Source organism: Callorhinchus milii, unplaced genomic scaffold (genome assembly GCF_018977255.1).
Source record: "Callorhinchus milii isolate IMCB2004 unplaced genomic scaffold, IMCB_Cmil_1.0 Scaffold24, whole genome shotgun sequence".
NCBI lineage: Eukaryota > Metazoa > Chordata > Chondrichthyes > Chimaeriformes > Callorhinchidae > Callorhinchus > Callorhinchus milii.
This window is the reverse complement of record NW_024704765.1, coordinates 6,981,171-7,051,853: the sequence shown is the minus strand read 5'-3', so window position 1 is coordinate 7,051,853 and position 70,683 is coordinate 6,981,171. Positions and strand designations below refer to the sequence as shown.

The window sequence follows — 70,683 nt, the reverse complement described above, 5'->3', positions numbered from 1 at the left end:
GACGTCTCGACGACGTGATCGGGCCCTGCGTCAAATGCCAGGATTAATAAGGATTAATGCTATTAATAACTTTTATTAATATGGCTATTATCATCGTTCCAGTAACGTTCTGCAGTATTTTGCCTTTTGCAAATAAAACACAGTCACTACACTTCACAGTAAAAACCCTGCGAAGCGCTTTGAGATGTTCCCACGACGCGATTTGTCGCTGGAACCAAACGAGAGGAATGTGGTTCCTATTTTACTGTCCGCAGTTCTGAGCGACGTCACATTTTTGAAACCCGAATTGTTCCGCAAAAAATAAGCCGCAAAAAATAAGCTTTTTCAGCCGAAGGGAAATGCGAGGATTGTGATTTTGATTTTTTTTCTTCTGCTTTTCCCTCCCGCCTTTCTCTCCTTCCTTCTCTCCCTCACTCCTTTGCTCCCTGGCTCCCTCGTTCCCCCTCTCTCTCACTCCCTCCCTCCTCATTCCCTCGTTCCCCCTCCCTCCATCTCCCTCCCTCCCTGCCTCCCTCATGCCCCCTCTCTTTCTCTCTCTGTCTCTCTCTCTCCCTCCCTCCCTCCTTTTTCTCCCCCCTGAACCTCCTCCACCTCCTCTCTCCCACCTTCTCCCCCTGCCCCCTCTCCCTCGGACCCCCCACCCCAATCCCAACCCCCGCCTCCTCCCCCCACTCTGTAGACTGGAAATGTCCGCTGAGCTCCTGCGGCAGAAAGAGCTGGAGAACCTTCACCGGCAGCGGATGCTGGGGAGCGAGCCCCTGGGGCTGCACCCCGGCTTGCCCCCGGACCACCCAGCCCTACGCAGCCTGCACGAGATCCCCGAGGGGCACCCGCTGAGGGAGGAGCTGTCGCGACGCAGCGCCATGCTGGTGCTCCGGCACAACACTGCCCCACTCCTGTCCCTGGCCCATGCCGTCCCGGGCATCGCAGCGAGCAAGGAGCCGAGCCGCAAGGGGAACAGGAAGGCCCCTCACCAGCACCAGCACCAGCACCAGCACCAGAGGACGGAGCCCCAAGCCCCGGGAGAGACCCGGGAGCCACACGAGGTCCGGCCCAGGGACTGCCCATCCGAACTGAACGACGAGGAGATGAAGGATTCGGAGAGCGAGGCCGAGGGCGGAGAGGGCCTGAAGGCCGAGGTGGGCGGAGGCTCTGCCAGCGAACTCAGAGAGTGCAGGGAGAGCTCCGCCGCCAAACTGGGCGAGCCCGGCCTGAAGGAGGCGAGAGAGGCGGCCGGCCTCCGGAACCCACCCTGCGTGTCCGTGGAGACGGACGCCCCCGGCCACTTGCTGGGCCCCGGCATCAACGAGAGTAAAAAATACCTGCCCGCCCCCCCTCCACAGCCTCTGCCGTTTGGATTCCCCTACCCTGCCAACCCTTACTTTCACACAGGTGAGGCAGGCTGCGTCGAGCCCCACCATCCCAGTAGGAACCCGGTCGTTATGTCGAGTGGGGGGGTGGGGGGTGGTGGCTTTTTTTCCGGGGTGGTGGGCGGGAAATAATTACCTTCAAAAAAAAATAACAGCACTGAAATTGGCCACTCAACCCGCGGCTGCTTGTGGGGACGCCGCTGGTCGCAATTGGCAGCCCGAGTTTCGCCCACAAAATACACAGTCACTGCACTTGACGGTGTGTCCTGTGAAGCGCTTTGAGACGTCTCGAAGACGTGATAAGGCGCTGTTATCAAACGGAAGGATTATTATTATAAGCTTACGGTTTGGGGCACGGCTTGTCAAGCGACTGCGGGTGGAAGGGGAACTAGATGGACCTTTGCCTTCTTTCGTCTCACAAGTTCTTATGCTCTTAACGTGGTCTGTGTTCCCTCGAGTCTGGAAGGTTGAGGTTTTTGGATCTGATTGAGGTGTTTGAAATAATAAAGGGATTCGATAGAGTAGCGACAGAGAAACTATTTCGTCTGGTGAGTGGGGGAGAACATCGTCTTAAAATCAGAGCCATTTAGGAGAGAAATCAGGAGGCAGTTTTTCACCCAAAGGGGTAGTGGGAATCTGGAGCTCTCTCTCTCTCTCTCTCCTCTCTCTCCCCCCCAAGAGGCTGTGGATTATGGCTGGATCGAGGGAAGGGGTTCTTAATTTGTGATGTCTTTTAACGGGGTTCCTTAATGAAAAAACGGAGCCGGAAAAAATGTAAAGGGCGAGCGAGGCAAGCGGGGGGGAAGGAGGGAGAGAGGGAGGGAGGGAGGGAGAGAGAGAGAGAGGAGGAGAGAGAGAGGAGGGAGGGGGAGACAGAGAGAGAGAGAGAGAGAGAGGAGGAGAGAGAGAGAGAGGGAGGGGGAGATATGAGAGAAGGTGGTAGAGGGCGGACACATCCATTAAGCTGTCTTCGGCTGTTGACTGTCTCACGCCCATTTATCAGCGATGCGATAATGATCACGGTCAGTGCCTTTCCCTGAGAGCAATAAACAGCGGCAGAAACGTCTGGCCTCCCAGAGGAAGGGGGTGAGAGTCTGCGAATGTCATTTGGCAGTTTTGGAACAGCCAGCAGAAAAATGCGAAATAGCTGTTGCGGGGAGAGTAAAGCTGCAAATGTGACCTGATCTCTGGGCGAGGAATACATTTAAGGATCGAGTTTCTCTCTGCCTGACACCGAGGTTAAACCAAGTGCTCCCTGCGGTCGTTAAGTCACGTGTGAGGCCAGGCTGTCTGCGAGAGTCGGGGGGCTCTTTTAGTCGCGGGTCGGGTGTGATAATTAGCACATCGGATCAGTTATGAAATGTCGCATACTTTAATAACCCTAACTTTAATAACTCATTGCCTTTATCACGGCGTCGAGGCGTCTAAAGTGCTCGGCGTGATTTTTTTTTGGGGGGGGTGGAGTTTTATGCAGCTCAGAGCTTAGAGAGGGCTCACAAAACAATTCATTTCAATATGTTCTGTGAAGGGCTTTGAGACGTCTCGACGAGGCAATAAGAATCAAGTGCAAGGGTCATTCTTATTCTTACTGGGACGGTATATTTTTATAGGCTAATGTGGGAGCCACGGTGTTCGATAGCGATACCTGACACGCAGCCATGAAGCGAGTGACCAATTTTATTTGGGGTTTATTGTTGGCCCGGACACCGGGAAAGGGAGAGAAAGAGAGAGAGAGAGAAAAACTCTCTTCTGTTTCCTTCAAAAAATAACAATAATCAATCGGTCACTTAAATCCACGGCTGTTTGTGTGTGGGGGACGCTGCTGCGCGCAATCGGCTGTCGCGTTTCGCCCACAAAACATACAGTCACTCCACTTGACGGTAGATACCCTGTGAAGCGCTTTGAGACGTCTCGAAGACCTGGTAAGGCGCCGTATCAAGCGCAAGGATTCAATTGGGTTTTTTTTTAAAAAAATGATTAAACAGAGGGGGTGGGAGGGGGGCAGTCTGTGTAAAATGGGTCAAAGAGCCCTCCTCAACTGGACCTCTTGCAAACACTTTTGCTTGTGCCGCGTGTTAAGAGTGACTGTCGTAGTTAGTTCTGGAGCACAGTCAGTCGGCTCGCTGTCTCCTAATGGCCAGTGTCTTTCATTGTTACCAGAGTATTACTCTGAGCCTCCTAATTTAGATTAGCGGATATAACGCAGCAGTTATAAGTCCAGATCTGCGCTGTTTAATATAATACAGCAGATAAGGACGAAAGGTCACAAGTGAGCACCTGCTCTGTCATTTCCTTCAGGGGTGGGGTGGGTGATGCAATTGCGGTGCTTAATCCCTACCCCGAGCTGGTGGTGGGTGGGTGGGTGGGGAGGGGGGAGTCTGCTTAACACGTAAACCACGCTTTCCCGAAGCCCCAAGTCCCTCTATTTGAAGCTCTCCGGGACACTATCCCACGTGAAGGGAGCGATATAAATGCAAGTTGCTGTTGTTGTATGGTCTCAGCCGGGTTCCTACTTACTGCTTGGTGAACAGAGGCGTGTGTGTGTGCGTGTGTGTGCGTGTGTGGAGTAAGGAACCTTGCCCACTGTTTTGCCCTGTCCTGTCCTAACCAGCCCGGGAATCGAACCCAGGTCCTCTCGCTTGCGAGGCGAGTGCTCTAACCACTGACCCAACTACATATTGGCGGTGTACCGGATTTCCAAGAGACGCGTTAAGTAACAGCCCAATATTGACCCGGGCTTCGCGTTGCGGTTACGAGCACCGTTGCGACAGATGGAGATTAAGACCAGTGCTGTTAGCAGCCAATACTGAATCCATAAACTTAACAGCACTCAATTGGTGTTAGCCAGGGTGCCTGGGGATGTTAATCAATGAGAGGGGAAGGGAAATGAACACATCAATGGAAAGTTAACATGCAGGGAAGCTTTTTAGGGAGCTGTCACTCTTTGAACTGAGATTATTTAATAATAATAATAATAATAATAATGCCGGCATTTTGTGATGTGCCTTTCAGGTCAGGTGGACATGTCAAAGACAGTGAAGGGTTTACACATGAGCTGGGGGTTGGAGTCAAGGTGGGTGGAGGTCAACGGGGTGGGAGGATGTCCGAAGAAGAAGTGCCTGTTCTAGCTGTCTGAAAGATCTATCCAACTAGCCCCACTGCCCTCACTCTTGCCCCATAGCCCTGCACATTTTTCCTTTCCAAGTACCTGAACCATTCCCTTTTGATAGCTACTTATCTAGCAAGACGTGACCTGCCCTATCAACTAAACTAAGCACAGGTTGTTCCTGTCAAACCGGAACTGGCCGTCTTAGCAACAAAGAGATGGGAAAAAAAATGCGTCTCCAAAAAAGACTTCACTTGACCTAGGAAACCGTATCCGACTTGGGTCAAATGGTATGGCTCGGAGAGGGAATTGGATCAGTGTCTTGCAATGAGGAATATGAGAGTGTGCGCGGGGAAGTGGGGGTTGGGGGGGAGCAGGAGAATGGGATGAAATAGAGAGAGGTAGCGTTTTCAGAGAGCCAGTATTGGACTGATGGGTCGAGTGGCCTCCTTCTGTGCTGTAGAAGCATTTGGGAAGGGGTGGGGGTGGGTGGGTGTGTGGATGAGTTGCGGAGAGTTAGGGGGCGTGGGGGAAGGAGTGGCGGAGGCGGAGGTGGAGGATGAGCTGGCCACAAGTAACACAAAGCGTGTTCCATCGGATTGTAAATCCTTCGCTCCGTGGGCTGCGCTGGAATTATTAAACGTTTTTCCTGGATGGGAATCAGGAGGAGGAAGTGCCTTGACGGGAGGCCAAGGCTGGAATCCCTGTGGATCCCACACGCTGGGAACAAATGCTTAAGTAGCTTCGTATGTGTGCTGCTGTAGCCCGGGGGGGGAACCCATTTCAGCTGCACTTCCTCTCTTGGCAGGTCCGTGTAGGGCTTTGGAACTCAGGCTTGTGTTTCTGTCAACTTGTGGACCCACTGAAGTTGAGACAGATCCTGTGTGTGTGTGTGTGTTGGGAGGGGGGGGGAGAGATGGGGGGGGAAAGGAAGGGGGGTTGGGGAGAAACGACTTGCCAAAGGCCTTCGTTGAATTACGTCACCGCCAATACAGCAGGATAAAAAAGTCTCTCTCCTAAGTTTTGTCTTACATTCTAAGGTTGGTGAAGAGTCGTGGGAATAAAATCTTCGCTTTGGGGGTCTTGATTCAGGCACTGATTTCTTTTCAAGCTTCCAAACTGAGACCGAGAGATGAAGAATTTTGCACCGGTTACAGTTTATACTGCACCCTTTCTCACATCAGAAAGAAGTCCTTTTGCCCGAGCCAGTGGGGGAGGGGGAGGGAATGGGGGTGGGGGGGCAGGAGACAGGGGAGTGGGAGGGGGCTGAATAGGGAGGGGAGGTAAAGAAGACCGAAAAGAAGTAAGGAAACGGGGAGGGTGGGAGGGAGTTGGAGGGATCCCAGGACAGAGTATCAGAGAACGAAAATTGTGAGGCAGAACGGCCTTGGGGGTAAGACGAGGTGGAATTTAAGTTAAGGTTCGCAAAGAGCGACCGTTGGACAACAATAATAATAAAAAATAAATAATCCTGGCTTTTGACACAGCGCCTCATCGCGTCTTCGAGACGTCTCAAAGCGCTTCACAGGACACACTGTAAAGTGTAGTCACTGTGTGTTTTGTGGGGGAAATAGGCAACGGGGTGGATTGTCTGAGCTCCAGTCCATGAGGAGCCTGAAATAGTTCCAATTAGAACCAAGCCATTGGGCGACACGTGGGAGTCCTGTAGCTCAGCGGTTAGAGTAAGCGAGAGGACCCGGGTTCAATTCCAAAACTTTGGGCAAATTTCCTTATCCCATCCGCACACCTCTGTTGTACGGTAGGAACCGGTTGTTAGTCGATTGGTGGATCACTTTTCAAGCGGTAATGATCCCTCTCCCACCCACCCCTCAAAGAAATAATAATAATAATTTGGTCACTTCAATCCACGACTGTTTGTGGGGACGCTGCCGCCTTTCACCCACAAAATGCCCAGTCAATTCGCTTCTCAGTGTGTCCTGCGAAGCGCTTTGAGACGTCTCGGAGACGTGATGAGGCGCTGTGTCAAATGCCAGGATTATTATGATTATTAAAAGAGTCCTTCGTAACTGTAGTTCCTCAATCTAAGTCTTTGTGCCCCCTCTCTCCACACGCAGGTAGCATCGGAAGCCTTTTTCTGGATGGAGAGGACAGCGCTGTGGTGGAGGACATCAGCAAATGGTCCGTGGATGACGTCTGTAACTTCATCAGCGGTCTCTCTGGCTGTGCTGAATACACCCAGGTCAGTGACAGGCTCGCAGTGCTCAGCTTTGACGAGGTGTGCGGGAGGGAGCACTTTGTATTCAGTGCTCCTGTTGGAAATAAAGTGTGCGTGCAGGGGTATGTGCGCGCGTGTGTGTGTGTGAGAGTGTGGGGGGGGAATAGGGGCTATTTGCAGGGGCGGGGTGGGGGGGGGAAACAAATTCACAAGAGTTTCGCCCGCAAAATATACATCACGCTTCGCGTTGTACAGCCTTTATTTTTCAGCCGCCCTATTAGCTAAAAAGCATTTCCTTAAGACGTATTAGAACTTTAATAATAATAATAATAATAATAACGATGATGTGATGGCATCACAACATTTTGGTCACCCTGTGGGGATCCTGTGAGGCGCTTCGAGCTTGAAAGGCACTCCATTAAGAATATAATGAACGCATACATCTATTTAAGATAAACCAAATAAAATCGGTCACTCGCTATGAAGAAAGCCCTTTGGCCCATTTGATCTCATCCTTCCCAGCTGTTTTTTTAAATGAGTTCCAGCATCCTGGCCTCAACCACCTTTCCTTGCAACCCTGTTCTGCCCTTTGGATCACCCTCCGGCTACAGAAATACTTGCTCCCATCTGTCCCTAACTCATCCGTCACAACCCTGACCCTGTTGCCCTCTTGCCCAGCTCTCTTGATCTGTCTGAGAATCGTAATAATAATAATAATAATCCTTGCGTCTGATACAGCTTGACAGCATATATTGTACAGTGGATTGACTGTGTATACTATATTGTATTATTTGCGTATCGTGGGAGAAACACGAGGAGGAGAGGCGCTGTGCAAATATAATTTGCTGTTGTGCGAAACACGCAGGCACTCCACTTTATACAGTAGACCCTGCGGGGGCGCGTTGAGACATCCTCTCAATGTGAGAGCCGCAGTTGCCTTAGTTTGTGAGTTCATCGTGAGTTTCGAGCCTCCCTACCTGCTGGCACAGACACTGAGTGTGCGTAACGCCGGGTGTATGTAACACGCAGGTATTTCGAGACCAGGCTATCGATGGGGAGACATTACCCCTCCTTACAGAAGAGCACTTACTGAACAACATGGGCCTCAAGCTGGGACCGGCACTGAAAATCCGAGCGCAGGTAATCGATGAGTCTGTTTGGCTGTCGTGCCTTCCACATCACCACATTAGCACCCGGGGCCCTGATCGCGAGCCATTGATCTGAGCTGCTCAGAAATCTCAAAGCCTATGAGGGTAAACTGTCTCACAACATCGGTTTGGGTGAAGAAGGTCTTTCAGCCTTCCTTTTTCTCTCTCTCTCTCTCTCTCTCTCCTCTCTTTCTCTCTCTTTCCCTCTCTCTCACTCTTCGCACGCGCATAAAAGTTGGACGAAAAGTTTCTGGGGGTGGGGGGGGGATTGGGGAAAGCTGCTCACGAACTGATATAGGAGTCCGCATATGGTCCTGGTTTCTGGACATATGTTTTTGATTAACATTAATATTGACGGCAAATCTCTCTGCCCACTTTAAAGGGATGACTGGCCCGACTGTTGTTTCATACGTTCTTGGCAACTTTTCTGACCCAGCGCTGCATTAGATAGATAGATAGATAGATAGATAGATAGATAGATAGATAGATAGATAGATAGATAGATAGATAGATAGATAGATAGATAGATAGATAGATAGATAGATAGATAGATAGATAGATAGATAGATAGATAGATAGATAGATAGATAGATAGATAGATAGATAGATAGATAGATAGATAGATAGATAGATAGATAGATAGATAGATAGATAGATAGATAGATAGATAGATAGATAGATAGATAGATAGATAGATAGATAGATAGATAGATAGATAGATAGATAGATAATCAGCCATCGTTATCTTTTTTCTTCCTTCCCTCTCGGTGAAGCTTTCAAACGGAATATTTCTGGCCGCCTCCAGTCGCTTTGAGCGGTGACTGTATCTGTGCCATAAGACGTGGGTTTCGTCCGATCGCACAATTACAGCTTCTCGTTGGTGCAAAACGAAACGTATCCAGGAATCTAGGAAATTGCTCTTTACGATGTGTTAATAAACATATAAAATGGCCCCATCCAGGCTTGATCAACAACATATTTGCACACAGACTGGAGTTCCAGAAAATAGCCTCCAATTCCAATTCCAATTCCCCTTTTTTTTTTTTTACCCCCACCCCCACCATTCCCACCTTTACGTTCTCTCTATTTTAGTGTCTTGGAAATCCCTTGGTCTTTCCTCCCAACTCCCTCCAGACAAACATTCCCTCGAGGTCTCGCAGTCAAGAAATAAACTGAAAACACCCTAGCTCGGGCTCGAGCCACGGACTTACGTAAACCCGTGACTCATGCGAATATTCGGGGGGATAGGGGTTGTGCACCACTTCTTAATGGCCTCCGTGGGCCACTTCCAGCCCAAGGGCCACAGGTTGGTCACCACTGGTTAAACCCCTTAACGTTGTCCTGTAGCTCAGTGGTTAGAGCACTCGCCTCGCAAGCGAGAGACCTGGGTTCGATTCCCGGGCAGCAGGACGAAACGTTGGTCAAGTTTCCTTACTCCACACACACGCCCCTGTTTACCCAGCAGTGAGGAGGAACCCGGTTGTCAGCCGATTGGCGGATTGGTTTCCGGGGGTAATAATCCCTTAAAAAAAAGAATAATTCGGTCACTGAATCCACGACTGTTCGTGGGGACGCTGCTGTGCGCCGTTGGCTGCCGCGTTTCGCCCACCAAACGTACAGTCACTCCACTTCACCGTATATCCCGTGAAGCGCTTTGAGGCGCTTATTTATTTACGATCGTCACCTTGCTTTCGCAGGTTGCCAAGCGGATCGGCAGAGTGCTGTACATGGCCAGCTTCCCTCTGGCCTTGCCCCTGCAGCCCTCGGCCCTCAGGCCGGCCGAGCGGGACCTCCCGGTGAGCGACAACCGGCCCTCGTCCACCGGCAGCGTGGCCTCTCCGTACGGCGGCGTGCTGGTCAGCCGCGTCTCGCCGAAGCAGGAGAACGGGAACTCCTCGTCGGGCATCATCAACGAGGCCATGAAGCCGCAGTCCTGATTCCCGACGTTCCCGCCGGCCCGCCCGCCCGCTCGCTCGCTCGGAAGCATAAAAAAGTCGAGAGAAATCAATTTGCCGTCGTTCAAAACCAAAGGACTTTATACCCGAGGCACCGATTTGTTGTTTTACCGCATTCCTTGGAAACAAAAAGGTTATTTTGTGTGTGTGTATGTGTGTGTGTGTGTGTGTGTGTGAGGGGCAAAAAGAAATTCTCCCCCTACCACTCCCCCCCCAACCCTCTTCTCTTTCTCCCGCCCCACCACCACCCCCTTTCCCCCCCTCCCCACCACCGCCACCATCACCACCGACCGCCCTAAAATCAAGGCTGAGGTTACAGTTTTATCCTTCGCAAAAGCAAGCCACCAGGAAGAGGGAGGACGTTTTTCAAAACGTTTAACGGAGGAAAGTACGCGGACAGGCAGCGGGTTTGGAAGCCAGCAGACCACACCGGGGGCAGCGACGGTCTGCCATCGAACGGATGCGTGTTTTTTTTTTTTTCGGCCTCAGAACCGGCAGGAATCGAGTCAAAAACGAAAACGGGGAGAAAAAAAAACGAAAAAAAAAGAGACCGGGAAACCGAAGAGTGAAGTGAAGGAAGAGGGAGGGATGGGGAGGGTTTGGTGGGGAGGGTTGGAAAAATTCACACACACACACACACACACGCACGCACTTGTACCAAATAAAAAGGTTTTAACCACAAGCTTGGGACTAAACAATAACCTTGAGTGATCACTGCAGTCCTCGCAGTGTTTAGCGGAGGACTCGAAGCTTGTTATTAGCATCTATGCATTCATCCAGTGCTAAACCAAAGATGGATGGCTAAGGGTCTGTGTTTACAGTGCATCTCGGAATGGTACAGCTCTCTTATTTGCCTGCAGTTTGGATGTGCCATGTCTCACGGTATATAGATATATAAAAAAAAACGATACGAAATCGGGTCGCTCCGTCCACGACTGTTTGCGGGAGGGGACGTGTTTCGCCCGCAGAAAACACACGGTCACTTCACACACTTTTTGCGGCGCGTTCCGCGAAGCGCTTTGAGACGTCTTGAAGGTTGCGACGAGGCGCTGTGTCAAATGCAAGGATTATTATTATTATTATTACAGGTCATTATTACTGCTCGCCCATTTGCAGGTCTGAAGTGAGACCATAAATTCTGCACAGAGGAGACTTTTAGAGATAGGGTTATTCCCTATATTCTCACCAATCCCCCCCCCCCACCCTCCCCCCCACCCCGCCCTCTCTCTCTCTCTCTCTCTTAAAAAAAAACAAGAAAAAGTAAATGTACAAAGACAAAGAAATAAATTAGTTACCACCGATTTCTTTTTTTTCTTCGGTATTTATTATTCCCTTTTGTTGTAAAGTGTAGTTGCAGGTTTTTTGAGATTGTTTTGTCTGAAGGGTGGGGGAGGGAGGGGAGGGGAGTGGGGTGGGGTGGGGGGGGGGGTGTGGAAGAAATGGTGAACTGCTAGAGTTAGTGAGTTTCTTACCTTTTTTACTCACGCTATTACAGACAACATAATAATAATAATTTGGTCACTCACTCCACGACTGTTTGTGGGAGGGACAGTGCTGAGCGCAACCGGCTGCCGTGTTTCGCCCACAAAATGCACACAGGTCCGGGTTACGGTAAGTCCCGTGAAGCGCTTTGAGACGCCTCAAAGAAATGAGACGGGGGCCATGTCGAACGCAAGGATTATTATTATTAATAATATTACTATCACCTTAAATTGCTGCTTGAGAGCAATCGTTTCAATGGATATCTACGTTATTTATGGAGATTTTTGTTTGTAGATTGAAATACTGTTTAGCACTATATGGTAATATTCAGCCATCCTCCCCCCCCCCCCTCCTCCCCCTCTCCGCCCTAAAAAAAAAACTCCCCCCAAAAAAGGTGCCGTACGTAAATTGGGGCAGAGAAATGTTGTTCTCAAAGACTTTTGCTGTTCCTTTCGCTGGCTACGGCCACAACACAGCCCGATTATGCGTCAAACTATCATTTTAAAAGTTATGCAGCTGTAAACATTGAGAAAATGGTGATTTGTAAAAGATAACTTTTTTTTTGTTGATTTGCTTTCCTTCTTGTCTTTCACTTTTAGTGAAATAAAACTCGAAAATCTGAACCGACCCATTACTGTCGTGTGTGCTTTCTTTCTCTCGCAACCGTGAGCTTTTAATTGATATTTCCCCTTCAAGTGTTATGCCTTTCCAGCTAATGTAATGGAAGGGAGAAGGCGGCAGAGTCACTGAGGATATCCGTCCCAAAGTAGGGGTTAAAGCACTCGCCTCGCTAGCGAGAGGACCCGGGTTCGATTCCCGGGCAGAGCAAAACCTTAGGCAAATTTTCTTACTTTTCACACACAAGCCTCTGTTTGCCGAGCAGTAAGTAGGAACCTGGTGGTTAGTCGATTGCCGGATTAATTTCTGGTGGTAATAATCCTTCCAAAAAATAAATTTGGCCACTGGCTCCCCGACTGTTTGTGGGACGACTGCTGTGTGCAATTGACTGTGGCGGTCAACCCACTTTACAGTATACCCAGTATATGACGCGCTTTGAGACGTCTCAACGACGTGATAAGGCGCTGTATCAAATGCAAGGATTATATATATTACAGGCGATGGGGAATAGGAGCAGTGGCGGCTTGCGTGGAGGATAAACAGCATGAAGAGATTTGAAAGGCTTTGAAGATCTTGGATCCGCTGCAGAAATGGGATTGAGCGGAGCCTGGAGGGAGAGGAGACGAGCTGTGGGTGTGTGTGTGCGTGTGTGTGTGTCTGAGTGAGAGGAGCTGGAGCTTACGAAAGGTCGACCGAGCGGAGCTGCAAGGTGAGCGGTGGGAGAAAGCCCTCCAGATGTTAACGCTGACTGATTTATGCTCACCCGGCTCGCAGGTCACTCACAGTAACGAGGATCTGGAATGCACTGGAGTGTGAAAGCCAGAGACGAGACGTCAGATGAAGGATTTAAGAGAGAGAGAGAGAGAGGGAGAGAGATGGGGATCTGTGTGGGGAGAACAATTATGATGGGATTTGTTGGGAAGGTGGGATTAGGAGGGGTTGGAATACATGGACCATGGAATGGGCTGTGGTGGAGTGGAGTCGAACGATGCCCTGCTCCTCAATTCCCTGTTCAACGTTGGCCCGAAGTTCGACGCTCCACAAACCTCTTGGGCGACACTCGCGCTCACTTAGAACCTATGTGGCTCAGCCGGGTGTCCGACACACGCTTCAAAGGGTCTCCAAACCAAGCTGAGAATTCCATGCTTCCCACCTCTACATGGAAATCCCAGAGGTAGATGGTTGGACTGGACTGCACACTCTCTCTCTCTCTCTCTCTCTCCCTCCCCTTGCGACGCACCCTGTTTACTTAATCCCGAAAAGTATTTGGTGCGCGTTGGCGAGAGCCAAGGCTTAGGGACCCGAGAGTGTGCGTTGGGGGGTGACTGGTGGACTATTCATTGGAGATTGTACAAGCACTCACCAACGACAACAATTTGCGCTGATACAAGCAGGGTAGCATCTCAGAACTGCCTCGTTCGCCTGCAAGATGCACACAGTCACTCCACTGCACAGAATATCGGGTGAAGCGCTTTTGAGACACCCTCCCGCCTGAAAGGCATTTAAAATCCCAAATACAAGGCCAGCACACGGGAGAGAAACTCTCTTCTGGTTTCGAATAGCGCCGCTTTTCTTAGGGCTTGAACCCCTTCTGACTCGGGAGGCAAGAGTGCGAGCTGGCGGCTCGTCGAGCCAGGCTGACACGCCAATATAGCGTCCACAGTGAGGAGAAATGTTAATTAAAGCATCAATTAAAATAAAAAACAAGCAATAATAAAGCAAGTCTCACACACACATTTACATACACTATGCATATATATATATACATATATAGTGTGTGTATATATATATATAATTAGTGACCAAAAAGTCGTGATATTAATGTATTGTTATCTGAAACAAAACAAAAAAATCATAATTTCTGAAATACTTGTTAGACATTTTAATTGTTATCAGGACTTTTTGGTCATACTCTACCTATGTGTATATGTCATATATATATACATATATATATACGTAACCGAACTAAAGCGCTAATGGATATAAAAAAAACCTTTAAGGGAAATTTATGCCAAAGAAATTCTGGAAGCGGTGCCATAGAAAGGAAAAGAGGAAACGGGAGAAGAACACACTATTACATTTCAGAGCAAAGACTGGGAATCAATGAGACTTTACTGTAACACTGAGGAGGAAGTTACTTACTGGGTTGTATTAATGCCGTCTGTGGAGCTACCGCAGTTCAGACAGTCGGACCACAGTCCCAACACTGTCCGTAATAGTCTTCGTTCTGAAGTGAAATCGAGTGAAGACAATTAAAGTTCTTGCCTTTGCCATGTGCAATCCTTGCATTTCAGTGAGTGGACAGTGAACCTGTGGAACGGGCTCCCTGGGAAGACGGTTCAAGCAGGAAATTCTTTCAAACACGATTAGACAGTTTTCTTTTGGGAAATAACATTTATGGGATACAGCACATAGGGCGTTCAGGACATATGTGCAGCCGACCGGCAGGAAGGTGGAAGGCAAACTAGATCTTTTTTTGGCCTTGCTGATGTTCTGATGTTCTTGTGTTATGTGCACAGCGCCTTATCGGGTCTTCGAGACGTTGCAAAGCGCTTCGCAGGATACGCTGTAAAGTATGGTGACTGTGTGTTTGGAAAGCAATTACGGCGGCCGATTTGCCCACAGCAATCTCCACTTAAAGGTGGGGATGAAGGAGAAGGGGGGGGGAGGGGAAAGAGATTCTGGGGGGGTGGGGTTCCAGAGAGCTGGGGTGGTGGTGGTGGTGGTGGAAACAATGACATGAAGCAGAGGCCATTAATAATAATAATAATCCTTGCATTTGATAAGTGCGCTTTTCACGTCGGGAGGACGTCCCAAAGCGCTTCACAGAACACACTGTAAAGTGAATGGACCGTATATTTGTGGGCGAACGCAGCAGCCAATTGCGCACAGCAATGTCCCACAAACAGTCGTGGATTGAAAATGACCAATTTATTATTGCTTTTGGTTTTGGAGGGATTATTAAGGGTTACAAGTGGTTACAGAGGTCAGGTGGGGTGGGGGAGGGAGGTTGGGGGTGAGAAATTTAAATGCAGAAGCAAGGAATTCGAATTAACTTAAAAGCTTCTGGGAATAAGGTGTTGAGGAGAGAGAAGCTTCGCTACACATTGAAAATCCCCGCTCGATAAAATGCCCTGGAAAGAGGATCCACACCCAGCAGAGAATTAAACAGTTACCTTCTAATCTACACCAATGATACCTCTCACACACAGCAAACCCCCCCCCACCCCCCCACCCCCTCCTACCCCAGCTGCGAACCTCAAACTTTGAAAACACGGCACTTTTTAAATGTTATTCATCGCCGGAAACTCCTCACCAAATTAACGATAACTCAGGCCGTTCCTATTACTCCCAAACCGTCTAGACTAAATTCAGATGCAGTTTATGGAGTATGGTGCGATGAGAACTAATTACTGTACTAAGAGCTGCATTAATATTGATTGTCGAGGAAGCCAAGGACAGATTAAACAGCAACTCTGGAGTCACCACAACACAGGAAATAATTACCCCACGTACAGAAAGACCAAGCAACAAGGAAAAAAAGCAGCATTATATATATCTATATATAATATATATATAAATAATAATCCTCGCACATTCTCAAAGCGCTTTGCTGGATGTACTGTAGTGTAGTAGTGACTGTTCATTGTGTGGGTGAAACGCAGCAGCCAGTTTGGGTACAGTAAGTAACGTCCCACAAACTGCCATTGACCGATGCTATTTGAGGGATTTGTTGGGTCTGGAATCCGGGAGAAACTCCCTTCTCTTTTCAATTCGTGCCGTGGGGATCGTTAACATCCAATCGGTCAGGCACAAGCGGGTTTAACATCTCATCCGAAGGACGACACCTCCGACAATGGAACCCACCCTCACACCCCCTCCCCCCCAACCCCACAGCCCCGATTGGGTAGGTGCGTGGGGGTGGAGGGGGCTTGAACCCTGAGGCGAGAGCGCTACCAGGCTGACACCCATTGCCGAAAGTGGGAATGAAACCGGTGCCAAGACGTGAAAAACTGGGTTTTATTCATACAAAATAAACCACGAAACAGCCAACAAGTAACCGAGTGGGAAAATACTGAACATCGCGCGCGGTTGAAATATAGAGCCAATGTATTCACTGCGGGGAAAGTCAGAAATTGTGGATTTGGGGGTGTGGGGGGGGGGGGGGGGGGGGGAAATCGTTCCAATAACTGTCCCAGGACTTGGTAGAGAATTCCTCAAATCAGGCTCAATTTGAAGCCATTTTTTCCGAAGCTCTTCATACGAGAATTCCCAGTTTAAAGACCGGATTTTCCCGGGCGTTTTCGTGAGAGACCGGGTGGTACTTCGGGCTTTTGCCCCTTTAAGCCCCCAAGCCCAAGAACCCGGGCTATTTCTGGAGGCCTTCGGGAGGACTGCGCTGGTTGGAGGGATTTCGCAGGACTCTCTAATCTTCGTCCGACAGCTCCAACTCCTCAACCAGGTCTTCGCCGCCTTCCGCCAGCTCCCGCAGGTCAGACTGAGACAACCGGCTCGGCCCTTTCTTCTGGGAACCTCCCTCTTCCTCGCCTGTTTTGTTTGAAACGAAAGGTTGAGAGCAAAAGCGTCAAAGAGGAAGGAGAGATTTTCACGAGCTCCGACTCCCCTTTTCATCATCGAACAGGGGGTTGCAACCGCCCCCCACGCTCCCCCCTGACTCTCACCCTCTTATCCTGACCCATTTATCCACAATGTCACTGGCAGAAAGCTCTCCCCCCCACCCCCAATCATCCTCTTACCAACCCTCCCCCCCACAACACAGTCGTGAGCATCAGCCTAGACCGTGTGAGCTCAATATCTTTGCCTTTCTCACCCCACGAAGCACAGTATTGCGCGTTACTGTAGCCCTGAGCTGGTGATTTGTTGCTCCCATTACTGAACCATCACTTGACGGAGCACATAGACTGGAATAACATCTAATTTGCCATTTGTCAGCAACATTAATGGATCGGAAGCTCGCGCATTAATGAATCAAGCGGGTTAATTACTCGCCAGCCGCGACTCTAAGTGCTGATGTGCGTTAGAAAAGATTAAACTTTATACATAAAAAAAAATCATCACAATGCATTTACTCAGCATTACTATTGTAATGTATAGCGCGGGGCGGAGGGGGTGAGGGCGTGCGGAGAGATTTTTTTTAAGTTGCCCTCTGCACGATTAATAATACATAAGTAATAAATAAGTAAGTAAATAAATAAATAGATAAATAAATACATCGAAACGTCTCAAAGAGCTTCGCAGGGAATAACTGCCAGGCGAAGTGACTGTTCACTTTTGTAAACCAATGTGGTGGCCAATTTGTGCGCTGATCTGTTATTCGAAAGCAAAACGGATTCTGAATGCGGTTGGCGCACAAATCACACAAACACGCACAACACACACACACACGCACACACACACACCACACACACAGGCGATCATAGATGTGGTCAAAGAGGGAGGTCTTTGACTGGGATTTAAAGACAAGACAAAGAGGGGTACGAGGCAGAGGGACTGAAGCAGGAGTTCGGGGCTGGCTGCTGATGGTGGCGGGGAGGGGTGGAGAGATGTGTTGCAGTCTTGGTGGGATGAACAGCCACTTAAGACTCATAGAATGTTACAGCAGAGGAGGAGGCCATTCGGCCCATTGCGGCTCTGCCGGCTCTTTAGCTGCCCAACTAGTCCCACTCCCCCGTAAATTTTCCCTTTTCAAGTACTGCAGCTCTCCAATTCCCGCTCCGAAGTTGCTATTGAATGTTTTGCTGCAATTTGCACCATCCCATCCCCATGGTGGACGTGTGACTCTGTCTCTATGATATACAGCTTTAGACGTCAGTCGGATTTCTGTATCGTCACCTTCGTAAATTATCTGACACGAGACTGTTCCAGACAAGCTATATCTGGCTCGAGAGAGAGAGCTTTTTATCTTTGAAGCAAAGCTCACTACCTGCTACAAACCCGCCTGATGACACCGACTGTTCCTCCATCCTCTGGTGCTAAAGATAGCCTTGGCTCCGGATCCAAACCAGGAAGAGAGTTAAGTTAAACCCAGCAAATGTCAGCACCACTCGCCCTCTCTCTCTCTCTCTCTCTCTCACACACACAACAATCAGGTCTCGAACGGAAATTCATCGGGTGGTTAACACTGAGAAAACAGGTAGCTTTGACGTCAGCCTGGCTCAGTCGGTAGCACACACTCTCTCTCTCTCTCGCCTTTGAGTCAGAAAGTCGTGGGTTCAATTCCGCACGTCAAGACTTTTGAGTTCGCACAGTCTAGACTAACGCTCAGCTGAAGCCCTCGGAGGTGTGAAAGGCGCAAGATTAATGTAAATTGTATGGTTCAATGAAAGTGCTGCACTATCACAGGTGCTGTCCCTACACCGAAAGGCTTAAACTGATGGCATCTCCGACAACGCAGCAATTGAGACATTAAACCGAGGTCCCATGGCACTACTTGAAAAGAGAAGGGAGTTTCTCCCAGTGTCCCAGCCAACAATTCCTCTCCCCCCTCCCCCCACCATCACCACACCCGCCCCCCACCCACCTACCTGTAGAGGAAGGTCTTCAGGCGCGACCCGAAGATTGGGAAGAAAGGGGTCAAGACGGAGGAATAGAGGAAGAGTGTTCCAGAGTTTCGGGCGCAGTGGCTGAAAGCCATATTGTAACGGAGGGTAACGAGGGACACGAAAAAGGTCGGATGGAGCCAGTCGAGCAGAGGCAGTGGGTAGTGACTTGTGGGGTAAGCAGGTGGGAGAGGTAGGGAGATGCCAGGACATGAACGGGTTCGAAGTGGAGTGTGACGGTCTTGAAATTGATCCGTTCAGTGTTAGGGGAGCCGGCGGAGCCTGGCGGGGACTGGTGTGATGGGGCCTGCAATGGGACCTGGCTGCTGATGTCTTCAGTTAGCCACGGTGTTAAATGAACACATCGAAAGCTTTAACGGGCGTTTACAAAGAGACGTACCGTCAGATTCCACTTGGATAGAGGCGTCGGTGCCATCTTCCTCTTGGCCGCCATCTTCCTCTTCGTCGCTCATGTCAGACAGGTCCTGCAGGAAGCCAGCCCCGCCGCTTGGCTTTTTGCCGCCCTTTCCCGCTTGGCCTGCCACGGCAACGGGAGAGAAACCGGAGAAATCGGAAGAGATCGAGAGGTTAGATCTGGGGCTCGGACTTTCGTAAGTGCTGGTTAGTGAGACACACAATCTCTAGCAGTGTGGGACCTTACATATCAAGACCTGCCTCTTTGACCATATCTTCGGACAAACTCCTACCCTCCCTGTCCTCCACCCTCCCTCCCAGCTCGGGTCCAAATCCCTGACTGTCCAGCTCCTTGAGAAGTCCTCCCGACCTGAAAGGTTTGATGCAAAGGCAATTTTATATTGTATCGTATACACAGCACAGTTGTAACCCAACCACCATAAGAGGAGGTCAGACCAGGAGCACAGAGTCGTACCCTACAGACCAGGGACCATTAGAAAAATAAATAAGGATAATTTGGTCACTCAATCTACAGCTGTTTGTGGGGACGTCGCTGTGCCAACTGGCTGCCGCGTTTCGCCCACAAAATACAGTCACTCCACTTTACAGTGCATGCTGTGAGACGCCTTGAAGACCTGATAAAGCACTGTATCAAATGCAAGGATTATTTATCATTATAGTCGTGAGAAAAGTAATCAAATGAACTAAATTTATATATATATATATATGTACATACACACTCACACACATATAAAAAAAAACTCGACAGGACTCTTAATTAAGTTACTTCATTGCAAGGGATTCGGAATAAGCTGCCAATTGAACCGGCGACGATTTAAGACGAGGAATAGAGAGGGCGAAACAGAGACGCTAGATCTTTTAACTTCCAAATATAATTTACTTGATTAGCTCAGCGATAGACACAGGCTGACAAATCAAAGGGCGAGCTAATCATATTTCCCTCCCGCTTGTTACCGAAAGCCAAATTTCCTCGGGTTTTGTGGCGAGCAATTTAATTATACTTAAAGCCATTAAAACCTCTCCTAATTGCAATCCCCCAGGCCCAACAGGTCTCGGAATACGAAGCACTCAATTCGAGTTACAAGGTGAAAATCCGATTAGATTGCAATTTAACCCTTAGCGGCCGCCAAAGAGCGAAGCGAAAGGAAACTGGCGAAAAAAGCTGCGGAGGATAACAATAATGATAATAATCCTTGAATTTTGATAAGAGGGCCTTCTCACTTTGTCGAGAGACGTCTCAAAGCGCGTCGCTGGATGTACTGTAAGTATTTTGTGGGCGAAATGTGGCTCACGCGGGCACACAGACCAGGACAAATATAAAACCAGAAGAATAAAAAGCCTTCTAACTGCACGTGGCACCTCGCAGCACTAATAAAAAATACATGCTCTCGTCTCCGATGGTTCCCTGTCGGCAGGATTTACTTGAGCCTTATTGTTCCCCAATTTCATTATGAAAAATAAACCGGGGCCTCGGAAATCTGATTGCGCGCGAGCCGATGGACGGAATCCAATTTGGATCTTGCAGGTAAAACCTCTATGAACTGGGGATTGAGGTAATATCAGTGTGTGGTGCGCGTGTGTGTGTGTGTGGTGCGCGTGTGTGTGCGCGTGTGTGGTGTGCGTGGAGGAACGGATGAGAGGTACAGAAGATAATTTGCTTTAAATTTTTTTTAAAATGTTTTTTTTATGTCGCGCTGTCCTGCACGAGGGGCGCTGTGTGAACGCAAGCTGCTGCTGCTGTTGTTGTTGTTACGTAGGTATATCATTTAAAAACTCTCTCTCTCTGTGTGTGTGTGTGTGTGTGTGTTCTAGCCGACAATGCCCCTTCTCCCCTCCCCTGCTTCCGCATCAGATAAAATCAAGTCATTCACTTCACGTCTGAAGGGGGGGACATTGCTGTGCGCCAATGGGCTGCTTGCCCACGCCACCGAAATACACAGTCACTACTCTTTACGGCAAAAGCCCGTGAAGAGGCCGATGTGAGGCTGGAGCAGTGCGATTTATGATCGTTCTGATGCGGTGAATCAGATCAGGTTGTACGCCACTGCTGGAATCAGAAAGTATTTACTATAATTTGTAGTTGTATTTGCTATATCAAATGCAAGGATTATTATTATTATTATTATAATCAGAACCCATCCAGTAATTAATCCCTTTGTTAATGACCGAGAATGATGTGCGCAATTGTGAGTCATTTCAATGTCATCTTAATTTCTGGGACATTGGGTCATACAATTCCCAACATGTTGAACGTTTCATTACCCACCAACGTGGTCAGGAAGGAGCTTTTCCTGTGTATATTCTGCAGAGAGTTACTGACAGAGCTGAACAGATGTGCGGAGGGTTCACCCCACAACCCCCCCCCCCGTCCCCTCCAATAGTTTATTGACCTTTAACGGGCTTAAAACGGGGCCAAAACCAACACAGGCTTCACTGCAGCTCGCTGCTCACTCCCAAAGCCGTCTGCTTCGAGATTAACCCTCAATGTCTAATAATAATTTGCTCGCTCAATCCACGAGTGTTTGTGGGACAATTGGCCGCTGCGTTTCGCCCACAAAACACACAGTCAATTCACTTTACAGTGCATTCGTTTGAAGTGCTTCGAGACGCCTCGAAGATCTGACAAATGCGAGGAATCTTAGCGTTGTTATTACTATTATTCTTTGGCCGTTCTCACAGGAATTTAGCAAAATCAACGGCAGGGAGATTCGGAGAAGCTAATTGTTTTCAGAACCTCGGTAAACCTCGCTGCGAGGCGCAAACAAAACTAGTCCCAATTAGAGTGACATCGGGACACAGGTCATTAGCATCAAACAGCGCTGTATCCAACATCGCACACATACACACACGCGCACAACACACACACACGCGCACACGCAACACACACATACACACGCGCGCGCAACACACACATACACACACGCGCGCAACACACACACACACGCAACACACACAACACACACACACGCGCGCAACACACACAACACACGCGCGCAACACACACATACACACACGCGCGCAACACACACATACACACACGCGCGCAACACACACACACGCACACAGGAGGGATGGGTAATTGGTACACAGAGAGGGAGGGGGAGAGAGAGAAGGAAAGGTTTTCTTCACGGTAACTATGACAACTATTTGATCACCTAACCACCTGCAGCAACTAACTCAAAGCTGGAAGCATCAGGGGCTTTGGCGGAGACACGGGAACCCATTAAACGGGAGTGCGGCCGGAACGGTGGGGTGGGTGGGGGCGGGATCTGGGGCAGGGGAGATCGGAACCGAGGCATAAAACTGCATTGAATTAGAAGCTCCCCCACTGGGGTGTGGGGGTGGTGGGGTGGGGAAGGGGTTCCCAGTCTGCAAAGGATTCGACGTTAAACGAAGGCAGAAGCCGTCTCGCGTGGAATATGTACGCAAAGTGCCTCGAAGTCTCAGCCTTCTCTGAGAGAGGCATTTTTTTATTTAAAAAATCAATAGCAGATGGGAAAGGTATTCGTATTGATTCGAGGCCTGAGCTTGACCTGCCCCAGCCAAGCCCCGCCGCTCCCCCAACCCCCCCCAACCCAACGCCTCCTCTCTCCCCCCACCACAACCCCCTCTTCGAAGGGTTAAAATCTTTTTTTTCTAATGAACGCACTGCGATGGCCTTCAATAACACCAGCGTCAGCTTAGCCTTAATCCTCTCAAACACACACCTTCCTCCCCGTGCACGCATCCCCCCCCCCCCACCCCGCTTCCATTTTCAATGCTCTCTCGCCCACAAGACACACAGTCGCTCCACTTTACGGTGTAACCCGCGAAGCGCTTTTGAGGCGTCTCGACGACGGACGCGATAAGGCGCTGTGGCAAATGCAAGGATTATTATTATTACTATCCAACCCCCCCCCCACCCCACCACCACCACCGCACCTCATTCCCCCACCCGATTTTCGCCCGTCTCCACCGCTTCCCAGTACAACAGCAAAAAACTTCTGGCTTGGAGACCACCCAGGGTTTGACCTTCAAAATCCCCTTGTGGTCTCTCTCTCTCTCACCTCTTTGCCCTCTCCCCACCCGTCAATCTACAGTGGAGTCCTGTAGCCAAGTCAGCCCCAGCCCCGTGTATTTTGTCGGCAAAAGCAGCAGCCAATTTCCGGGCGGCGATGACCCAAAACACAGCCACGAGTCACTTGAGTGCCCAATTTTATCCGGAGGAATCGTCAGCCAGGACAGCGCGCGAGAGAGAGAGAGAAGAGAAACTCGCTACGCTTTCCGAGTAGTGAAGTGGGATCTTTAACGTCCACCTGAACTGCCAGACAGACCCCCGGTTTAACCTCTCACCTAAGAGTGTCTCAAGTGGAAACGCTTCAGCCCTCTCTTTCTTTCCCCTTTCCTTTTCCCTTCGACGCAACTTCTTAAAACCTCGGAGAGGAAGGATTTAGCCTGAGTTCAGCACGCAAGCACGGCTAAACTGTTCCACAAGTCGCCCTTGAGATTAGCCTAATGAACAGATTAGCCTGCAAACCACCGAGAAATTAAACGGATCCTTTAATCCCCTCTTTAAAATGCGGTCCCAGTATTTCTTCGGAGCTGTAAAGCGCTCGGCCCTGTGTAACTGGGGGGGGGGTCACGATCCTGAGACGTTAAAGCCAAGGTCCCATCTCCGCCGCTTCAGGTGGACGTGAAGGATCCCTTTCCTTACCGAAAAGAGATGGGAGTTTCTCCCGGTGTCCTGGCTGACAATTCCCTCCCGCACCCCTCTCCTCCCCCAGTTCAGCAGTAATATAATAATAATAATCCTCGCATTTGACACAGCGCCTTATCACATCTTCGAGACATCTCAAAGCGCTTCACGGGACACACCGTAAAGTGAATGGACTGTGTACGTATCTTCTGTCCCTCCCACAAACAGTGACCAGATTATTATTATGATTTTCTTATATATCGCGCCTTTTAAATACAAAAGCACGAGAGATCACAAGAGATGTCCGGCTGAAGAAGGCCTTTCCGGCTCATTTGATCTACTCCTTCCAGTAAAACCCGCCTAGACGCACTCCCATGACAGCGGCCAGATTTAATGAGTCAATAAGCTGTTGGCTACACAGTTAGGGGGAGGACGAGGTGGGGGTGGGGGCCCTCCTAGCCTTTGATGCTGTGTTTACACGGCACTCTTCACTACATGTTGCTGTTTGCACTGCCGGCCCCTTCAGTAGTTTTGCTGCCAGCGAGGAAACAAGAGCAGCGTTAATTGGGCTCGAGTCAGATTGAATCACCGAGCCGCTAGCTTTCTCGGCAGTGAGGGAACACTGACCCACTGGGGTCTGAAGCCGTGTTGACAAGCATTGTCTCGTCCCCCCCCCCCCCACTGGCCGCTGCCTGACTCACTCCTGAAGGTGTCAGCCTGGCTCGGTTGCCGGTGACTCAATCTCTGAGTCAGAAGGTTGTGGGTTCGAGTCGCGTAGTTCAGGCTGACACTGCCAATGCGGTGCTTGTGTGTGGGTGTGTGTGTGTGTGGGTGTGGTGTGTGTGTGGTGGGGGCTGCGGGTGGAGGTAGGAAGGTGCTAGGACGTGAAGGCATTTCAAAACGAGCGTGAGGATCTTGAAATCGATCCGTTCGCCGTTAGGGAGGGAGCCAGTTTAGTGCGTGTGATAGGGAGGCAGTGGAGCCTGGCGAGGGCTCGGGTGATGGGGGGGGGACGCAGTTTAATGCGGGTGAGAGTGCGGGCGCCGGAGTTCTAGACCAGCCGGAACTTCCGGATAGCTTGTGTGCCTGTAAATGGAGCTGAGCTCAGGGATTCATCTCGTGAGCCCAGTAACCCGCCAACGGCTGCTTTTGATTCCAAAGCCATTAACTGGACTGGTGGAGGCTGGACCCGGCCGTGGCGGATGAAGCCGAGTGTAATATTTCTATCTCATCTAACCTCTCGTCACGCTGAAACATCTGAGAAAGTTGCGTGGGTTGAGCTGGGCAGGATTAACTGATATCCAGTCTGCACCAGCGATGTCCTCCATTGCAAGGACACCCCCGGCCACCCCCCCCCCCCCCACACACACACACACCTTGTGTCTGAGACACAAGCAACAACATTTACACAGAGCCAGAGGACGTCCCAAGGTTCTGGACAGTCAGGGATTTGAACCCAAGCTGGGGTTTGGGATCGGGGCAGTGGTGGGGGCGGGGGGGTTGGAGGGCAGGGACGGTGGGGGTAGGAGGGTGACCCAGTGCGTGGTCAAACAGGAGGATCTCGAGATGTACTTTGAAGGAGACGAGGGAGGGAGGGAGCGAGGCAAAGGGACTGTGGGATGGAGATACTTCCAACGCGAAAGGCGCTATATAAATGTAATTTCTTGTTGTTCTCGTCGACTCTTTCGTCTAAACAATGTCCTGGGATCCACGGGTTTCTGTTTGGCAGATTCCCCCCCACTCCCTCCCCCTCCTCCCTCCCCCCACCCCGAAAAGCCACGCATTTTTAGAAAAAAGGCAATAAATATATACTCCTGGTTTTTTTTTGAGCAATTTAACTTCACAATTTTGCCCAATGGTGGTCGCAGTCCTTGAGATGAACATGCAATTATTCTTTGGCGTTTCACACTTTCTCTCCTCCCCACTCAATTACTCTGCCCTCCCTCGCTCGAGAGAGAGACAGAGAGAGAGACAGACAGAGAGAGAGAGAGAGAGAGAGACAGAGACACAGAGAGAGACAGAGAGAGAGACAGAGACACAGAAAGAGACGGAGACAGAAAGAGGGTCATCTGTAAAAATTTAAGAGGAAAAAAAAACCTACCTTTAGCTTTAAACCCACAGCTTTCATCATCTGAGTCGCTGTCAGACTCAAAGAGCTCTCGGAACTCTTTCTTGTCCTTCTCTTTGCTCTCTTGCAACCTCTTGCGTTTGATCTCCGGCAAATCCAGGTCTTCCATCTGGCGAGGAATAGCGTCAGCGGGAAGAAAAAAAAAGTCAATGAAATATAAAATAACGCTTACTACAAAGCCGGCTTTGTGTGCTGCCTGGGACTTAAAACGCAGCACGGAAACCATCAAACATTTTCACCCCATCGCTGGATGCTGGGGTCTAAACCAAAAGGCTTTTGCGAGAGGTTATGTGAGCCCTTTAAGACCCATTGTCGTTCTTCCTGGCTTTCCCACTATTTCTCCCGTGTCTTGCTCGTAAACTGTTCCTGGGAACGGTTCGATGCTCTGTGACCTTCTGTAACATTCACTATTGGATCAGGCCGAGTAGTGACCTCTTCGTCCCTTTTCCGCGTCCGTTCACCGCATTCCTCTCCCTCAAGTCTCTCAATTGATTGTAACGTCTGTGATCGTCTGGAGCAGGGCTTTCCATTGAGAGAGAGAGAGAGAGAGAGGGGAGGGGGGAGAGAGAAAGAGATGGGGAGCAGAGTGGGGGGAGGAGTGAGTGGGAGGGTGGGGTAGAGAGAGTGAGAGAGCGAGAGGGGGGAAGAGATCACCTACAGTGAAGGTTAAAAATGGGGGAGCATCCTGAGACACAAAGCAATTTTGGGGTGAGCATCGGGAGATCTCACGACCATCAGAAAAGAAGTCTCCTTTAACCCTCCCCAGCGCTGGTTACCCGCGGGTTACCTCGCAGGGGAGGGGGGCTATCAACCTGACCAGCATCTCGGTCCCAAATAACCTCTCGGTGAAAACCTCTGAACGAGTGAGATGGAAACGATAGGAAATAGATCCTCACACCCATACGTACTCCCTACAGAACTCTGTCGCTTTGATGCACAGTCAGCACTAAAGCAAACAATAGTTACGTACACGTTCCTTCCCACTGATCTCCAGAGCGATCTCCTTCAGTCTCAGCTTCTTCCAGTTAACGTAGTACTTGCTCAGTGGGGTGCCTTCTTCCTGTGTCTGTCTCTCCCACGCTTCCTGTTCAACACACACGCGCGCACACACAATCACTGGTCAAATCAGACGAAAAGCGATGCCGCGGAAATTAGCGAGAGGTCGATTGGCTACAAGCAGCAGGAAAGCTTGCCAGACTGCCCTCGCAACGGTAACCTCTGTGGTTTGAGCTGGTTAGACTCCAACAGGTACCCCCAACGCACACTCTGGGCTCCCCCCGACCCTTGGCTCTCGCCGACCTGCGCCTAACACGTTCCAGAATTAGGTAAGCAGGGTGCATCTCTCCAGGGAGAGAGCGCGAGAGGGAGAGAGAGAGAGAGAGAGAGTGCGTATTCCATTCCGACAAGCTATCTCTGGGATTTCGGTGCACAGAAATCTCGGCTTGGGGTTTGGATACTCTTTAGCGACGGTAATGGGCTTCCGTGCAAGTCAGCCACTCGGCTGACCCCAATCAAACTATTTTCCTGGACGTTTTAAGAATCATCTAGTACAACATGGAATAGCAAGAACCCTTGCATCGGATACGGTGCCTTATCACGTACTCGAGACGTCTCAAAGCGCTTCGGAGGACACCCTGTAAAGTGAGTGGACCGCGTGTACTTTGTGGGCGAAACGTGACGTTTGAATTGAAGTCAAATTTAAGCCGTGAATGTCTTTCAATAATTCTTTTGGACAATTCGCACGGCGAACGTGAGGGGAACAACACAAGCCGTCGGCTTTGTGCATTTGGGCTGCGATTACAAGTGGCCATCAATAGACAAGAGATTTCATTCGATCGATATCTCAGATCACAGTGACCCCTTGTGTGGTTCTGGAGTCTCTCGGGACAGTGAGTATCAGACACTCTCACAGCCTCAGGTATCTCTCTGCCTCCTGGCAGCTAAACCACTCGCAACTTAGAGCAATTGCCAGGTTAACCCCATGACTCCCACCTTCTCAGCCATTTACATTTATCTCGCAGCGTCGGTCTGCATCAAGCACAAGGCCCCCCCCCCACACCTGCCTTTCACGTCAGGAGGACAGCTCAAAGCCCTTTTGATCAAAAAGACAGGCTTTAAGGGCGAGGATGGAAGTGAAGAGAGAGGTGGAAGGACTCGAGAATGCAGTTTGATCGCACGTGACATACAGATGAAACAGGAAGACAGGCAGAGAGACGCACACAGGCGCGCACACGGGGATAACACGGGTAAACAGAGAGACGCGCGCACGCAGGGGCGCACAGAAACACAAGCAGAGACACACACACGCGCGCACACACATACACAAGCGTAGGCAAGACAGACTCTCGCACACCGCAGATAAGACAGGCAGACAGACTCATACACGCAGATGAGACAGGCAGAGAGACAGACAGAGACACGCGCACAAAAATAGATGCTTGGCTTCTCGCCGGTGATTATGTTGGAAATCTGGGAAAAGCGCTCTGACCCAGTTCCTGTGTTACATTGATTGGGTCGAATAAAATTAACACCGGGAGGAAATCCATTCAAGGTGAGGAGCCGTGTTTGTGACATCTCCTCATGTACATCTGGACTTTTGCTGGGTATTGGAAGGTAGACAATGAAAAATGATCTCTCTCGCTCTTTCTCCCGTGCGCTCACTCTCTCTCTCTCTCTCTATTCCCCCCACCGCGAGTGTTTGCAGTGCGCTGCCGTGCGCAATAGGTTGCTGCGTGTTCGCCCACAGAATACACAGTCACTACGCCGGACGGAGTCTCGAAGACACGATAAGGCCCTACATCAAATGCACGGATTATTATTATTATCGCAATCTCTTAGAGAGTGTTTCTCACCCCCTCCCCACACCCCACTCACTCCCCCTTTCCCCCCGCACGCTAACCTACGAGCCATCTCCGTACCACAAGTGCATTCCCGGTGCAATAAACTGCTGCGACGTATTGCGACGCATTCATAAATCATTCCCACTTGGAAGCGTTTGGGGGGGGGGGGGCTTTGGGCAAGCAGAGGCCCAAGACACGGCAGCCACCTATATCAATCAGCCCGATTGACTCGCTGCAATTTACCGGCAACAAATCATTCCTTTCGTCTCTCCCCCCCCCGCCCCACCACCCCTCCTGCCCCCCCCACCCCTCCCTCCCTCCCTCCCTCAAGACGTCTCAAAGCGCTTCACGGAATACACTGTAAAGTGAACTGACTGTACATTTTGTGGCTGAAACGCGGAAGCCAATAGCGCACAGCAGCTTCCCCCACAAACAGCCGTGGATTGATTCATGTTTTTCCGAAGGGATTTATTTACCCCCGGAAAAGCGATCCGCCAATCGACTAACAACCAGGTGCCTAGTTACCATTAGGTTAACAGGCGTGTGGAGTAAGGAAACTTGCCCAACATTTCGCCCTGCCGGGAATCGAACCCAGGTTCTCTCGCTCGCGAGGCGAGTGCTCTCACCGCTAGTTGATCTTCTGCCAATTAAGGTTTTAATGAGCCCGTTTCCCCATGGAAACCGTGAGCTGCCAAGTAAACAGGAGCCGTGCTCTCTCTCTGTTTGACACTAACCAAGGTTCTACCTCACTTTACTTTTGTTTGAGTCGAAGAGTCTCAAAGCGATTCCAGAGGTGAGTGGCTTTGAAGTTCACTGACAGCCTGGCTCCCCTACAGACAGACACTGTATCAGAAGCAAAGGTAAAATAAAAACGGATCTCGTTGAGGAGCTTCAGGCTAGCAAACAAGACCCAAGCCCTCTCTCTCTCTCTCTCTCTACTCACACACACACACACACACCACACACAGCTACTGAGATAAAGAGGAAGACACACACAGACACACACATAGACACAGACACACACGGCTACTGAGATAAAGAGAGACACACACACACAGGTATTCTTAAAGGTACAGACAGATACAGACATACACACACACAGCCACACACAGATGGACAGACAGAGATAAGTACACAGACACTCTCGCACACAAATACTATCCGCCCCCACAGGTCACCCTAAGGCAAGTTCAAATCGGAAGCTAACTTGTCCAGGAACATTTTGCCTGTCTGTCTGGGAGGGTGGAGGGAGTGGGGGGTGCAGCTGGTTATGTTGGATTCTGTCCTGGTTTTAATAAGCACTACAGCGAGATAATGGCATTATTCCAACAGCTGCTTTCCATTTAAGCTCAGAGAGAAAAAAAAATCATCGCTCCCTCTCCCTCGAGAGGCTTGAGCTCGTGACTCGGGAAGAACTGGTTAAGTTTCTGGAGACGAGTAAAATGGGTGGGGCTGATATGACCCCCCCCCCCTGATTCCCCCACCCCCAACCCCACGCCCCCCAACCCCCCCACCGGCATTGCCTCACATGGTTTCCCCAAAAGGGGTGGGGGGGGAGAACTCGTTGAGCTTCGAACTTACCGATCAGCTAAACCATGTTGTATTGTGCTCACTTAGGTCACCACCTCTCGTGCATTTTTTTCCCCCCACATGAAAGTTATTTGCTCCCCTTCGTGGCTGTTTGTGGGGGAAACTCTGCCGCCGCGTTTCGCCCACAAAGCCCCGGGGGTCACTCCGCTTTTCAGTATGTCCTGTGAAGCGCTTTGAGACGTCTCGACGATGTGAAATGGCGCCATATGAAATGCCAGGATTATCATGAACTGTTGTTCTTGTCGGAGCCCATTACTGAACGGCGAAACCCACACTTAAAAGAGAGCTCGGGCTTAATAGCCCTTAATAACGGGCTGCAATTTAAGTGTCAACTTTCACCATTCAGTCTGGCTGGAGCTCACCGGATGGGGGGGGGGGGGGAAGAGGGGGGGGGAAGAGGGGGGTAGATGCTGGTCAGAAACCACCACTCCCCAAAGCAGCCCATGACCTGCGTATCAACCTGTGCTCTCTCCCTCCACTCACCTCCCCCAATCGGCCTTATCCGCCCCACCATCGGTGGTCGGGCTTTCCTCCCCCATCCTTTGGAACTCCATCCCACAGTCCCTTCGCCTCGGCCCCTCCCTCGCCTCCCTCAAGGCCCCGTCTCAAAACCTCTTTTTTTGACTGCTCCTAGCCCCCACCCCTCCCTCTCTGCCCTCCACCCCTCCCTGATCCCAACCCCCAGCTCGGGTCCAAATCCCTGACTGTCCAGCGCCTCGGGACGACCTCCTGACATGAAAGGCACCGTGTAAATGCAATATTGTATTGTAAGGAATGAAGAGTCTCCCGGGAGGTGAAGTGAGGCCAAACACTCACCACAGACTCCTTGTCGGACACCCCAAAGGTGGCTTTCTGTCTCTTCTTGGTCACGTGGGTGGCATTTTCTTGCAGTTTCTCCAGGAGCTGCCGGATCTGCTTACAGTAATTGGCCACTTTGCATTGTTTGAGGAAAGCTTTTAGCTGGAAGCAAAGAGAGAGAGAGAAAATGAGAGAACCTGTGTGTATGAGAAAGAGAGAGAGAGACACACACAGTGTGTGTGAGAGAGAGACAGAGAGAGAGAAAATGAGATAGAGAAAGAAGGAGAAAAGAGAGAAAGAGAGAAAGAGGGAGAAAAAAAGACTCAGTGTGTGAGAGAGAAAGAATGAGACAGAGACTGAGAGAGAAGAGAAGAGAGAGGGTAAGACTGGCACAGTATTACTACAGTGATTGTACAAATCCAATGAGAGAGAAAGAGAGAGAGAAAGAGAATGAGAGAATAAGAAAGAGAGAGATGGTGCCTCCGACGTAGCGGTGCTCGTAGCAGCACTGTGAGCTCAAAGTCCCGAGGTGGGGCTTGAACCCTCAGCCTTCTGACTGGGAGGTCACAAGTGCTGGTGACGGGAGCCAGGCCTGACAGCTTCGCGCTCAGTAACAAGACACTCTCGCGTCCCACTCACTTGAATGACAGAGGGCAACACGAGCTCTGGGAAGCCTATGGTGTGTGCCTGGCTGTGACAATATTCCAGAATCAGGTCGTACAACTGTTCAACGAGTCCATCCTACAAAACACACACACACACACACAATCTTAAAAGATACGTTCGTTATTCACCCAGAGTCCGATACGGAAACATCTCAGCTCTCGCCAACCTGCGCCCGATACTCTCTGGAATTAGGTAAGCAAGGGGTGGGGGTGTCACGACCCACTCAAGAGAGAGAGAGGGGGAGCGCCTTCCAGTCCAGACCCGGGAATTTCCGAGGATTTCCCAAAAGTCCTGTAGCTCAGTGGCCAGAGCCCTCGCCTCGCAAGCGACAGATCTGGGTTCGATCCCCGGGCGGGCAAGGCGAAAGGTTGGGCAAGTCTCCGTACCCCACATGCACGCCTCCGGTTACCCAGCAGTAAGCAGGAACCCGGCTGTTAGCCGACTGGCGGATCGCTTTTCCGGGGATAATAATAATTCCATCAAAAAAAAATAATGAACTGTCACTCGTTCCACGGCTGTTTGTGGAGACGCTGCTGTGCGAAACTGACTGCTCACAGATTATAGTCATTACACTTTACAGTATATGCTGTGGCATTGCTAGGAAGAAGAGAATATTTCCCGAAATCCTGTTAAACCAGCTCCCAGGGGCGCACGGACAGGGAGTAGGGTCATGTTTCTCACCTCCCCCCATCACCACCCCCCCCCACACCCACCTTACCCGAAAGGCTTTCTCCTGCAGATTGGCATAGGACAGTTTCAGGATGACGTCAAAGTTGATCGGTTTCATGCTCATCCTCCCCGGTTTCTTGTTGAAGTCCACCTGCTGGAAAACCTGGCGGGAGAGAATGACGAGAGGTGTTGCCATAAAAATAAGAACAATCATAATCCACACTGTGCCCACAAACCACACGGTCACTACACTTCACAGTGCGTCCTGCGAAGCGCTTTGAGACGTCTCGACGACGTGATAAGGCGCTGTATCGAATGCAAGGATTGTTCATTTTACTTGATATAGCGCCTTATCACGTCTGCATCTCAAATATAGATTAAGTGGACGTGACTGTGGGTTTCACGGGCGAAACGCGGCAGTCAATGGCGCATAGCAGCGTCCCCACAAACAGTCGCGGATGGAGTGACCACGCGATTGTGGGAGGGATTATTCTCCCCGGAAAGCCATCCATCAATTGACTAACAACCGGCCTTCCTGCTTATTGCTGAGTAAACAGAGGCGTGCGGAGTGAGGAAACTTGCCATTTGGGCAACGTCCCACAAACAGCCAGGAAATAGACGGGCCAATTAATATCAGAGGAAAGCCGGGCTTACACACATCAGCTTCAACTTATTTCAGAGCTTCTCCCCCTCACATTCCAACTCCCACCCCCCCCGAACCACCACCACCACCACCACTCTCTCCCACACCCCCATGAAACTGTCCACCCACCTGCTGCCAGTCACAAGACAAACAACATGTTGTGAACGAAACCTGAGACAGCAGCTCAGTAGTGAAAGGTCTAACCACACGGAGAGAGACAACCCCTGTGTATAAAAGTGTGTGGTGGGGTGGGGGGGGGGGGGGTGTCCCCAGAGCTGAGATGGGAGAGCCAGGGAGGTGGCTTCATCGAAGACTCCCATACCCAGGCTCTCCCTCTGCAGACGAGACCTGGTGGGTGGATTTCCTGTTGCGCAGAAACTGTGACACTTCAGGTCGACTGGGGCCAAATCGCAGTCAACTATCAGCTTCCCCAACTGTTTTCGGTCCGTCCGTGGGGTTCCGTAGCTCAGTGGATAGAGCCCTCGCCTCGCAGGCGAGAGGACCCGGGTTCGATTCCCGGGCGGGTCGGGTCAGGTCAGCGCGAAACCTCAGTCAAGTTTCCTTACTTCAAACACACAGACACACACTCCTCTGTTTACCAGCAGTTGTTAGTCGATTGGCGGATCACTTTCCGGGGGGTAATAAACCCTCCAAAAAAAAAAAAAAGGTTCACTCAATCCACGACTGTTTGTGGGTACACTGCTGCGCGCAATTGTCTGCCAATTGCGTTTCCCCCACAAATGCAGTCAATTCATTCGACGGTACTCTCTGTGAAGCGCTTTCAGACGTCTCAATGGCCTGATAAAGCGCTGTATCACATGCGAGGATCGTTAATTATTATTATTTATTCATTTATTATGTTATCTCGTCTCTCCAAGACACCCATCCTACCATTCCCTCCCCCGCACTCCCCCCCCCACCACTCCACCCCACCGAAGCATCAAGCCACATGTTCCAAACCCAGAGACCGACCGAGGCACGGCCGAGAGGGAAGTGTTAACATCAGACAGTGAAGTGGAACCGCAAGGAGGGGGAAGAGGTGAGTTTCGGGAGGTAGCGGGTATCTCGGAGAGGGAAGTGACAGTGTGCGACTGTGAGTTCAATCCCAACGTCGGATAGTTTCGTCCACGGCATCGGTGGCTACGGGAAAACTGTTGCGTTTCTCTCCGTCTCTCTCTCTCTCTCCCTCTCCCTCCCTCTCTCTCTCTCTCGCTCCCATCGAGGCTTCTTCGTAAAGAATTATTGTTACTCAACAACAACAACATGCAGGCTAGCGTCCCAGAGCGCTCGCGCATGCGCTGATCGCAGCTGAAGATTACACTGGGGCTGCCGTTTGTTTCCAAGGGGTTGGACATTTTGTTAATGACAGGACTCCCATTTCTTATTAAGAAATAATAATCATCATCATCATCACAATAACAATAATAATCCTTGCATTTGACGCAGCGCCTTATCACGTCTTCGAGACGTCTCTGAAGCGCTTCGCAGGACATACACTGTGAAATGCTGCCGTGTTTCCCCCACAAAATATGCAGCGGGGGGGAAGGGGGGATAAAAATATACACACAAATAAGCCGATTAAAGGTTTGCTCCTGTGAAGCACTGAGCGCATTCGAAACTCGAGGCGGGGAAACTTTTGAGAACGTGCGGATGTGGGGGAAAACCACTCGTACCACGGAGCGGGTGGGGGGTGGGGGTGGGCCGAGGGGGGAAGCTCAGCTCAGCGTCTCCCAAACAAACTTGAGACAGACACCGCACCTCGCTGTAGAAACACCAACTCCCCCCGCATTTCCCCTCCTCTCTCTCTCTCTCTCTCTCTGCGTCTCTCCCCTCTCCCTCTCCCCCTCCCCCCGCCCGCCCCCACCTCCGCCAAAAAAAAAAAACCACACACACACACACACACACAAGCGGGGAAGAGAGAAACAGCGCGTCACCAATTAAAACGGCAACATCTTGAGAGGGAGGAAGGAAGTCAGAGAGCGACAGGCAAGGCAGACAGTCAGACAGTCAGACAGACAGGCAGGCGGGCGGGCAGAGAAGCAGAGGCAGGAGCCAAGGGTGGAATACTTGCCGTTGCCTTTCACAGGCTACGACCAGGATGTGGTCTCCAGTAGACGCCTGCAGCAAAGTGAAACCGCATGGTGCCTTCTCCAGCTCAGGCTGATTAAGAGCGGGCGGGCAGGCTGGCTGCCGAATACTGGCCTGACCACCGGTGTCTACAAGCAGAGCTCATGCTAACCTCCATCCCCCCCCGTCTCCCCCACCACCCACTAACTCCCCCCCACCCGCCCCCAACCCAGTCCTTACCCTCACCTCAACTAACCCCCCCGCGCCCCCCACCCACCCCTACACTTCCCCAAGACTCGCAGATTACTTCTGCCTTCTGTGGCTGACACGTTCACTGATACACACACGAGCGCACACACACGCGCGCACACACGCACACACACTCACTCACAAGTACACACACACGCACACAGACACACAGACACACACACACACAGACGCACAAGAGAGGCTGTCAGGGACCCGCTTGCTGACTGGCCTGGAGCAGCGGGCGGAAAAGTATTGGGATAATACCGGCTCCACTGTCGTGTCCGCAACCCCGACCACCCCCACCCCCTGCCTTCCCCAGTCTCCCCGCACCACCTCCCACCCCCACGAGGGAATAGTCATTAGCAGATCAAGGGAGAGTGTTAATAACGCCACAGCATTTGGATAATAATAATAATAATCCTGGCATTTGACACAGCGCCTCGTCACATCTTCGAGACGTCTCAAAGCGCTTCACAGGATACGCTGTAAAGTGTAGTGACTGTGTATTTTGTGGGCGAAACGCGGCAGCCAATTGCGGCCAGCGACGCCCCCACAAAGTTGTGGATTGAGCGAGCGACCGAATATAACCCTCTTGTTCGATACAGCGCCTTATCATCATGTCGTCGAGACGTCTCAGAACTCTTCACGGGGGTCAGCGGGTGGTGGCGCGGGGGGGGGGGGGGGCTGGGGTGAGGGGGGGGGGTCCCAGTGCCACTGCATGTCACGTGAGCGAGCGGGTGATAACGGCAGCCCGACGTGCGTGCAGTGACGCCCTGGGACTGGCGGCGAGCCAGCGAAAAACCACAGACGTTAAGAAAGAAAAAGAAAAAGGACGTCAATAAAAACGGCATGAATTGCTGCCAAATCCCCCCCCCACCCCAGCCCCCAGCCCCAACGCCTCCCCCACCACCCCACCCACCCCCACACACACACACACACACACACAATTTCCCTCCGCTTCACATCACCTCACAGCGCGGCGCGGTTGAGATGATTAATCCCAGCTGTGGAGGCAGGAAAGTTTAGTACTCCAGGGTACGGAGTATTCTTACACCAGGACATGGTTCAACCAAATGTCTCCCGGACTGCGGCAACTAGCCGAGGGGTTAAGACGCCCGTCTTTTTCAAATTAGTGCGATTTTTTTTTTGCCTTCCTCCCCCACACCCCCCCGTCACTCCCCCGCTTCCCCCCCCCCCCCCCCCACACACACACACACACACGCGCACATTTTTACAGCCGTCTTTAACGTTCTCTGTGGGTCGTAAGGCGACGCGAACGGATGAAAAGCAGGACTGGAGTTTGGGTGTGCTGGAAACGGAGGGGTCCGAATAAACTGCCCGCTTTTTCCAATATAAATCCGTCCCCCCACCCCCCCCACCACTCAGCCCACCCCACCCCACCCGCTCCTCAACCGCCCCTCCCCAACGGGGGAGAATCGGGTCAGGCTTACCTCCAGGAGGAAGGGCAGGAGTGGGATGAAGGTCTTGGTGCTGTCACACAGGAGGGTGAGAGCTCGGACGCAGTGGAAGCGAAGGGGGTAATAGCGGGCCGTCGACACCAGCCTGCGAGAGAAAAAGAAAAAAAAAGAAAAAAAAATAGACCCCGAAAGTCAGCCCCGTCAATCTGATCAACGCTTGTAGTAATAATAATAAATTGGTCGCTTCAATCCACGGCTGTCTGCGGGGGACGCTGCCTGGCGCAATCGGCTGCCGCGTTTCGCCCATAAAATACATGGTCACTCCACTTTACGGTGTGTCCCGTGAAGCGCTTCGAGACGTCTCGAAGACGCGATCAGGCGCCGCGTCAAACGCAAGGATTATTATTGTCGTGTTGTTGTTGTTGTTATTACACGGCCTCCTGTGCAACGCAGCAAAAGGGGCTTTTTTGGTGTACGTGTGTGTGTGTGTGGTTCGGGTGGGGGGGGTAGGAAGGAGGCTTGTAAGAGGTAGATCTTTGTTAAGATACAGACTATGGACCACTATGGGTGGTGGTGGGGGGGGGGGGGGGGGAAGAGGCAGAGCTGCCTAAACTCTTAATTCAGCAGTTGAATTAAATTATAGGTCAGATCGAAGCGATTAGGACAGGGTTTTAAACAAGAAACACACACACACCACACACACACACACAGTACTCAATCAACAAGCCATCTCTCGAGAACTTTCATCTGAAGCAGAGATTGGTTCCGTAGTTAAATCGGGGGCTTTACAAACCCCCCCCCCCCACCCCCACTCCCCTTCCGCCGTGGTTTGTGTGAGTGTGAGGCGGGGGCTGCACACGGTTAACGGAACTAAGCCCCAGACAAGACAACGTGATCCAGATCTTCCAGCACTGACTGAAGCTTCAGGTCACATCTGAGCTGTCAAGTTGTCAACCTCCCTCCATCACCTTGTGCTCAGAGAGACTGGCGGTGTGGGGGGGGGGGGGGGGGCTACACAGCTAATCTAACCCGGTTGTTAGTCGATTGGCAGATCGCCAATAAACCCTCCAAAAAAATATCCCGGACTGTTTGTGGGACACTGCTGTGCCCAATTAGCCATTTTTTTAAAAAAAAAGAGAGTACTCCCCCCCCCCACACACCCCCCACCCCCACTAACAACCGGGTTCCTACTGACTGCTGGTAAACAGAGGCGTGTGTGTGTGTGTGTGTGTGGAGTCAGGAAACTTGCCCAACGTCGCAGCCCGGGAATCGAACCCAGTTCCTCTCGCTTGCGAGGCGAGTGCTCTAACCACTGAGCTACAGGACTCCACAAGGATTATTATTATGATTATTATTAGTAGTACGAACGTGAGCTTCAACTCATATCAGACTTTGAACCTTCTCCCCTGCTCCCCCTTGTTTCCCCTTCCCCACCCCCACCCCCGTAATCCTGTCTGCCCCTCGACCCATCCCCACCACTCCCCCGGTCACCTGGCAAAAAGCCATGATGTGACCGAAACCTGAGACAGCAGCTCAGTAGTGAAAGGTCTAACCACACACAGAGAGAGAGAGAGACACCCCTGTGTATAAAGGTGGGGGTGGGGGGGTGGGGGTGTCCCCAGACACGCAGAGCTGAGATGGGAGAGCCAGGGAGGTGGCTTCATCGCAGACTCCCATACCCAGGCTCTCCCTCTGCAGACGAGACCTGGTGGGTGGATTTCCTGTGGCGCAGGAACTGTGACACTTCGGGTCGACTGGGGCCAAATCGCAGTCAACTATCAGCCTCCCCGCACGAGCTCTAATCCGCCCAGACTCTTCACGTCACTCGCTCGTTCATGGGGCTTTTCCATTAGGGGCAAACAGCCTCGACTCTGGGTCAGAGGGTTGAGGTGATCGAGCCCTTAGGCATGTACCCAGAGAGAGAGAGAGAGAGAGAGCCTACAACAACAACGGGATTACATTTGTACAGTGCCTTTCACGTCGGGAGATCGTCCCAAGGCCAACCTAAGAGACAGGATGAGTGAGGCTAATAAAGAGAGAGAGAGAGCAAGAGACAGAACAAGAGGGACACACACACACACACAGAGAGAGAGAGAAAGAGAGAGAGAGAGAAAATGTGTTATTGGCAACAAGACTAACCACTACGATTTTAACAGCATGTTCTGATCTGCCACACTTTTCTGGCCAAGCTGTTCACACTCAGATCCCGTTTGCAGATGTCTGCCCCACAGCACAGAGTGTTCAACGTTAAATCCCACGGTAGGAAAACACCGACTTCACCTCTCCCCCCCCCCCAACCTCTGCCCTCCCTCGCCAACTGGGTCCAAAGTTACAAGGCACACTAAGACAGACCCAGAGACTAAGAGAGGCAGAGAGAGAGAGAGAGAGACTACGAGCCCTTGTGTGTGACCACGGTATAATATATGAGCTGAGAGCCTGTGGTGACAGGAGGTTCTCTGGACTGTACAACACTGGGCAGCAGGTCTGAGCCGCTGGAACACTTATTATTTCTGACCCTCGATGTCCTTTAGCACCAGTTCAATATTTATGGAGCCATTACAAACCCTACATCACCCGGCACAAATGAAAAGCTACATCACGAAAACAGACGGGCAGGCGAGCAGGCGAGGGAGCTCGGGCTAACGGCCGAAAACATTTTGAGGCAGAAAAATGAGTCGGTGTGAGTCACAGGGCAGCGAGTGAATTAATAACAGGGGGTGGGGTGAGGGGGTGGAAAGAGGAGGAGAATGGCGGGCATTTACGGCACGAGCTGTGAGTTAGCACAGTCCACTACGGTTAGGCAGTCCCACACTGAGCTGGGCTCAGTGACTGAAGGTTGTGAGACTCGCAAAGGGTTTCGCTTACCACTCCAGTGGGAGGGAGGTCTCGGTGGGAATGGCGAGGCGCGGACGCCCTTCAAAGAGGCGTCAAACCGAGATCCAGTTTGCCTGTTCGGACGGACGTTAAAGATCCCTGTGGCACTGCTTCGAAAAGAGTCTGAGATTCCCCCTCCCCTCACCCTAACCAGTCCGCACCTCAAGCCGGGGCACTACTACACGGCTGCGCGTTTTCGCACAGTCACTACGCTTTGCAGTGTGCGCCCCGTGACAACGTGCAGGCTTTGAGGCGAGCGGTCCCGGTGCGAGATGCTGGGATTTAAATGACTGCAATCGCACAAAGTCACCCAACCCCCACCCCCGACATTTTTAAATTGTCAAAATACAAGTATCGAGTCCGAAAGTCCGCAGATAAGGTACGTTCCTCGACTGGATCCTCAAGAGATCCCCAGGGCTCGTGTCCAGGTCCGTGTCACACATTGTGATGAACTGCCTTGTGAAAGGCACTGGGGGTTTTACTGGCCGCTCAAGCGAAACCGCTCTTAAATGAGGAAGTCAGACGATTGCTGCCCAGTCTGGCTCAGTGTGGCCTCAAGGCACTTGTGGGATTGAGCTCCTCGCACCAGACAGGACAGGACACAAGCTCATGTTCTGAGCTGACACCCTCTCTCTCTCTCTCTCTCTTTCTCTTTCCGCCTCTCACACATTCTCTCCCACCGCCTCTCTCGCACTCTCTCTCTCTCTCTCTCCTTCCCCCCCTCTCTCCCTCCCTCCCTCTCCCCCATTCCTAGTAAGACCTGTGCACTTTGTGGGTGAAAAACGGCAGTCAGTTTGCGCACGGCGACGTCCCCGCAAACAGCCGTGAAGTAAACGATGAATTCTATTTGGGGGATTGTTGGACAGGATACCAGTGGGGGGAGAGGAGAGAGAGAGAGAGAGAGAAAAACTCCCTTCCCTTTTCGAGCAGTGACGTGGGATCTTTTACGTCCGCCTGATCCGGGCACAGACGGGACCGTGGTTTAAGGTCTCATCCGGAGGACGGCACCTCAGTCAAGGCATTGCTGTGGTGCGTCACCTTAGACCCAGATGAGTTCCAAGTCCCGACGTGGGGCTTGAACCCACGAACTTCTGACTCCCGAGGTGAGAGCCGACATCCGAGCAGGAAAGAGCGCGAGCAGGAGAGTTTGGGGAAGAGAGTTCCAACGCTGATGTGGCTTCAAAGGCTTAGCCATGAATTTTTACAAGTTATTTAATGTCGGGACGATAAAAACGTAAGAAATAGGAGCGCTGAGGTCTTACGAGCTCAGACCACGAGTTACATACGATGCAGAATAATAACGTTTAGAGTTTGAAGCTGCCTCGAACACTAAAACCTGCTGTGGTTTTACGTTAGATAATTGCATTCCTGGACTTGGAACATTAGGAACTGGCTACGTACAAACAGCGGAGCCCGATGTCAAGAGATTTATCAAAAGAAAACACTACCCTCTAGTGGGGACGACTTCGAACTCAACTAACCACATGCACCTTATTTATCCCTTCGAAAGGACTGAAGGTTTTTTTTCAAAACAGTAATTAAGTGCAGTGACTGCTTCTGTGAGCGAAACCACCAGACATTTCAATGAGATGAGAATAATAACAATAGTAATAATAAGGTCACTCAATCCGCGACGGTCTGTGGGACGTCGCTGGGCGCAGTTGGCTGTCACGTTTGGCCCACAAAACACACGGTCGCCGCACCTTACAGTATATGCTGCGAAGCACTTTGAGACGTCTCGACGACGTGATAAGGCGCTGTGTCAAGTGGCCCAAGAGTTGACCCTGGAACAAGGGGAGCCTCACTCCTTCTCACTCATACAGATGTCACGAGGTCCTGATAAGGAACAATTTTAAAGTCTGCTACCATACAATTAACACAGTGACACACGCGCACACAACACACACACACACAAACACAGTTACCCCCCCCACCCCACACACACACACTGTTACCCCCACGCGTACTTACTTGATACAGCCGAGAGCAACTTGAGCCAATGGGTAAATGAGTGGCTCCAGGACAGGGTTGGGGTGGAGAGTTGTCAGGAGACGACACCACAGATACAGACAGTGGATGTACTGCCAGTTATACACTGACTGATAGGTCTCCTGTAGACAAACACACAGCGCTCGGTGTTACAGCACGGCTGGTGAACAGGCCAGGGACAGAACCGCCTGCAAACAATATTCAGTAGGGAACGCAAGCCTTGGAAACCTTAGGCAAGTTTCCTTACTCCACACTGTTTAGCCAGCAGTCAGCGGGAACCCCGGCTGTTAGTCTATCGGTGGATTATTTTGCGGGAATAATCCCGAGAAAAAACTGGGTCACTCAATCCGCAATTGTCTGTCGCAAAGCTGCCCATTTTACTGCACCGCGATTCCATCTCCCACCCGGCCTTCAAATCCCGTCTAAAAACCTTCCTTTTTGATCGTGCTTACGGTCACCTCCCCCCCCCCCGACCCCACCCCCCCCCGCACCCCCACGCCCCCTTCCTGTGGCTCGGGGTCAGGCTCCGCCACTGTCAAGCGCCCTGGGGCGCTATCCCACGTGAAGGGGGCTGTGTAAATAAATGCAAGTTATCATTACTGTTGTTGGGATAAAAGACTCGGCGCAGTACAGTCACTTGACCTGGAATAATACGAAGGTCAAAAAGACAGCTAATCCGCTTTACAGCGTATCCTGCGAAGCGCTTCTCCAATTCAGGGGCTATCATTATTATGAATTATTATTATTACTACTGATCAATTACCCTTTTCTTCATGGTCATGGCATTGCGGAGGTGGATGGCCAGTTGCCGGATGTAAATGAAGGCATGCTGGTAGGTGACTTGATGGTCGAGTGCGTACATCTCAGTCAGGGTGCGCTGCATGAAGTTGATCATGGGCAGGGCGGTGGGGGAGGTGAACTTACAGTTCTTCACGTAGGCGATGTACATTTGCTGCGTGTGGGGGCGAGAGGAGAGGAGAGGGGGGGGTGGAGAGGGGGGGGGTGGAGGGGGGTGGAAAGAAACAAAGAAAGTCAGTCAATTGACGTTGTCTGTTAAGACTCTTGAGAAAGCGTGAATTCTACCCTACTTATCGCCCTCCCCCGCTTGCCCCCCCTTCCCCCAGCTCCACCCCATCCCTCCCCTGCTCCCCCAATCCCTTCACCTCGCCCCCACCCCCACCCCCTCCCTACCCACTTTCAAATCCCGCCTAAACACCTTCCTCTTTGATCGTGCTTACGGCCACCACCTCTCCTCCCCACCCATCTCTCCCTCCCTGGTCTCCCCCCGCCGCGCTCCCCCCCAGCTCGGGGGTCAGACTCCGCCACCGTCAAGCTCTCCGGGGCGCTACCCCGCGGGAGGGAGGGGGGGTGCTGTATAAACCCAGGTGATGGTGGTTGTTGTTGTGGTGGTGGTGGTGGTTTTACACGCTCCTCGTTCATTACCTTGAGAACCGGGTTCAGATACATATCTTTCTTATGTCGGCAGATTTTGTTGAGGATCAAGAAGGCGAGAACTCGAACAGTCTCCTCTCCTGTGCTCCAGTGTTTGACCGTTTGCTAGGAGGCGGGAGGGAGAGAGAGAGAGAGAGAGCGTGAGCGTGAGTGTGTGTGTGTGTGTGTGCGAGAGAGAGAGAGAGAGAGGGAGAGGGAGAGAGAGAGGGAGAAAGATCACGTGAGTTTGCGCGAGAGAGTGAGAATGTGTTCGTGCTTAGGAGAGAGAGAGAGAGAGAGAGATTGTGAATACCAGCAATCCGAAAATTATGGCTCGCCAGAAACTCGCATAAAAGCCCCACACATTAATTACCACTGCGATACATATAACGTGTGCATTTGACGAAGCACTGGTACACGTCAAACCATCCACCTGAACAGGCAGACGGACGGGACCTTGGTTTAACGCCTCTGGGGAGAAGATGGCACCTGACAATGCAGCGTTCCTCCAGTAGACACACACAAGACACAGACACACAAGACACAGACACACAAGACACAGACGCATAGACAGACGCATATCGGCACAAGACACACAGAATATTGCAAGTGATACAACAGATCGCCACTACGTGGAGCTCTTGGTTGACATCCCAATGACCAGAGCATAAGAGAAGTTGATTTTGATCTCCTGCTCTGCTGAACCTCTGGACCCGTCTCCCCCGTCTCCCTGTCGTCCCCACCCCCTGTCTCTCCCGTCTCCTTGTCCAGGTGGACGTTAAAGCTCCCGACGGCGCTATTGGAAAGCCGTTGCTCCCGGTGTCCCGGCCGATAAAACGCCCACTTCACAGCGGTGTTCAGGGCATTGCTGTGCGCAAATCGGCGCTTGGGAGTTTTCCAAAGAACACAGTCACTGCACTTGACAACATATGCAGTCATTTGTATACAGTCCCAGTAATATTCTGTAAGGAACTTTGCGACGTCTTAATGACTCAATGATAAGGAGCTGTACCAAATGAAAGGTTTATTATTATTGACTTGAAAGGCGCAGCATCAAATGCAAAGGTTTTTTTTTATTATTACTGTTATTTATTGTTATTTATTATTATTTTATCATCATCACCTCCAACTCAGTGGCAGGTCCAGGGATAATAATCCCTCCTCCAAAAAACAACACTCAACCCATGACTGTTTGTGGGAACATTGCTGTGCGCAATTGGCTGCCGCGATTTGTCCACAGAACGTACAGTCCCTCCACTTGACAGTGTGTCCTGTGAAGCGCTTTGAGACCTCTCGACGACGTGACGAGGCGCTGTATCAAATGCAAGTATTATTATTATTATTGTTATAATAACTTACCTTGAGGAGCACTCGACAGTGCTTTGGGAAGCAGAGATAGTAAGGGACGAGGTGATTGGCGTGACGGAAAACAGCGGTCACGACAGATGCTTCAGTCAAGCTGGATAACAACTGCAAGAAAAACACACACAGCTCGGCTTGCACTCTAACCTGAAGGGCACATTAACACACGGACTTGCAAAAAATAACCCGTGCTAGGATGGGTCGGTCGAACGGCCTTCTTCTGCGCTGCAAAGACTCTGGGACTCTCTGCCTCAATCCCTCCCTCCGCCTTACCCACTCCTTCCTCTTCGACCGCGCCTACGGTCTCCTCCTCCCCCTCTCTCTCTCTCTCTCTCTCCGTCCCTCACCACCCCTCCCACCCCGGCTTGGTCTCTGCAATGGCCGGTAAGACCTGCAGCGTTTACCTGCATGAGAGCAGTCAGGTAAGCATTGAGGTCCTGTCGGAGTTTCGGCCACAGCCGACTGCTGGAGGGCAACACCAGCCTGGAACACAACAAGAGAACAGCCTCTCAACGTCACAGTAACAGTGGGTCACACACTCACTCTCTCGCGCACTTACTCGAGCTCTCGCGCACTTACTCGAGCTCTCGCACACTTGCTCGAGCTCTCGCACACTCACTCGAGCTCCCGCACACTCGCAAACTTGAGCACAACAGCTCACATGGCAGCACCTTACTTTTTCTTGCGTGGGTCTGGCTTTAGCTGCAGGAACTTTTGCAGGACGGCAAAGAGGTCTCGGATGCAGAACGACACCAGCACATTGAACACTGTGTGTGTGTAAAAAAAGAGAGCAGAGAGCACGCCATGGATCCGGGATTCATTCCGCTCAGACGATAACAAGTCCTCAGCCCTTCCTGTGAGCTTTACCCCATTCGTCTATCCTCCTCTCACCATCTCCCCCCATCCCGGAGTTCCAGACACAGATAGACAGACAGACAGACAGAGAGATACAGACAGAGACAGACAGAGACACACACAGAATGTAACCCTGTTCACTCCCCCATTAGAACGCTAGAACATACAAGAACGTATGAAACGCTAAGACGAAGAAAAAAAAAGACCTAAGGTCCATTTCATTCGCCGGCCACACCCCACCCCCCACCCCACCACCCGCTCCCCGCCCCCCCCCCCACCACCCATCCCACACGGGTTGGCATCCGTGAACCCATTGACCCGCCGAGTGGCTCGGTTGGAGGCGATGGGGTCCCGCTGGGTCTCGCACTGACCTGCACTGTCCTCCACCCTGTACTTGCCGAGGTCCCCGGTCTGGTCCTCCCCCTTGGTGGTGAAGGCGGCCGCTTTGAACGCCATTGCGATCTCGTGGAAAATCCGCGGCGAGAACTGGCTCTGCCACCGAAACAGAGGGACGGTCACACACCACACGCACGAGCGCGCACAGGCGCGCACACACACGCACACCCACATGGCAACACACACTCCCACACGCGCCCAAACACGTGGCGCGCCCACACGCACACGGACACACATGGTGCTGTTACCTTGCTGGCTTCTTTCCACTTCTCCACCATCTTGATGGTGACTGGGATTAGGTTATCGGTCTTCTTCTTCTTCTTGGTCGCTGCTGTCTGCTCTTCATCATCATCACCATCATCCTCATCCTCCTCGCTGGCCAACTTGACACAAAGAAATTGGGATTCAAAATCCAGTTGAAAAAAAACGGCACAGTAAAATTTCCTTTCGGAGCGTTTAATCACCAACACCACACACGTCTCAGATCTCTGGCCCGGCTCTGGCTCTCTCTCTCTCTCTCTCTCTCACTCTCTCTCTCGTCTCGTCGGTGCAGAGGGTTGTGGGGTTCAAGCCTCGTCACTGTCGTAACCAACTTCCGCGCCCGCCACCCCCCACCCCCAGTCCCCACCCTCTCTCTTTCTATCCCGATCGCCCACAAAACACGCAGTCACTCCACAAACGCCAGGATTATGATTATAGCAAAAATATAGTAATAATAATCCTCGAGTCTGATACAAAACCCCGCGTTTTGTGGGTGAAACGCAGCAGTGTGATTATGCCTATTATGATTGTTATTTTCCCAGCCACCGAGCAATTTTTTCTTTGCTCGGATTTGCTTCACGCAAAGTTCAGGACCTCGAGCTCCTCGGGCGGCTGGTGGGGCCGATTCCCCTCCTCGTCCGAGCTGCTGTCCGTCTCGTCAAAGTTCAGCAACTTCCTGTCGTTCTTCTCCAGGAACTCGAAAAACTCCGGGTCCTTCTCCTTCAGCCGAGACAGCTGCTGCTTGTGCAGGAGAGCCACTCTGCCCGGCTTCACTCTCCTTTAACGGAAAGAGTCAGAGAAGAAGATTAGGGGATAAAAGCTTCACACCCGTCTCCCCCACTCACTTATCCAATTATCCTTCCTCCCCCACATCCGGTCCCTCAGCAGCACCGCTTTCTTCCACCTCCGACGCATCGCCCGTCTCCGCCATATACCTCTCCCCGAAAGTCGCTGAAACCCCTCTCCCCGATAGCCCCCCCCAGTCCCGGCCGGACTGCACTGGCTCCAGTCCCAGAGAGGATCGACTTCAAGATCCTCACCCCTTGTCTTCAAATCCCTCCACTCCTCTGCACCCCCCAACCTCTCTGTCCTCCTCTCTCCTCAAAACAGCACCCGTTTGCCTTCGTTCCTCCGGGTCTGACCTCCTCCTCGTCCCCCGAGTCCTCCGCTCCACCCTCGGCGGCCGTGCCTTCAGCCACTGTGCCCCGAGGCTCTGGAACGGCCTTCCTCACTCCCTTCGTCTCGCTCCCTCCCTATTCTCAGGTCTCTGCTGAAGATCTTTCTTTTCGACCGCGCCTTTGGTCACCTTCCCCCCCCCCTCCCCTCCCCCTGGCTCGGTCCCGGGATCCGTTACCATGAAGCGCTCTGAGACGCCGTCCGGTAGTGGAGGGCGCTATATAAATCCAAGTTGTTGCTGTTATTGCCCCCCCCCCCTCCCTCCACTACCCACCCATCCACCACATCCAACCACCACACCCAACCACTCACTCATCTCCCCCACCCCCACCCATCGCCCCACCCACTGCAATGGAGCGACCAACATGACTGCGGTTCAAAGCCCCGATGTGGGGCCTGAATCCACCACCACCACAACAACAGCTTGTATTTTACGCAGCGCCCCCTCACTCAGGTTAGCGTCCCAGAGCGACTCCGAGCCGGGGGAGATGGTGGGGTGGTGAGGAGGGGGGGGGGGGGAGCAGGTGACCGTAGGCCACGGTCGAAGAGGAATTGGGGCGAGGTGGGGAGGGACAGAGAGGGAAGGGTGTTCCAGAGTTTGGGGGCGCAGTGGCCGATGGTGGAACGGGGGATACGGGGGGCCAAGCGGGAGGCAAAACCCTCTGACCCAGAGGCGAGAGGGCGACCGGCTGAGCGGGGTGGGGGAGCAAGAGAGAGGGGGGGGTGGGGGGAGGTTAGATCAGGTGGTTGACGGGCACGGCACAGCACAGACCCCATTTCTGTTGCCGCCCTGAGGGGAGGTGAGGAAGGAGCTTACGTTTTCTCCTCCGCCTTAGCCGGCACGGCCCCCCTCTTCCTCTTCGTCTTCCCGACCGGCTCCTCCCCGAGCTCGCGCCCCTCGCCGTCGGAATGGCCTCCGTCGTTGTCATCGTCGTCGCCGCCGCTGCTGCTGGAGTCGAGCTTGGAGGCCAGGAAGTCGTCCACGCTGAGCTCGGCAAGCTTCCTGTGTACACACAGGCAGACCGCGCTCAGCCACCGCGGCACGCACACACACACACACACACACGCACACATACACAAACACACACGCGCACACACACACACGCGCACAAACAAACAGACATGCACAGACATACACAAACGCACACGCACGCACACAAACATACTCAGCCACCGCGGTACACACACACACACAAACACACACTCATACACACACACACTCATACAAACACACATGCACAAAGACACAGTTACTACACTTCACCGTAAAGTGCTGCGAAGCGCTTTTCAGACGCCTCGAAGAGACGGAAAGGTGAGAAAATACACTGTCGATAATTTTCCCTTTATTTCTGAATCTTCAGCATTTTCTGGTTTTATTTCAGACTCTGACGTCTGTCCGTTTGTCTCTGTGTCCGTCTGTCTCTGTGGGTCTGTATGTCTCTGGGTCTGTCTGTCTGTCTGTCTGTCTGTCTGTCTGTGGGTCTGTCTGTGGGTCTGTCTGTGGGTCTGTCTATTCAAGGTGATGGGTCAGCGTTTGGTGCTTTAACATGTGCACCTGGAACCATGTTAAAGCACATGCTACAGCGGCCTGTGTGTGGGGTGTGTGTGGGGTGTGTGTGTGTGTGTGGGTGTGGGTGTGGGGGGGGGGGGGGGGTGGGGGTGTGGTCTGAGCTCCAGGTCTCCAAACCCTTCAGTTATAATTCATCACCACATGTAATCTCTCTCTCTCTCTCTTTCCAGACACATTCTCAAAGATTGGGGCTGATCCCATCTGTGTTACAGAGGAACATAAGGCACTGCGTGTGAGTGAGTGAGTGAGTGAGTGACTGTGTGAGTGTGAGTGAGTGACTGTGTGAGTGACTGAGTGAGTCAGTGTGTGAGTGAGAGCAGTGTGGTTCTGATCTGCTGTTAACTGTCTGAGTGGAGTGAGTATATATAACTCTCTTTATAATTATACATTTAATCTATATAATGAAGATCTAAAGTGCTTGTGCAACGCGAGTGTGTGAGTGAGAGAGAGTGAGTGTGAGTGAGGAGGAGGAGAGGGAGTGAGTGAGTGTGAGAGTGAGTGAGAGTGAGTGAGGAGGAGAGGGAGTGAGTGAGTGAGGAGGAGAGAGGGAGTGAGAGGGTGTGAGAGTGAGTGAGGAGGAGAGAGGGAGTGAGTGGGTGAGTGAGGAGGAGGAGAGAGGGAGTGAGTGAGGAGAGAGGGAGTGAGTGAGTGAGGAGGAGGAGGAGAGGGAGAGAGTGAGTGTGAGGAGGAGGAGGAGGAGAGAGTGAGTGTGAGAGTGAGTGAGGAGGAGGAGGAGAGGGAGAGAGTGAGTGTGAGAGTGAGTGAGGAGGAGGAGAGGGAGAGAGTGAGTGTGAGGAGGAGGAGGAGAGAGTGAGTGTGAGAGTGAGTGAGGAGGAGGAGGAGAGAGGGAGTGTGAGAGTGAGTGAGGAGGAGGAGGAGAGAGGGAGTGAGTGAGTGAGTGAGGAGGAGAGAGGGAGAGAGTGAGTGTGAGAGAGGAGGAGAGAGTGAGTGTGAGAGTGAGTGAGGAGGAGGAGGAGAGAGGGAGTGAGTGAGTGTGAGAGTGAGTGAGGAGGAGAGGGAGAGTGTGAGAGTGAGGAGGAGGAGGAGAGAGGGAGTGAGTGTGAGAGTGAGTGACAGAGAGCGAACGCAGTGAATGTCTCAGAGACACAATGTATCTGTTGTCTCAGTGAATCTCTCACCTCTTCCCGGGAGTCGCCATATACTGTGTCGGTGTCGGTGTCGCGGTGTCGGGGCCGCGCGGTGTCGGTGTCGCGGTGTCGGGGCCGCGCGGTGCGGTGTCGGTGTCGCGGTGTCGGGGCCGCGCGGTGCGGTGTCGGTGTCGCGGTGTCGGGGCCGCGCGGTGTCGGTGTCGGAGACGGTTACAGTGTAGCAACGTGTTAAAGCCTCCGTTCCGCTCCCACAATCCCCGGCAAAGCCGGAAGTGCTGACACAGCCCCAGTCACTGTGTCACTGTGTGTGTGTCTGTCTGTGTGTGTGTGTGTCTGTCTGTGTGTGTCTGTGTGTGTCTGTGTGTGTGTGTCTGTCTGTGTGTGTGTGTCTGTCTGTGTGTGTGTGTGTCTGTGTGTGTGTCTGTGTGTGTGTGTGTCTGTGTGTGTGTCTGTGTGTGTGTCTGTGTGTGTGTGTGTCTGTGTGTGTGTCTGTGTGTGTCTGTGTGTGTGTCCCTCTCTGTGTGTCTCAGTCTCCCTCTCACTCTGTTGCTTCTTCTCTAACAAAAACAACAATAATACATAATAAATAATAATAAAGTGGTCACTTCACTCCATCCGTCCTCGCGAGAGAGCGCGAGACAGCGCACGCGAGAGAGAGAGAGAGAGAGCGCGAGAGAGAGAGAGAGAGAGCGCGAGAGAGAGAGAGAGACAGAGCGCAAGAGAGAGAGAGAGCGCGAGAGAGAGCGCGAGAAGAGAGCGCGAGAGAGAGAGAGCGCGAGAGAGAGAGAGAGCGCGAGAGAGAGAGCGGAGAGAGAGCGCGAGAGAGAGAGCGCGAGAGAGAGAGAGTCCCGGGTGTGTCCGATTCCCGGGCAGGTCAGGGCGCAAACCTCGGGCAGGTTTCCCGACTCCGCGCCCGCGCTCGCCCGATAACAATCCCTCCGCAAAAACAAAACAGTGCTGCAGCATAAAATAAAACCGGTCACACCAACCCACAGGGACGCTGCGCAATTGGCTGCCGCGCTTCGCCCGCAAAATATCCACGGTGCAGCCCGTGAAGCGCTTTTGAGACGTCTCGAAGACGCGACGAGGCGCCGTGTCAGACGCAAGGATTATTATTGTATTGATCTGGATTGCGATTAATATTTCTGCGCTCCTTCTAAGCCCCGAGGAACACGGGTTACAATAATCATAGAATCAGCCTCGGGTTTGGTACGGCGCCCCATCAGGTCTCCGAGACGATCCCAAAGCGCTCCCGCAGGCTACACCGCCACGCGGAGCGACTGTAAATTTTATTTATTTCATGGAATTTATTTAGGAGCTGCTATTTCTCTCTCCCACCCCACCACCCCACCCCAACCCCCTCCCACTCTTCTTTTTTTCCTATCAAAAGGAAATATTTTTCCCAATCAGCGCTCTGAGACGTCCTCCCGATGTGAAAGGAGCAGATATAATCCGCTGTCGGGGTGCTCTCTCTCTCTCTCGATCCACGACTGTTTGCGGAGGTGGTGGGGGGGGGGGGGGGTGGTGTGTGTGGGGGGGAGGACGCTGCTATGCGCGATCGGCTGCCGAGTTTGGCCCGCAACACGCACCCTCGCCCCACCTTACACTGTAACCCGCGAAGCGCTTTGAGACGTCTCGACGACGTGTCGAGCCTCCGTATCGAATGCGAGGATTAGTTCCGCTCGGGTTATTTTCACGCATCCCCTCTGTGAAACCCCCCCGTTCCAATTCCCGAGGGCTGGCCTGACTGCCCCCCCCCTCCCCCCCCCACCCAACCTCCCCCCCCCCCACCCCCACACACACTCTGACTGAATTCCGAGCCTTTCCGGAGAGTATTTTTTTATACAATAGAAAAAAATCTGCGCGTACAGTTTCCGATGGTGCGATGACAGGAGATGGGAAGTCGCAGGCGATTTAAGGTGGTCCCGGAATAGCATTTAAAGAGGATGAAGGCGTCTCATGTGCTTTTTCCCTGTGAGGAAGGATTGTTGGCAAATGTTGACATCCCCACCTCACCACACCCGCCCTCCCCCAACCCCCTCGCCCCCCTCCCCTTCAATTGATGGGGGTGGGGGGGGGGGGGAGGCGGTGAAGGAGGTTATGATGATACGATGGGAAATTTTTGCAGCAAACATTAATAAGGGGGCGGGCAAATAGATCCGGGATACCAATAAATACTAATATAAATAATAATAATAATCCTTGCATTTGATACAACGCCTTCGAGCCGCCTCGAAGCGCTTCACAGAATGTACTGCAGAGCGTAGTGGCTGTGTATTTTGTGGGCGAAACGAGGCAGCCAATTGCGCGCGGCAGCGTCCCCCACAAACAGCCGTGGATTTGAGTGGAACAAATCATGCCTATTTTTGAAGGGATTATTACCCCCGGGAAAGCCGGGTTCCTACTTACCGCCGGGCAAACAGAGGCGCGCGCGCACGCGTGTGTGTGCGTGTGTGTGTGGAGTAAGGAAACCTGCCTCAGGTTTTTCCTCAGCGAAACTTCCAACAAACCCCAGTCCTGATTGCGAGGTGAGCGCTCTCGCCGATACCCCTCAGGACCCCGCAAATAAATGGTACGAAACGCGCCGCGTCGATTGAATATCGCGACGAACTGACGTTCGTCATCACGTCGCGGAGTGGGTTTCGGGTCTGTGGATACGATGCTTCCTTAAATAAAAACAGTACTGGGGATATTCGGGGGGGGGGGGGTGTGGTGGGGGTGGGGGGTCGCATTTGTGTCAAGTGTTGGGTTCGGAGAAGACGGCTATTCTTCCGGGGAGGGGGGAAATTTCCCTAAGGCTATCGCTCCTTCCTTCCCGGCTCATTTGCAAAGATTTGGGCATATCTTTCTCTCTCTCTCTCTCTCTCTCCTCCTCTTCTCCATTCCCAGTCAATCTCTTTCTCCATCCTTCCCCCCTCCCCCCCCCCATCTCTCTCCTCCCCCTCTCCTCTCTCCTCCCTCCCTTTCTCTCCCTCTCTCTCTCTTCCCCCCCACCCCACCCCCAACCTGTGAACTTGTACGTGGATCAAAGACTTTTAACCATTTATGGAGACAATTAAAAAAAATCCCAAAGTCTGGCTACTGATTTAGATTGGTGGGGGGGGGGGGCGGGGGTGTGTGCAGGGAGGGGGTGGGGGGGGGTAAGGGGGGGGTGGTGGTGTTGCCTGAAAAACGAAGATTGGAGAGGAAAGGGGGGGGGGGGGAGGGAGAGGGGGGGAAACAGGAGGGGAAATAATCAACGTGGGAATCGATGTACAATGAACTGATCGCTTCCAACCATGTCTGTAAGTACCACACACAGGGGGGGAGGGGGGGAGGGGGGGAAATGGGGGGAGGGGGGGAAATGGGGGGAGGGGGGGAAATGGGGGGGGACGGGGGAAATGGGGGGGAGGGGGGAAATGGGGGGAGGGGGAGAAATGGGGGAGGGGGGAATGGGGGAGGGGAAATGGGGGGAGGGGGAAATGGGGGGAATGGGGGGAGGGGGGTAAATGGAGTGGGGGGTGGGGATAAGATGATTTGAACCCCTTTTTTTACGCTAAAATCATTTGACAGACGATTTATTTGTGTTATGTTTAACATTCCCTTCTGTTATGGCAACAATGTAACGCTGGTGGATACAATGCAGCTGTTGCACAGGAATAGCTCTGTGTGTGTGTCTGTGTGTGTGTCTCTGTGTGTGTGTGTCTGTGTGTGTGTCTCTCTGTGTGTGTGTGTCTCTCCTCTGTGTGTGTGTCTGTGTGTGTGTCTGTGTGTGTGTGTGTGCCTGTGTGTGTGTGTCTGTGTCTGTGTGTGTGTGTGTCTCTGTGTGTGTCTCCTCTGTGTGTGTGTGTCTCTCCTCTGTGTGTGTGTGTGTGTGTCCTCTGTGTGTGTGTGTGTCTCCCCTCTGTGTGTGTGTCATCTGTGTGTGTGTGTGTGTGTGTCCTCTGTGTGTGTGTGTGTGTGTGTGTGTCTCTCGTGTGTGTGTGTGTCTCCTCTGTGTGTGTCTGTGTGTCTCTCCTCTGTGTGTGTGTGTGTGTGTGTGTCTCTCCTGTGTGTGTGTGTGTCTCCTCTGTGTGTGTCTGTGTGTGTGTCTCTCCTCTGTGTGTGTGTGTCTCCTCTCTGTGTGTGTGTCTGTGTGTGTGTGTCTCCTCTCTGGTGTGTGTGTGTGTGTGTGTCTCTCCTGTGTGTGTGTGTGTGTGTCTCCTCTATGTGTGTGTGTCGTTCCTCTGTGTGTGTGTGTGTGTGTCTTTCCTCTCTGTGTGTGTGTGTCTCCTCTCTGTGTGTGTGTGTGTGTGTAGCGGATCATTGCAGCTCCTGTATTGTATTTTATCCTCTTTGTCGTTTTCCACCCAACACAACACACACAGAGGAGAGACACACACACACATACACAGAGGAGACACACACACACACACACACACACACAGAGGAGAGACACACACACACAACATACAACACACACCACAAGACTGCATCTTTGAACAGAACACACACCCCTTGGAAAGGCAATATAGACTGAGAGGTAAGTGAGGGAAGGAAAGGTATATATATATATATGTGTGTGTGTGTATATATCTTTTTTTTGTTGCCTCATTTAAGATTTGGATGGAAATCTACCAGAGAGACAGAGAAAGAGAGAGAGAGAGAGAGAGAGAGAGACAGAGAGAGGAGACTGAGATATATATATATAGAGAGAGAGAGAGAGAGGAAGCGAATGCTTATTGTGAAATAATACTTGTAATAATAATAATAATCCTTGCATTTGACATAACGCCTTATCACGTCGTCGTCGAGGCTTCTCGATGCAAACCTACAGCTATTTTTTTTGTGCCTCATTTGCCGTCGATTTCCTCGACGATTTCTTTGACCGAGAACCACTGCAACGGGAGACCTTTGTGGGTGTTTAGTGCTTTTTAAAGGGTGTGCGTTTCTCAATCGCCTTTGCATGTGTTTGTGTGATACGTGGGGGCCGTGGTGGGGGTGGGGGTGGGGGAAATAATCATTTTAACAGTCAGGTTAACACTAACAGTCAGATTGCAATCACGACGTGATAAGGCGCTATATCAAATACAAGGATTATTATTATTATGTTATTATTAAAATGCACCCGCGGATCCTGGATTTGTAAGAACATACTAATCATCTTACGGGCTGTAGGACAGGTTTTTCTGTGTGTGTGTGTGTGTGTTTGTGATCGCGGTTGTGTTTCCTTGTTGTCTCGGATCAAATTGGATCGCAAGACAAAAGGATAGCCTATTACTTTTATTTATTCTCGCCTGCATCGGTTTATCAGGCATTTTTTCTTTCGGTCAGCCGGGGCGTTCTGACACACGCGGAAGCCCATCACCGTTGCTTAAGAGTCTCCAAACCAAGCTGAGAATTCCACGCCACCCTCCCACACGCGGAAATCCCGGAGAGAGAGAGAGAGAGAGAGATCTCTGTTGGGATGGAATGCATAATTTATAATAATAATAATAACAATAATAGTAATAGTACCAATACCTGCATTGGAGATAACGCCTTATCGCGTCTTCGAGGCGTCTCAAAGCGCTTCACGGCGTATGCTGTGAAGTGTAGTGGCTGTGTATTTTGTGGGCAAGACACGGCAGTCGGTTTGTACGCAGCTTTGTGTCCCACAAACAGCCAGTCATGGAGTTAGTGACCAATTTTTTATTTGAGGGATTGTTGGCCAGGACAGCGGAAGAGGGAAACTCCCTTCTCTTTCAAATACTATGATTATTATTATTATTATTACTATAATTATCACGCCGTGCGCAATTGGCTGCCGAGTTTCGCCCCACAAAATACACAGTCAATTCACTTGGCAGTATATTCTGTGAAGCGCTTTGAGACGTCTCGAAGACGCGATAAGGCGCTGTATCAGATGCAAGGATTATTATTATTATTATTGTTATCGGGCATGTTGTCCCCTGCCACTTGGCAGTCCAGGGAAGCAACAACTGGCCTGGATGGTGCGATTAAGATGAATTTACGCCTGCACTGTAAAAACCATCAGGTCATCGTTGCCTGCAACTGGGAGCTGACACCAGTGAATTTTCTTTAAGGGAGTAATGGCGCTCTGTGATGAGTTTACGTTTCTAACCCAACACCGAAACCCCATTGCACATCGCTGCACCAATCAGCTTTATCTAATAGAGGATCTCACTGCAAAAAAAAACCTTTTTTTAAAAGGTAGGGGGAGGGGAGTGGGGGAAGAGGAGGGGTTGGGGGGGGGGGGAGTGGGGAGAGGGGGGGTTTTGTGTAGTTGCAATTCATTTTGTCAAAAAAAATCCCAAAATAATCGTGATAAGGGCTTTCTTAAGCAATATTTAAGGGATAGCGGCTTCCTGAGGATTTTTGGCATTGCTGTTTATTAAGGGCTGCTGCTGTAATTTTTTCCCTCTGCTATTTTCTTTCTCTCTCTCTCTCTCTCTTTCTCTCTCTTCCCTCTTCTCTCTCTCTCTCTCTCTGCACTCTTCTGTCCTGTCGATTGGGTATTCATTCGGTGTGAGCTGAACGCAGTCCGCGTGTTCTGCGTAGGTGTGCTTGGAATATGGATAACCCTGTCATTTTTTTTTTTGCTGTCGGTCGTGAGAAATGATTGTGTGCGGATGGTCAAATGAGTTCGTTTTGAGAACCCCTAAATCCAGGCAATAACCTTTGCCTTTGCACATCAAAATACGTTTCGGTCAGCGGTTAAGGATATCAGACCCAGACTGAGAATTGCCACCTATTCCCGTCACCTGCACGTAGAGAATTTCCCTGTGTTTGGAATGGGATGTGCTGTAAAGTTCTCCAGGAAGTGACTTGACCCAATGCAGGTGGTGTGAACTGCAGATCTTCTTCTTAGCGAACGCAATACAAAGGTTATTTCGCTTTAACGCGTACAATAGTACACGGTTAAAGCGACACTAACACAGGACGATTCAATGAAACTGATGCTACCCGATTCCGTTGGGAATGTCACTGACTTCCCAGCTGTTGCTCCCACGATAATTCCACCGGCTTCCAAAGCTTTCCCTTAAGGCTTTTACAACTCCACCGCCCCTTGTCACCGAGATAGCACCCCCCCCCCACTACCCCCTCGCAGGCTCTCTTGAGCAGGCCCTTTGACTCACGGGGAAAAATAACCGATAAGGAGAAAATAAGGCGGAGAGCTAATTGGGAGGATTCTGCCATCCTGTTTCCTCGGCTTGAGATGTCCACAACCCTGCTGCCCTGACCACGATGGGAGTATAACATCTACTCAAGACACCGAACGAGGGAAAGGTATCAGAACCTGACCTCAGCCGGGGTCAAGCCAATATATCTTTACCTTTGCTAACTCTAATTGGCACATGTACCCCCTCCCGATCCCCCTCAGTCAGTCGTTGAAACGCACAGCCTTGACTATGCCCCTAATAGCTAAGGAACGCTCTTAATGCCGTTCGAGAAAAAAAGATTATAAGTGTTTGGTTATGTTTCAAAAGGATACCAATTGAAAATCTTAAAAGTATTGCGTGCAGGTTGGCAAGAGCCAAGGATTAGGGAGCTGTTTTTTTGGGGGGTGTCCGACACATGTGGAAACCCATCCCCGTGCTTGAGAGTCTCCAAACCCAACTGAGAATTCCCTGCTTCCCGCTTACACGTGAAAAGTCTTGAGATAGATTATTGGAATGGAATGCTCTCTCTCTCTCTCTCTCTCTCTCTCTCTCTCGGGACGCCCCCTGTTTACCTAAATCCCAGAAAGTATTAGGCGCAGGTTGACAAGAGCCGAGGCTCGGGGGGGGGGGAGCCCAGAGTGTGCGCCGGGGGTAACTGTTGGAGTCTAACCAGTTAAAACCTCATAGCTTGCCATTGATTAAAGGATTGGAAAAAGGATTAACAGTAAAGGTGGTTGAGGCCAGGACACTGGGACTCATTTAAAAACACAGCTAGATGTGGGAGGACTGTAGGTATGGGAGCTTTGGGAGACGAAATTCATCCTAACCTCTCTCGTGATCTCGTGAACCCAACTCTCTGCCTTCGGGAGGGAGAGAGGGCGGTGGTGAGGGGGTGGGTGGGTGGGGGGGGGGGGGGCGATGGTTAACAACAACCAAAAAAAGGGGAAAGAAAGAAAGGAAGGACGATCTTTCTATTCCTTTCGGGTTATTGAGCTCATGGCTTTCCGAATTCTCTCCTGCACTGGATGGTAGGAAGCCCTCTTCGCCTGCGTCACAGAGGCTCAGTGCTGACTAAAGCAGAGCGGGTTCCGTAGAGGGTAGAAATAAATAGTTGTGACGTGCTGTGCTCAGCGCCGGTCGGAATCGCACCTCGCCAACAGATGGCGGTTTCCTCTTTGACACAATTGAGGGGAAGTGAGGATTTTAAATTGCCTTTCCCTCCGGCAGCACAGAGAGAACACACAACACCCTCGTGGCCTAACGGGTAAAGGCAGCATTCAGCGCAGACACGAAGCTACAGACTGGCAGGTCGAGGGTCCCTGATCCCAGTTCAGGAGCGCAGTGGACTTCCGTGCTTCTGGGCTACGGATCGACCGTAAAGGAATGAATAATTATTACAATAATGATTCTTGCATTGGATACACGTCGCTGAGATATCTCAAAGCGCTTCAGAGCGTATACTGTGAAGCCTGGTGACTGTGTATTTTGTGGGCCAAACACAGCAGTATCAGGCAAACAGCCGTGGGTTGAGCGACCAAATTTTTTTGTGAGGGATTATTACCCCCGGAAAGCAATCCGCCGATCGACTAACAGCGGGGTTCCGACTAACTGCTAGGTGAACATGTGGAGTCAGGAAACTTGCTTAATGTTTTGCCTCGTCTGGGAATCGAACCCACACATGGTGGTGGGTTGAGTGACCACTCTTTTCGTGTGTGCGTGCTCCTGCATCCCTCGCTATGACCGGGGGAAAGAGAGGAGCGGAGAGGGAGGGGGAGAGGGAGGGAGATCAGCGGCCTCTCTTGCGGACGATGCACAGGCAGTGACATCAGCGGTTCCCAGGAGGTCGATCGTTGCATGGCGCCTCTTTACAACATGGCGCCTGAGACATTGGGACCAGACGAGCACCTCGTTAAAGGGGTTGCTCCTGGAAAGGCACCATTAGCTCCAAGCGGAGAGCTTGAGTCTTGTTCGGCAAACACGTTGCTGCTAAGATGTCACGGGACTACGCAGGATAAATAAAGCCTCTGACCGGCTCTGGAGCACATAGATATAATATAAAAAAAGTTTTTAAAAAATAACTGACCCCGCATTACTCTATCTCGTACCCTTCAATTGAATTCTCCACCAACGAGCAATCTAATTCCCTCTTGAATTTGCTGACACAATATGCCTCCACATCACGTTGATGATTTATACATTTATTGATTGTGGCAGCGTGTGGGTAGGAAAATCCCATTATAATCCCATGCTGTCAAGGTCAGTAAATTTACAGACCAGAAAGAGAGAGAGAGAGAGAGAGAGAGGGAGAGAGAGAGAGAGAGAGGGGGGGGGAGAGGGAGAGTCAACCTTCCTCCCTCTCACCAAAGAAGAAGGTACTGCGATTATTGTGGAATAACGTATGAAATATATCACCAAATGTGCAGTCGATTCACTTTGCAGCGGATCCTGCGAAGCGCTTGCCTCGAGACGTCTAGAAGACGTAAAAAAGCGCTCTATCAAATGCCAGGGCTATCACGATTATTATTATTATTATTATTATTATTATTATTATAAATCAATCCCTGGAATCTGCACGCGAGGGTGAGCTGCAGGGAATTCCAGCTTGACCCGGATTCTCTTAAGCACGGGAATCAGATCCCTCACGAGCGCCACGCAGCCATTGAAGTTGCCGTTCCTTCCTCGCGCGTAGTCTCTTCGATCGCCCTCCTACCCCTACCCCTACCCTCTGCCCACCCTCCGCCACCCACAACCCCACTCCCCCCACCCGCCCGCCCGCCCTCCTGGATCCCAACCACTCTGCTCGGCCGCAGATCCCTGACTGCCCAGCCGCCTTGGGGCGTCCTCCCGACGCGAGCGGAGCTTACGTGTAAGGGTGATTTGTTTGCCGTTGTAGGCGCAACGAGCGAAGCCAGCCAAGGAGGCCGGGACGGATCGGAGCCCGGCGATGGAGGGCGGGATGCAGCTGCTGAACCGCGATGGGCACAGCATCTCACACAACTCCAAGCGACACTACCACGACGCCTTCGTGTCCATGAACCGGATGCGGCAGCGGGGGCTGCTGTGCGACATCGTCCTGCACGTGGGCAACAAGGAGATCAAGGCCCACAAGCTGGTGCTGGCTTCCTGCAGCCCCTACTTCCACGCCATGTTCACCAGTGAGTGTCGGCAAATCGTCGCTGCCAACCAGCCGATCGCGGCCTCTTGCCTAAGCGACCCACTTGCGGTTAGGCTCAGCGGGCTCCGGCCCGCCCCGTGCTCTCCCCCCCCCCGTCCCACCACCACCAGGCCCAGCCCCGCCCGCCCTACCCTCACAGCCCCCACTCCTTTGAACTCCACCCCACAGTCCCTCCGCCTCGCTCCTTCCCTTTCCTCCTTGAAGTCCCGTCTCCAGACCTTCGTCTTGGGGCCGAGCCTTCGGTCACCCTCCCACTCCCCCCCCCCACCGCCACCCCCTCTCCACCGCCGCCGCCCTCCATTTCTCCTGATCCCAACCCACCAGCTTTGAGTGCAATACCTTGACTGCCCAGCGCTTTGGTTGGGTCCTCCCCACGTGAAAGGACACCTGCGTAAATGTAACTTGTTGTTGTTGTTGTTGCCTGCAGATGAAATGAGCGAGAGTCGCCAAACCCACGTGACCCTTCACGATATCGACCCCCAAGCACTGGAGCAGCTGGTACAATACGCCTACACTGCGGAGATCGTGGTGGGAGAGGGGAATGTCCAGGTGGATATCCTCAGTTTGCGCTTCTGTCTCTCTGTTCCCCTCCACCACGTCCTTCGTCCTCCCCACCACCTCACCACCCCCCTTCCCCTCCTCCCTCCCTCCCTCCCTCCCCCACCTCCCTCCCTTCCTCCACCTCCACCCACCCACACCCCACCCCCCCCCCCACCCCCACCCCCCCAGAGCCTCCTTTTATTCACCGTTCACGTTGTTCTGAGTTAACAATTGAGGGAATGCACATTTTTTCCAAATCTCTGTGAAAAAGATAACGCCTTTTGATAACTGGGCAACTAGCGAGGGGGGGAATTGTGTCTCCCGCCCACCAAACACACAGTCGAATCCGCTTGACAACCTAATTCTGCGGAGCGCTTTGGAGACGTCTTAACGACGTGATCAGGCGCTAGGATTCTTGTGATTATTATTGCGGTTGTTACGGAGGGAGGTTGAGATCGGGGAAGGGAAGGGAAGGGAGGGCGGGAGGGAGGGAGGGAGGGAGGTAAAAGTGGGGGCGGGCGGAGGTGAGGGGTGGGTGTGTGAGGTGTGGGGGAATAGAGGAGAAGCAAGCTGTTAAACTGCTTTGCATTGAGCGCTACAGGTAGATCAGCCGGGAGATCCTAAGTGTGACATTTGCGTCTTTTTGTCTGCAGAGATTGCAGGAAAATGTGGCAATTCCGGCTCACTTGCCAAATACTGAGCTCCGAAGTCTATCTGTGTCACACCCTGGCCACAATAGTGCCCAGTCTAGGATTCAACGTTACCAGGCCTGTACCACTAGATACTGCATTGACTTAAATCCTGCAATCTCGTTCTCTCTCTCTCCTTTTTTTTTTAAAAAAAAACATTGCTGTTGAGATTTTTTTTCCTTCTTGCGGATCGCGAGTGGCAGTTTTTTTTTTTGGTGGGGGTACTGGTGGTGGTGGGGCTGGAGGGAGGGTGTGTGGGGGGTGGGTGGGTGGGGGGGGGAGTGGGACAGACGAAGAGGTTTCGATTAATCTCCTGCCCGACGTGAAAGGAACCATTACCAAATGACACGATTATTATTATTATTATTATTATTATGATGATGATGATATTTGGAGAAGGATTTAAGGACAACCTGTACATTCGCTCCCCCCAAAAATATGCGGTCACTCAATCCACGGCTGTTTGTGGGGGAGGGGGGGCGCTGCTGTGCGCAATTGGCTGCCGCGTTTCGCCCGCAGTCTCCAAAGCACACAGTCACTACGCTTTACAGTGTGTCCTGCGAAGCGCTTTGAGACGTCTCGACGACGTGATGAGGCGCTGTGTCAAAATGCCAGGATGGTTATTATTAGCTTATCACATCGTTCAGACGTCTCACAGCGCTTCGCAGGATATATATTGTAAAATGTTTTGTGGGTGATAAAAAAAAACGGAAAATCAGAATTAAATCAGCCCCCTTCACCCCCACCCCCCACCCCACCACCCGTATGCGGAGTTCACTTCGAAATTAAGTGATCACCCCACCCTCCCACACCACCCCCCCACCGCCTCGTTTACTTAATGGATGACACAGTCACTACACACTACAGTAAATCCCAGTCGGTTAGAGATTGCCTTTTGTCTTTCATTTGGTGTCGCTTTCTTGGCATTTGGACCAATTGGGTAAATTGCGACGTCTCCTAAGGTTAATTATCACATGGAATCTGTTCGTGAAAAGGTCCCGCTTTTCGGTCTCCAAACCCACCCCCTGCCCCACTTCCCCCTCAATCCCCCCACCCCCCCCCCCCCCCTCCTGGGCCCCCTCCCTCCCCGCAGATCTTGTTTAATTAAGTTGGAGTGAACTGACACGAGATCCAATTACATTTCGTTACTAACGCAACCCTCTACGGACCAGAGGAGAGGTGGATGGTTTAGCACATAACTGCCTCCCTCCCCTGCCCTAGAAACCAAACGCACGGTGGGGAATAAGAAAAAGCTTTTTTTTCTTACCAACTGGAGTCGAACGTCGAGGGAAGGGGGTGAGATCTGCAGCGCGGTTGTAAATAATGTCAATTGGCCTCCTGTGTTTTTTTTCCCCACCCCTCCCCCCCCTCCGCAGACCTTATTGCCCGCGGCCAGCCTACTCCAGCTCAACGGTGTCCGAGACGCCTGTTGTAAGTTCCTGCTCAGCCAACTCGATCCGTCGAACTGCCTGGGGATCCGGGGATTCGCCGACACGCATTCCTGCAGCGATCTGCTCAAGTCGGCCCACAAGTACGTCCTCCAGCACTTTGTGGAGGTTTCCAAGACCGAGGAGTTTATGCTGTTGCCTCTCAAACAGGTACTCGCTTGGTTCAACAGATACACGACGCGGTCACTTCAGTCCACGACGGCTCGTGGGGGTCCGAGCCGGGGCGCAATTGGCTGCCGTGTTTTGCCCGCGAAACTGTACAAGCGCTGTGAAGCGCTGCTGAGACGTCTCGAAGTTGCGATCAAAGCCCCCGCACTTTGTCCTCGCATCGTAGGCGCTGAGTCAAATGCAAAGATTATTATTATTATCATTAAGGATTTGCTGCAGAGTGCAGCGCGTTCCTGAAATTGCCTCTCGATGCTCCACTCAGATCGGACCGATCATTTCTCGCAGCTCACCCTCGATTCCCAACTCTCTGAATCGCCCACTACTTTATAAATGCTTATGTTCTTATTGACACTATCAATATATCTTTATATTAGAGGAACTGAAGTTCGGTCTCTCGGGCATTGATGGTGGCTCAGGGATGTACATCAGTTATTTATAACCTGGTATATTTAGAGACACAGGCCCTCGTGAGCTAACCAGACAGTGTTGGCGATGAGAATGGCTGTCGCTGGTTTAGCTCCAGCAATACCTCATTGTTTTCTGGGGGGGTAGAGGAGGTGGGGGGGTGGGGTGGGGGGCTGGGGGGCTTGCTCAAGCCAACCCACGCTTACGTTGCTTGAATTGTTAACCATGAAGGGAATGACCAGTTTTATGTGATGGACTCCCTTGTCTTTTCCAGTCGTGCCTCGGGATCTTTAACGTCCACCCGGAGGTCTCGGCTTAACGTCTCATTCAAAGGACGGCAATGCAGTGCCCCCCCCCCCCTCCCCTCCCCCCTCCCCAAACACTGCTCTGGAATCTCAGCCTACACTATTATGAGCTCAAAGTCCTGACGTGGGGCTTAAGCCCACAATCTTCTGACTCAGAAGCGAGAGAACGGCTACCGACTGAGCCAGGTTGATGCAGCGCGTCCCACCTTAATGTTCACACCTTTTCATCCTGAGGAAGTGACAGTGTGCGGCATTAATCACCGACACAATGAACCTTCGGACTCCCCGCTGCGGTTATTTTAGCCACGGAGCTCTTAAAGTCACGTCTGTCTTAGCTGGTGATATCAATCTCGCTGAGGTGTGTAAACACTGGCGGCGGGGGCGAGGAAGTGGTGCTAAACGGGAGCAAATGCGGTGCCAACAACAGCACCAACATATTACGGTGGTTTTTTTTGTTCACTGAACCGGTTTACTTTGTTTTCTTTTATGTTTACCTGCTATTTACTTAAAAAAACGTCAGTCAGCAGATCGCTGGTAGATTGCCATTGACCTCAAGGCATGTGGCAAGTTGGGCCCCAACACTTTTGTGGTGGGGTGTAAGTACAATCCTCTTTAAGACAAGACACCAGTGGACTTTTGCCGACAAAACTGCACAGACACTTTACAGTCCGTCCTGTAAAATGCTTTGACAGCGATGATCAAATAATGACAACAATAATAATAATCCTTGCGTTTGATAAGGCGCCTGATCACGCCTCCGAGACGTCTCAAAGCGCTACACAGGACGCACTGTAAATTGAATCGACTGCGTATTTTGAGGGGAAAATGTAAAGATTATTATCTATTATTATTGGTATTATTGTCATATCCGCGAGCCTCAAACGGGTTTGGGACGTCGGACACGATTTAGTTTGCTTAAGAGTTCCTCGCCCAACTTCCTCTGTGTTTCCCCGACTTCGCAGGTGCTAGACCTCATCTCCAGTGACAACTTGAATGTTCCTTCGGAGGAGGAGGTGTACAGGGCCGTGCTGAGCTGGGTCAAACACGAAGTAGACAGCAGGCGCCAGCACGTTCCCAGAGTGAGACAACAGACCCCAAAACGCACCCCACGCAGTCCGTCACTGTCAAAAGCCTCCAGGTTTATCCCAGCGCTGCGAGACACTGCCCCACCTGTAGTGGGGGGGGGGGGGGCTATAACAACGCATGTTGTCGCCGTTCTCATTGCCGTTTATCGTCCCCCTTTGAAGACATAAACGTCTCGCGGGACATGGGAAGGAAGGGACCGCCTTTTTTGTTGGGGGTTTGGGGAAGGTGGGGCAGACACTCGGGAAGTAAAGGGAATTGAATTGAAGGGGGGTGTGGAGGGGGGGGGGGGGGGGGGGGGAAGGAAAAAAAAAATCAGGTGATAAATGGGATTGTAAAATCTGCCGTGATCTAATCAACTGATGGAGAACAGGCTCGATGGGCTGAATGGCCTCTTCCCGGTCCTACCCTTCCCGTGACGAACGACCTTCGGAAGCTGGGTTGCCGTTGACACCCGGGTGAGCTTGCTCGTCGGTTCTTGCGGGTTGACGCTGAGCGAGGCCTTTGGTTCCCCGCAGTTGATGAAGTGCGTGCGGCTGCCTTTGCTGACCCGGGACTTCCTGATGAACAACGTAGACACCGAGCTGCTTGTCCGGCACCACTCCGAGTGCAAAGACCTGCTCATCGAGGCCCTCAAGTACCACCTGATGCCCGAGCAACGGGGGGTCCTGAGCAACAGCAGAACCAGGCCTCGGCGCTGCGAGGGAGCCAGCCCAGTGCTCTTCGCTGTCGGTCGGTCAATAACAATCACCACAATTAATAGCAACAACAACAATAATAATAATAATAATCAATCAATCAGTCAATAATCCTGACAACGGCCTGTGCGTTTTTGCAGGTGGCGGGAGTCTGTTTGCCATCCACGGGGATTGTGAAGCCTACGACACCAGGACAGACCGGTGGCACATGGTGGCCTCCATGTCCACTCGCCGGGCCAGGGTGGAGTGGCCGCCATCGGAAACCGGCTGTACTCGGTCGGAGGGTAAGAATGTGGGAATGGTTTCGGCCACAACTTACGCCCGTCAGTTCAGTGTCACCTTGACCCACTCGGGGTTGCTCGAGTTGCTCCCGCACCTCTGCGGGTGGTAAAGTTCCAGCCCGACTGCAGCTCGTGGAGAGAGAACTGCAAGTTATTGAGTCCGATTGGAAACGGAGTCAGATGCACAATGTATTCCATGCATCTGGACATAACAAGTGTGAAAACTGCAGTAAATATAACCCTGCCTCCATCCCTCCATCTTGTCCCCCCCACCCTCTCCCAACCCCCCACCCTCCCCACTCCTTAGCCAGGACACTGGGAGAGAGAATCTCCCATTTCTTTTCGAATCGCAAACATTTTCTTTCAACGTCCACCCGAAACAGGAAGGGTGACCGAAGGCAGGGTCCACTAAAGAGGAGGGTCTTGAGGCGTGCCGTGAAGGAGGCAAGGGAGGGGGCGAAGCCAGAGGAATGTGGGTTGGAGTTCCAAAGGATGGGGGGAGGGTGGGGTGGGGGGGTGGCGGAGAGGCTGAAGGCCTGCCGGTCGATGGTGGGTTGGGCCGGGCGGAGGACATGGAGCAGGCCGGAGCCCGCTGAGCAGAGGGAGCGGACGGGTTGATAACGCAGTTCGGAGAGGGAGGAGGGGGGGGCAAGGCCGTGGTGGGGTCTTCCCGTTGCTGAGCAATGCCGCGTTTCTGTGGTTTAGGTACGACGGCACCTCGGACTTATCCACCGTGGAATCTTACGATCCGGTCACTAACTCCTGGCAGCCGGAGGTGTCCATGGGCACGAGACGCAGCTGCCTGGGTGTGGCGGTGCTCCACGGCTTGCTGTACGCCGCGGGAGGTTACGACGGGGCCTCTTGCCTCAACAGGTACCACTGGGAGGAACCTGACGCCGACGCTGCAACGACACCGGCCTGGAATCGAGATCAATGTACACGCGTTCTCCCGGGTCGACAGTGAAAGGCTGGAGGGGAAGCGGTGGGCGGAGGAGGGGAGGGTGGGGGAGAGGGGGGCAACTAATGACTTGGGGAGTAGTGCGTACCCCTGTAAGCTGAGGGGTTTGGAGCTGTGTGATGTGATGTGATTGAGGGGGTTCAGGAGTGTGTGTGTGTGTGTGTGGGGCTCACTCTGGCTTTTTGTCTCCAGTGCAGAAAGGTTCGATCCACTCACAGGAACCTGGTCCTCAGTCACTGCAATGAGCACCAGGAGGCGCTATGTTCGCGTGGCGACTTTAGGTGGGGACCTTTCCCTCCCTTTTCTAGGCCGTTTGCAGATACGATTCCGTTTTACTCATACGTGTGTCTGTCTGGCGCAGTGGTAGTGTTTTCTCTCTCTCTCTCTCCCTCGCTAAATCCTGTGAAGTGGAGTGACTCACCTCTGGGACTCTCTGCCTCAATCCCTCCACCTCGCCCACCCCCCCCCCACCCCCCTTCTTTATCTGTCTTTAAAACCCCACCGAAAAAACCTAGCTCTCCATCCGCGCCTATGAGTGTCTGACCTCACCAGTGTGGAGCGCTCAGACCCTATCCTGGGTGAAGGAGACTACGTAAGTGCAAATGGTTGTGAAGAGTTTTCTCCGAGAGATGGGAGCCCGAGACTTCAATCCTAAGGTTGACATTGTTTGGCCGTTGTCCTGTTTTGCAGATGGAAATCTCTACTCTGTTGGGGGCTACGATAGCTCCTCACACTTAGCGACTGTAGAAAAGTATGATCCGCAGGTAATTCAATCCACTGTGTCGTGTCGGGTCTATCTATGGGCTTTAGTTTCACCTCCTGCCAAACCCCAGGTTCGCTCCTTGAGTAAGATTGTCTTCTATCTCAGAGCACCTTCCACTTACAGCCTCTCTCTCTCAGCCCCTCCATCTCTCTCTCTCAGCCCCTCCATCTCTCTCTCTCAGCCCCTCCATCTCTCTCTCTCACCTCCTCCATCTCTCTCTCACCTCCTCCATCTCTCTCTCTCACACCCTCCATCTCTCTCTCACCCCCATCATTCCCTCTCACTCCCATCATTTGCTCTCTCACCCTCTTCATGCCTCGCACTCCCCCCCATAGGTCACAGTGCCGTTCACCTCAGGAGGACGTCCCAATGCGCTTCACAGGGAAATTGAGTTGAGTTCCTCACTGGAGTCTGATGTGGATAAGCAACTTGTTTTGATCATTGGAGCCGGGCCGTGTTTGTACAATTTGCTCTCACCATCGACCAGCAGATGTCCCACTAGATTCCTCCATTCAATGGGAACGAGGCACAGAACCAGGAGGTAGAGGCTCAGTGGAGCTCACTGGTGCAGTAAACCCGGGCATTGTGTGGCTTGAGCAGAAACCTGCGTCAGAGATGAGTTCAATCCTCTACGAACCCCCCACCTCTCCCCCCACCCCGATCCACTCCCCCCACCCCCCAACCCTGAGTGGATGAGCCTTCAGTCTCAGCTAGGTTCCTGCTCCCAACACCGTCAAGTGCTCTGGGGCGCTACCCTGTGTGAGTTGGGGGTGGGGGGGGGGGTTGCTCTCTAAATGCAAGTTGTTGTTGTCCGTCTCCTGTTTCAGACCAACACCTGGAGCACCATCGCCAACATGCTGAGCCGCCGCAGCAGTGCGGGGGTGGCGGTGCTGGAGGGGATGCTGTACGTGGCTGGGGGGAACGACGGGACCAGCTGCCTTAACTCAGTGGAGAGATACAACCCCAAGGCCAACACCTGGGAGAGTGTGGCGCCCATGAACATCCGAAGGTCAGGCTTCCTCGCCTCCTGTCCTCGGAGCGCTCTGGGGCGCCCCCCCCCCCCCTCCCCCGTGTGTAGCGACTGCGTATTTTGTGGACGAAATGCGTCAACCGGTTGTCACCCCACCCACACACGCACAGGCACACAAGTCACAGATTGACGTGACCAACTTATTATTGTTTTTTTAAGGAGTTATTTACCCTCCGGAAAAGAGAGTCCCAGATCCCAGCCCCGGTTGTCGGAGCTCACACACTCGCTTGGTCGCTCGCTCTCGCACGCTCACACACAGACACACACAGAAAAGGCGCTGTATCAAATACAAAGATTATTATTATTATTGTTATTATTATTATCTTGTGACGCCTGCTAACATCTGTCTCTTCTCAGGAGCACCCACGACCTGGTGGCCATGGACGGGTGGCTTTACGCAGTGGGGGGCAACGACGGAAGCTCGAGTCTGAACTCCATCGAGAAGTACAACCCCCGCACCAACAAGTGGGTGGCTGCCTCGTGCATGTTCACACGGAGGAGCAGTGTGGGGGTCTCAGTGCTCGACCTGCTGAACTTCCCCCCGCCATCCTCGCCCACCCTCTCGGTCTCGTCCACCAGCCTCTAGGGCTCGGAACTCAACCGCCCGGCTCTTTACCTCATCGCAAACAACTCGCCGTTTCTAAGACCAGACTGCCGCCGTCAACACCAGCCTCCTGCCCAAGCTGGTCTCTCTCGGTCATTAATTTACTGATTGACTTACCTTACTTACTTATTATTTATTTTCGTTCCAAGGTTCGGTCTCCCCCCACCACCCCACCCCCACCCCCACACCTCCAACCGCCCGCTCGGAGGGCGACAGACAGCGTACTAAATCGCGCCTCCCTTTGCCCCTCGCGCCAGCCGAGGCCGGCCAACAGATACACTACGTTGCCGTCACAACCTGCCCGCAGCAGGAGACACCTCCCGAAGCTTGGAGGGTGAGATTCCGCCCATCAGAGCCAGCAGTTTGTGTTCAGGGGTCTCTCAGAACGCCACTGATTGCAAAGCCAGCCTCGGTAGCTCTCTCGCCTCCAAGTCAGAAGGTTGTGGGTTCAAGCCCTACCCCTCCCCTCCCCCCCCTCCCACCCACTCACCCCAACACACATCGGTGCTTGGTACTCGTATGGTCTCAAGTTGATGCTCCAATGTAGTGTCTGAGAGGGCGTCGCACTATCGGAGGCTCAGTCCTTCCGAAGAGAAAGTTAAACCGAGATCTCGTCGGCCTGTTCAGGTGGACGTTAAGGATCCCGTGGCACGATTGGAAAAGAGAAAGGAGTTTCTCTCCCTCTCTCTCTCTCTCTCTCTCTCTGTCCAACAATCCCCACCCCCAGATAAAACTGCTCACTCACTCGCTCCGCGACTGTTTGTGGGGCAGCGCTGTGCGCAAAGTTGGCTGCCGCGTTTGGCCCACAAAAACACACAGTCACTGCACTTTACAGTATATCCTGTGAAGCGCTTTGAAACGTCTCAACGACGTGACAGGTGCTATGCCAATTGTAAGTATTGTTATTATTTATTATTATTAACTGGTGACAACGGGATCGAATGTGCGGCAATTTACTACCTTGTTCATTCTCAAACTCATTCAAATTCTCATTCAATAGCAGTAAGTAGGAACCCGGTTGTTAGTCTATTGGTGGATCAATTTCCGGGGGGTAATAACCCCTTAAAAAAAAAAAAAAATTCGGTCACTCAGTCCACGACTGTTTGTGGGGACGCTGCTGTGTGCGCAATCGGCTGCCGCGTTTCGCCCACAAAATATATACAGTGAATTCCCTTCGCAGTGTATTCTGTGAAGCGCTTTGAGACGTCCTGAAGACGTGGAAAGGCGCTGTGTCAAGTGCAAGGATTATTATTATTATAATCCTCTCCCCGCCCATACACACGCGCGCACGCACACACACACACACACACACAGAAAAAAAAACCTGCATTGCATTACAGGTTTTATCGCATGTGAAAATCTTTACTGAGTGCTTGTCATTCCCAGACGTAACGGAGAGATGATGCCCAGGGAGTGTAATGAAGAGGGGCTCGATATGGGACGTACCATAACCTCATTATTCCACATCTTTTGTACAAATCGACCGAAAGAATATAAATAGTAATTACATACCTCATGTTTTCTGGTGCAAAAGTACTCTGCAGGACACGTTACTGTAATAAACACGTGCATTTTACACATGGTTTACACACAGCGCGTAATAAGACACCTATTATGTGCCACTAGTACAGTGCTTTCATCAATTTCATCTGCTGTGTAAAAACACAGTATTTTCAGTCGTTTTAATTTTCTATGATTAAAAGTGGCTTTGTGCATTCGGCTTTTGATGTGTTAACGAACGGACCAGTTTAATTCGACGTTAAAGCTACGTGTATTTTAAGTTAAGATTGGATAGTTTT

At 51.9% G+C, this 70,683-nt stretch overlaps 3 protein-coding genes across 6 annotated transcripts in view; 2 read left to right on the top strand and 1 right to left on the bottom strand.

The window, feature by feature from the left end:
• Window positions 1–9,925, top strand: part of samd11 (sterile alpha motif domain containing 11) — a 127,965-nt gene extending 118,040 nt beyond the window's left edge. For all 4 annotated transcript variants that reach the window (XM_042343578.1, XM_042343575.1, XM_042343577.1 and 1 more), the window contains 4 exons: window positions 680–1,392; window positions 6,552–6,676; window positions 7,682–7,792; window positions 9,498–9,925. In XM_042343578.1, coding sequence (XP_042199512.1) covers window positions 680–1,392; window positions 6,552–6,676; window positions 7,682–7,792; window positions 9,498–9,737 — 1,189 coding nt within the window. In that variant the 3' untranslated portion in view covers window positions 9,738–9,925. The remainder of the gene's footprint in view (window positions 1–679; window positions 1,393–6,551; window positions 6,677–7,681; window positions 7,793–9,497) is intronic.
• Window positions 9,926–16,015: 6,090 nt separating this feature from the next.
• noc2l (NOC2-like nucleolar associated transcriptional repressor) lies at window positions 16,016–49,703 on the bottom strand. The gene is made up of 19 exons (XM_042343552.1): window positions 49,647–49,703; window positions 47,755–47,940; window positions 46,356–46,539; window positions 45,749–45,883; window positions 45,476–45,596; window positions 44,926–45,016; window positions 44,654–44,732; window positions 44,247–44,357; window positions 42,900–43,013; window positions 42,220–42,408; window positions 41,439–41,578; window positions 36,627–36,738; window positions 32,266–32,379; window positions 31,521–31,622; window positions 30,900–31,043; window positions 26,624–26,737; window positions 25,627–25,762; window positions 18,816–18,953; window positions 16,016–16,403 (listed from the first exon to the last, which is right to left on the bottom strand). Exons 1-19 carry the CDS (start codon window positions 49,664–49,666, stop codon window positions 16,282–16,284), a joined length of 2,352 nt encoding a protein of 783 aa, XP_042199486.1. The 5' UTR covers window positions 49,667–49,703; the 3' UTR covers window positions 16,016–16,281.
• Window positions 49,704–52,819: 3,116 nt separating this feature from the next.
• On the top strand, window positions 52,820–69,057 carry klhl17 (kelch-like family member 17). Its single transcript, XM_042343551.1, is given in 13 exon segments — window positions 52,820–52,900; window positions 59,631–59,892; window positions 60,340–60,461; window positions 62,518–62,739; window positions 64,430–64,546; window positions 65,069–65,282; window positions 65,389–65,487; window positions 65,490–65,532; window positions 66,235–66,402; window positions 66,680–66,768; window positions 67,178–67,251; window positions 68,078–68,259; window positions 68,638–69,057. Coding segments are annotated over 13 exon segments (1,827 nt in total). The 5' UTR covers window positions 52,820–52,894; the 3' UTR covers window positions 68,867–69,057.
• Window positions 69,058–70,683: the final 1,626 nt, after the last annotated feature.

Excerpts from the sequence above, each read along its gene's own strand:
- noc2l (XM_042343552.1), bottom strand. The coding sequence starts at position 49,666 with ATGGCGACTCCCGGGAAGAG. Across the intron at positions 36,739-41,438 it reads GTTGCTCTCGGCTGTATCAA|GCTGGTGTCGACGGCCCGCT; the intron begins GTAAGTACGCGT and ends TTTCTCTCGCAG. Across the intron at positions 31,044-31,520 it reads TGTTGCCCTCTGTCATTCAA|CTAAAAGCTTTCCTCAAACA; the intron begins GTGAGTGGGACG and ends CTTTGCTTCCAG.